A 72,089-nucleotide genomic window follows, 5' to 3' on the forward strand; every position below is an offset into this window, starting at 1 on the left:
CCTTCCATATATATACTCAGAAGGGATCCCAAAGGCTGTCTATCCCACCCTCCTTCCATATATATATAGTCAGAAGGGACTCCTAGCTATATATATATGGAAGGAGGGTGGGATAGATGGCCTTTAGTGCCCCTTCCTTCACTATATCCCACCCTCCTTCCACACACACACACACATATAGAAGGGAACCCAAAGGCCATCTATCCCACCCTCCTTCCATATATATAGTCAGAAGGGACTCTAAAGGCCATCTATCCCACCCTCCTTCCATATATATAGTCAGAAAGGGCTCCTAACTATATATATGGAAGGAGGGTGGGATAGATGACCTTTAGTGCCCCTTCCTTCACTATATCCCACCCTCCTTCCATATATATATATAGAAGGGAACCCAAAGGCCATCTATCCCACCCTCCTTCCATATATATAGTCAGAAGGGACTCCTAACTATATACATATGGAAGGAGGGTGGGATAGATGGCCTTTAGTGCCCCTTCCTTCACTATATCCCACCCTCCTTCCATATATATAGTTAGAAGGGACCCCGAAGGCCATCTATCCCACCCTCCTGCCATATACATAAATAGAAGGGACCCTAAGGGCCATCTATCCCACTCTCCTTCCATATATATAGTCAGAAGGGACCCCAAAGACCATCTATCCCACCCTCCTTCTACATATATAGTCAGAAGGGACTCCTAACTATTTATATTTAAGGAGGGTGGGATAGATGGCCTTTAGTGCCCCTTCCTTCACTATATCCCACCCTCCTTCCATATATATAGTTAGAAGCGACCCCAAAGACCATCTATCCCACCCTCCTTCTACATATATAGTCAGAAGGGACTCCTAACTATTTATATTTAAGGAGGGTGGGATAGATGGCCTTTAGTGCCCCTTCCTTCACTATATCCCACCCTCCCTCCATATATATAGTCAGGAGGGACCCAAAGGCCATCTATCCCACCCTCCTTCCATATATATAGTCAGAAGGGACTCCTAACTATATATATATGGAAGGAGGGTGGGATAGATGGCCTTTAGTGCCCCTTCCTTCACTATACTCCACCCTCTTTCCATATATATAGTTAGAAGGGACTCCAAAGCCTATCTAGCCCACCCTCCTTCCATATATATAGTCAGAAGGGACTCCTAACTGTATATATATGGAAGGTGGGTGGGATAGATGGCCTTTAGTGCCCCTTCACTATATCTCACCCTCTTTCCATATATATAGTCAGAAGGGACTCCAAAGGCCATCTATCCCACCCTCCTTCCATATATATAGTCAGAAGGGACTCCTTATATATATATGGAAGGAGGGTGGGATAGATGGCCTTTAGTGCCCCTTCCTTCACTATATCCCACCCTCCTTCCATATATATATACTTAGAAGGGACTCCAAAGGCCATCTAGCCCACCCTCCTTTGATATATATAGTCAGAAGGGACTCCTAACTGTATATATATTTAAGGAGGGTGGGATAGATGGCCTTTAGTGCCCCTTCCTTTCCACCCTCTTTCCATATATATAGTCAGAAGGGACTCCAAAGGCCATCTATGCCATCCTCCTTCGAGGAAAGATATAGAAAAGTTGGGGAAAGTTCGGCGAAGGCTTCCCCGTTCCCGTTCTGTTTCCATGGAGAAAGTTTCCGTGCCTTTCTGCTGCAAGTCACGGGGAAAGTTATGCAAGGCGTGAAGATGGTAAACAGTCATTAAAATGATTGAAAGGCTGAGGCGGCTGTCTATGGAGGAGATAAAAAAAGACGAGGCACGGAGGGGTTCTAATAACGAGGGACGGGGATGAATAATTGCCAGCCACAAAAGCCTATCTAGAGGCAGAGGCAGAGGGAAGGAGGGTGGAGTGGCCACAGAGGGATGTCTCCCCAAGTATGTCAGGATTGTTGCGGTATTGTGGAATTGTTGTTATTATTATTATTATTATTATTATTATTATTATTATTAGCACAGAAATAATCATTGAAATGCTCTTTAACATTTGCTGCAGGGTATAAATAAACATAATAATAATAATAATAATAATAATAATAATAATAATTACATATAATAATAAATCAATGGGTAGATAGATAGATCAATGGATAGATAGATAGATCAATGGATAGACAGATAGATCGATAGATAGGTAGATCAATGGGGAGATAGAACAGTGGATAGATAGATAGATCAATGGGTAGATAGATTGATTGATCAATCAATAGGTAGATAGATCAATGGATAGATAGATAGATAGATAGATAGATAGATAGATAGATCAATGGGTAGGTTGATCAATGGGTAGATTGATCAACAGATAGATAGATCAATGGATAGATAGATCAATGGATAGATAGATAGATCAATGGATAGATAGATCAATAGATAGGTAGATCAATGGGGAGATAGATAGATTGATCAATCAATAGGTAGATAGATCAATGGATAGATAGATAGATAGATAGATAGATAGATAGATAGATAGATAGATCGATCAATGGGTAGGTTGATGAATGGGTAGATTGATCAACAGATAGATAGATCAATGGATAGATAGATCAATGGATAGATAGATAGATCAATGGATAGATAGATAGATCAATAGATAGGTAGATCAATGGGGAGATAGAACAGTGGATAGATAGATAGATCAATGAGTAGATAGATAGATTGATCAATCAATAGGTAGATAGATCAATGGATAGATAGATAGATAGATAGATAGATAGATCAATGGGTAGGTTGATCAATGGGTAGATTGATCAACAGATAGATTGATCGATCAATGGATAGATAGATAGATCAGTGGGTAGATAGATAGATCAATGGTTAGATAGATAGATAGATAGATAGATAGATAGATAGATAGACAGATCAATGGGTAGATAGATAGATAGATAGATAGATAGATAGATATAGATAGATCAATGGATAGATAGATCAATTGATTGATTGATTGATTGATCAATGGATAGATAGATCAATGGGTATCTATCCTTAATAATAATAATAATAATAATAATAATAATAATAATAATAATATAAAGATAATAATAAGAATAAGTACATAACTGTCAACAAAGAAGTCGGTTTCAGAGGAAGGGGCTGTGGGAAAAAATCCACAGGGGACACTTCACCCACCAGCAGCCAATCCAGCTCTATGGTAGAGGGCCACTTCACCCAGTGACATGGAAAAGGGCCACTCTACCCACGAACAGCCAACCCTGTGTCACCACAGATGGCCACTCCACCCACCAACAGCCAGTCAGTGCTATCACAGATGGACAGATAGCGATGAAGGTGGAAGTGGACATCGAAGTGGAGGTGGGGATGGAGGTAGAGATAGACATAGAGGTGGAGGAGGCCAACCCATTGACCTTAGGAGGAGGCCACTCTACCCACCAACAGCCAACCCTGTGTCACCACAGATGGCCACTCCACCCACCAACAGCCAGTCAGTGCTATCACAGATGGACAGAGAGAGATGAAGGTGGAAGTGGACATCGAAGTGGAGATGGGGATGGAGGTAGAGATAGACATAGAGGTGGAGGAGGCCAACCCATTGACCTTAGGAGGGGGCCACTCTACCCACGAACAGCCAACCCTGTGTCACCACAGATGGCCACTCCACCCACCAACAGCCAGTCAGTGCTATCACAGATGGACAGATAGCGATGAAGGTGGAAGTGGACATCGAAGTGGAGGTGGGGATGGAGGTAGAGATAGACATAGAGGTGGAGGAGGCCAACCCATTGACCTTAGGAGGAGGCCACTCTACCCACCAACAGCCAACCCTGTGTCACCACAGATGGCCACTCCACCCACCAACAGCCAGTCAGTGCTATCACAGATGGACAGAGAGAGATGAAGGTGGAAGTGGACATCGAAGTGGAGATGGGGATGGAGGTAGAGATAGACATAGAGGTGGAGGAGGCCAACCCATTGACCTTAGGAGGGGGCCACTCTACCCACTTCGATGTCCACTTCCATCACCACAGATGGCCACTTCCATCACCACGAGGTCCACTTCCATCACCACAGATGGCCACTCCACCCACCAACAGCCAGTCAGTGCTATCACAGATGGACAGATAGCGATGAAGGTGGAAGTGGACATCGAAGTGGAGATGGGGATGGAGGTAGAGATGGACATAGAGGTGGAGGAGGCCAACCCATTGACCTTAGGAGGGGGCCACTCCACCCACCAAGAGCCAACCCTGTGTCACCACAGATGGCCACTCCACCCACCAACAGCCAGTCAGTGCTATCACAGATGGACAGATAGAGATGAAGGTGGAAGTGGACATCGAAGTGGAGGTGGGGATGGAGGTAGAGATAGACATAGAGGTGGAGGGGGCCAACTCATTGACCTTAGGAGGGGGCCACTCTACCCACCAACAGCCAACCCTGTGTCACCACAGATGGCCACTCCACCCACCAACAGCCAGTCAGTGCTATCACAGATGGACAGAGAGAGATGAAGGTGGAAGTGGACATCGAAGTGGAGATGGGGATGGAGGTAGAGATAGACATAGAGGTGGAGGAGGCCAACCCATTGACCTTAGGAGGGGGCCACTCTACCCACCAACAGCCAACCCTGTGTCACCACCGATGGCCACTCCACCCACCAACAGCCAGTCAGTGCTATCACAGATGGACAGATAGAGATGAAGGTGGAAGTGGACATGGAAGTGGAGGTGGGGATGGAGGTAGAGATAGACATAGAGGTGGAGGAGGCCAACCCATTGACCTTAGGAGGGGGCCACTCTACCCACCAACAGCCAACCCTGTGTCACCACAGATGGCCACTCCACCCACCAACAGCCAGTCAGTGCTATCACAGATGGACGGATAGAGATGAAGGTGGAAGTGGACATCGAAGTGGAGATGGGGATGGACGTAGAGATAGACATAGAGGTGGAGGAGGCCAACCCATTGACCTTAGGAGGGGGCCACTCTACCCACGAACAGCCAACCCTGTGTCACCACAGATGGCCACTCCACCCACCAACAGCCAGTCAGTGCTATCACAGATGGACAGATAGAGATGAAGGTGGAAGTGGACATCGAAGTGGAGATGGGGATGGAGGTAGAGATAGACATAGAGGTGGAGGAGGCCAACCCATTGACCTTAGGAGGGGGCCACTCTACCCACGAACAGCCAACCCTGTGTCACCACAGATGGCCACCACCCACCAACAGCCAGTCAGTGCTATCACAGATGGACAGATAGAGATGAAGGTGGAAGTGGACATCGAAGTGGAGATGGGGATGGAGGTAGAGATAGACATAGAGGTGGAGGAGGCCAACCCATTGACCTTAGGAGGGGGCCACTCTACCCACGAACAGCCAACCCTGTGTCACCACAGATGGCCACCACCCACCAACAGCCAGTCAGTGCTATCACAGATGGACAGATAGAGATGAAGGTGGAAGTGGACATCGAAGTGGAGATGGGGATGGAGGTAGAGATAGACATAGAGGTGGAGGAGGCCAACCCATTGACCTTAGGAGGGGGCCACTCTACCCACGAACAGCCAACCCTGTGTCACCACCGATGGCCACTCCACCCACCAACAGCCAGTCAGTGCTATCACAGATGGACAGATAGAGATGAAGGTGGAAGTGGACATCGAAGTGGAGATGGGGATGGAGGTAGAGATAGACATAGAGGTGGAGGAGGCCACTCTACCCACCAACAGCCAACCCTGTGTCACCACCGATGGCCACTCCACCCACCAACAGCCAGTCAGTGCTATCACAGATGGACAGATAGAGATGAAGGTGGAAGTGGACATCGAAGTGGAGATGGGGATGGAGGTAGAGATAGACATAGAGGTGGAGGAGGCCAACCCATTGACCTTAGGAGGGGGCCACTCTACCCACAAACAGCCAACCCTGTGTCACCACAGATGGCCACTCCACCCACCAACAGCCAGTCAGTGCTATCACAGATGGACAGATAGAGATGAAGGTGGAAGTGGACATCGAAGTGGAGATGGGGATGGAGGTAGAGATAGACATAGAGGTGGAGGAGGCCAACCCATTGACCTTAGGAGGGGGCCACTCTACCCACCAACAGCCAACCCTGTGTCACCACAGATGGCCACTCCACCCACCAACAGCCAGTCAGTGCTATCACAGATGGACAGATAGAGATGAAGGTGGAAGTGGACATCGAAGTGGAGATGGGGATGGAGGTAGAGATAGACATAGAGGTGGAGGAGGCCAACCCATTGACCTTAGGAGGGGGCCACTCTACCCACCAACAGCCAACCCTGTGTCACCACCGATGGCCACTCCACCCACCAACAGCCAGTCAGTGCTATCACAGATGGACAGATAGAGATGAAGGTGGAAGTGGACATCGAAGTGGAGATGGGGATGGAGGTAGAGATAGACGTAGAGGTGGAGGAGGCCAACCCATTGACCTTAGGAGGGGGCCACTCTACCTACCAACAGCCAACCCTGTGTCACCACAGATGGCCACTCCACCAACCAATCCAGTGACACGGCAGAGGAGCACTCCACCCAGCAACTGCCATCCAGTGGCAACATGGATGGATTGGCCACTTCACTCCATAGCAGAGGATCACCTCACGCACCAAGGGCCACCCAGTATACCATGAATGGCCACTTCACCCAGAAACAGCCAACCCAGTGACAGTGGAGGGCCACTTCACCCAGAAACAGCAAATCTTGTGGCATAGCAGAGAACCACTTCACCCAATCCTGGGCCACTCCACCCAGCAATCGCCAACCCAGTGAGCACAACAGAGGGTCACTTCACTCACCAATGGCCATCCAGTGTACCATGGATGGTTGCTTCATCCAGCAACAGCCAACCCAGTGGCATAGTGGAGGGCCACTTCACCCAATCCAGATACACCCCAGAGGGCCACTCCACCCAACAACAGCCCAGATGGCTGTTAGGAATTGTGGGAGTCCAAAACACCTGGAGAGAGGGCCAAAGTCGTGCCCAGGCCTGAGGATAGACGCTGCAGGGATGTAGTGGTACCCGTCGCCACGGCAACCGCATCACCTCCCAGCAGCATCCTTTGTGACCTACATTTCCCAGCCACTCGAGGACAATTTCTCTCTCTCTCTCTCCCCTCCAGACTCCGGACTGTCTGAATAAACACAATAATAATAATAATAATAATAATAATAATAATAATAATCTATTATTATTATTATTATTATTATTATTATTATAGATACATAGTCGTCAACAACAAAGAAGTCTGTTTCAGAGGAAAGGACTCGGAGGGGGAAACAACCACTTGTTTTCGTTTGCCATTTCTGTCCGGCTATTTCTTCCTCCCCGGAGTGGGCTGTTGATGTTTCTCCTCCCGAAGCGCACACTCAGGCGCAGGCACACCTCCCACTGCCCTCCCACTCGCCATCTGGCGCTCCGGCATCACACGGCGGAGAAGGAGACCCACTTCTGCCACTCACGAGCACCCACAGCACGAGGCACCCGGCCCGAAATAGCCCCTCCGAGGGTGGATACGGGACCAGGATGTGGGGGTGGGTGGGGGAGCACAGCTGGGCGATGCCTTTGTCCAGCTTCATCTCATCTTCACTTCTATGTGCATCTCTACTTTCATCTTCAGGTCCTCCACCACCTCCATGTCCATGGTCTCCTCCACCTCTATGTCTATCTCTACCTCCATCCCCATCTCCACTTGGATGTCCACCTCAACCTTCAACCACTTCAATCTTCACCTTCACCTCCACATCCATGGCCACTTCCACCTCTATGTTTACCTTCATCCCCATCTCCATTTCCACCTTTGTCTCCATCATCACCTTCACCTCCATGTCCATGGCCACCTCCACCTCTATGTCTATCTCTACCTCCATCCCCATCTCCACTTCGATGTCCACTTCCCCCTTCATCTCCACATCCATGGTCACTTCCACCTCTATGTTTACCTCCATCCCCATCTCCATTTCCACCTTTGTCTCCATCATCACCTTCACCTCCATGTCCATGGCCACCTCCATGTCTATCTCTACCTCCATCCCCATCTCCACTTCAATGTCCACTTCCACCTTTATCTCCATCTTCACCTTCACCTCCACATCCATGGCCACTTCCACCTCTAGGTTTACCTCCATCCCCATCTCCATTTCCACCTTTTTCCATGGCCACCTCTACCTCTATGTCTATCTCTACCTCCATCCCCATCTTCACTTTGATGTCCACCTCCACCTTCATCTCCATCTTCACCTCCACATCCATGGCCTCCTCCACCTCTATGTCTATCTGTACCTCCACCCCCATCTCCAGTTCCACCTTCATGTCTATCTTCACCTTCAACTCCACATCCATTGCCACTTCCACCTCTATGTTTACCTCCATCCCCATCTCCATTTCCACCTTTGTCTCCATCATCACCTTCACCTCTATGTCCATGGCCACCTCCACCTCTATGTCTATCTCTACCTCCATCCCCATCTCCACTTCGATGTCCACTTCCACCTTCACTAACTCCACATCCATGACCATCTCCACATCTAGCTCTACCTCCATCCCCATCTCCACTTCGATGTCCACTTCCACCTTCATCTCTATCTTCACCTTCACCTCCACATCCATTGCCACTTCCACCTCTATGTTTACCTCCATCCCCATCTCCATTTCCACCTTTGTCTCCATCATCACCTTCACCTCCATGTCCATGGCCACCTCCACCTCTATGTCTATCTCTACCTCCATCCCCATCTCCACTTCGATGTCCACTTCCACCTTCACTAACTCCACATCCATGACCATCTCCACATCTAGCTCTACCACCATCCCCATCTCCACTTCTATGTCCACTTCCACCTTCATCTCTATCTTCACCTTCAACTCCACATCCATGGCCACTTCCACCTCTATGTTTACCTCCATCCCCATCTCCATTTCCAGCTTTGTCTCCATTTTCACCTTCATCTCCATTTCCATGTCCACCTCCACTGCTATGTCTATGTCTATCTCCATCCCCATCTCCACTTCAATGTCCACTTCCACCTTTATCTCCATCTTCACCTTCACCTCCACATCCATGGCCACTTCCACCTCTAGGTTTACCTCCATCCCCATCTCCATTTCCACCTTTTTCCATGTCCACCTCTACCTCTATGTCTATCTCTACCTCCATCCCCATCTTCACTTTGATGTCCACCTCCACCTTCATCTCCATCTTCACCTTCACCTCCACATCCATGGCCTCCTCCACCTCTATGTCTATCTGTACCTCCAACACAACCCCACTTCCACCTTCATCTCTATCTTCACCTTCATCTCCACATCCATGGCCACTTTCACCTCTAGGTTTACCTCCACCCCCATTTCCACCTTTATCTTCATCTTCACCTTCATCTCCATGTCCATGTCCACCTCCACCGCTATGTCTATATCTACCTCCATCCCCATCTCCACTTCAATGTCCACCTCCACCTTCATCTCCATCTCCATCTTCACCTCCACATCCATGGCCACTTCCACCTCTAGGTTTACCTCCATCCCCATCTCCATTTCCACCTTTCCATGGCCACCTCCACTTCTATGTCTATCTCTACCTCAATCCCCATTTTCACTTCTATGTCCACTTTCACCTCTGTCTCCATCTTCCTTCATCTCCATGTCCATGGCTATCTCTACCTCCATCCCCATCTCCACTTCGATGTCCACTTCCACCTTCATCCCCATCTTCACTATCTCCACATCCATGGTCACCTCCATCTATATGTCTATCTGTACCTCCACCCCCATCTCCACTTCCACCTTCATCTCTATCTTCTCCTTCACCTCCACCTCCACCTCTAAGTTTACCTTCATCCCCATCTCCATTTCCACCTTTGTCCATGGCCACCTCCACCTCTATGTCTATCTCTACCTCCATCCCCTTCTCCACTTCTATGTCCACTTTCATCTTTGTCTCCATCTTCACCTTTATCTCAATGTCCATGTCCACCTCTATGTCTATCTCTACCCCCATCCCCATTTTCATTTCTATGTCCACCTCCACCTTCATCTCCATCTTCACCTTCACCTCCACATCCATGGCTGCCTCCACTTCTATGTCTATCTCTACCTCCATCCCCATCTCCACTTCTATGTCCACTTCCATCTTCACTACCACCACATCCATGGCCACCTCCACTTCTATGTCCACTTCCATCTTCACTATCTCCACATCCATTGCCACCTCCACTTCTATGTCTATCTCAACATCCATCCCCATCTCCACTTCTATGTCCACTTCCATCTTCACTCTCTCCACATCCATGGCCACCTCCACTTCTATGTCTATCTCTACCTCCATCCCCATCTCCACTTCTATTTCCACTCCCATCTTTGTCTCCATTGTCACCTTCACCTCCACCTCCATCTCCACTTTCACCTCTATGTTTACCTTCATCCCCATCTCCATTTCCACCTTTGTCCATGGCCACTAAAGGGGGATTTGATAGAGGATGATGGGAGTTGTAGTCCACCCATATCCAGAGTCCTGTGACTCCCACCAATGATGGGTATGGCTCAAGCTCAGTGCACATGATCCAACTGAAGAGGGAATTGATAGAGGATGATGGGAGTTGTAGTCCACCCACATCCAGAGTCCAGAGCCGAGGCTCCCCCGGACTGCTAGGGCTGTTGTGAGCCGAGGGGGGCTCCTCAAGTGGCGTTCGAGGGGCATTTACAGAGGCGCCTCTGCACCCCTGGCAAAAAAAGTGTACCGCAACCACTTACTTTGCGTAATGGACGAGCCGCCCCTGATGTATACAATACACACAATACCTATCAATCACACAGTCAGATCAGAATCTGAAAGAAGGGCTGAATGCCGCCCTCTGCTGCACCAAGGAAGCTAAAGCGCTCAAATTGCTCACAAAGCTGGAAAGGCACCCCCAAAGGCCATCTAGTCCAGCCCCCCATTCTATTATTAGCATAGGACAATATCAGTATTATATATTACTATATTGTACTATACCAGTATATTATTATATTATATTATTAGCAATATAAAATTTGGTGATATTTGGTCCTGTAGTTTTTCGGTTTTTGAACCACTCAGGACGACGTTCACCTTTATATATATATAGATTGTATACACATATAATATTTATAATAATATAATGATATAGTACAATATAGTAATATATAATACTGATATTGTGCTATGCTAATAATATAATATAATATGTTGTTTATGCATATAGTATATATATCATAATGTAATATAATACTAAAAATAATATATTATAATTATTTTATATTATATTATTAGTAATATAAAATTCTTAATTATAATATCATATTATTATTATATTATATTACATTATAATATTATAAAAATTATATGTATATGCTTTATATTATATTATATTACATTAAATTATATTATATTATTAGCATAGTACAATATCAGTATTATATGTACTATACTATTATATTATTATATTATTAGTATAAAATAATTATAATATCATGTTATTATTAGTATTATATTATATTACAATATTATAAATATTATATGTATATACAATCTATTATATTATATTACATTACATTATATTATATTATTAGCATAGCACATAAATAAATAAATATATTGTGTTATACCATTATATTGAAGAAAATATTTAATTATAATATATTATAATTATAATATATTATAATATAATTATAATATATTATTAGTAGTATTATATTCTATTACAATATCATAAATATATGTATATGCAACGTATTATATTATATTATATATATACAATATATTACATTATATTACATAAAATTACATTACATTACATTATATTATATTATTAACATAGCGCATAAATAAATATATAAATAAATAAACACAAATAAATAAATAAATACCGTACATACTCGAGCATAAGTCGACCTGAGTATAAGCCGAGGTGCTTTGCTCCCTGGTGGCGCAGCGGATTAAACTGCCGAGCTGCAGAACTTGCAGGCGATTCGAATCCAGCGAGCGGGGTGAGCTCCCGCCGTCAGCCCCAGCTTCTGCCAACCTAGCAGTTTGAAAACATGCAAATGTGAATAGATCAATATAATAATAGTAAATATATAAATAACATTTTAATTTTAATACATTTTAAAATTAAAATATTACTTACAGATTAACTATTATTATATTAGGTTCTTGTGGGTTTTTTCGGGCTATAGAGGCATTTCTCCTGACGTTTCGCCTGCATCTATGGCAAGCATCCTCAGAGGTAGTGAGGTCTGTTGGAATCAGGACAATGGGTTTATATATCTGTGGAATGGCTGGGGTGGGGCAAAGAGCTCTTCTCTGCTGGAGCCAGGTGTGAATGTTTCAACTGACCACCTTCATTAGCATTTGAAGGCCTGGCTGAGCCTGGGAAAATCTTTTGTTGAGAGGTGTTAATCTGTGCCTGGTTTCTTCCTCTCTGTTGTTTTGCTGTTATAATTTTAGAGTTTTTTAATACTGGTAGCCAGATTTTGTTCATTTTCATGGTCTCTTCCTTTCTGTTGAAATTGTCCACATGCTTCTTGTGGATTTCAATGGCTTCTCTGTGTAGTCTGACATGGTGGTTGAAGAAGAGCTCCTTGCCCCACCCCAGCCATTCCACAGATATATAAACCCATTTTCCTATTTCCAACAGACCTCACTACCTCTGAGGATGCTTGCCATAGATGCAGGCAAAACGTCAGGAGAGAATGCCTCTAGACCATGGCCATATAGTCTGAAAAAACCCACAAGAACCTAGTGATTCCAGCCATGAAAGCCTTCGACAATACATTATTATTATATTATGTAATAATATATAATAATAGTAAGAATATAAATAATATTTTAATTTGAATACATTTTAAAATTAAAATGTTATTTATATATTTACTATAATTATATTATATTATAAAATATCGTTTACATATAAATAATATTTTAATACATTTTAAAGTTAAAATATTATTTCTATATTTGCTATTATTATATTATATAATAAAATGTAATAGTAGTAAGTATACAAATAACTATTATTATATTATATATTAAAATATAAAATTAGTAAATATATAAATAACATTTTAATTTTATAATATAATATAATAATAATATATAATATATTATATATATATTATATAATATGTATTATAATATATATATATATAATATATAGTAATTTATTTCTCGTGTCAGGGCAGCCAGTCAAATATATTACATTTCTAACAGAACAAAGCAAACAAACAGAGAAAATACAAAACGTGTGAGTTTGGTAGTTGATTAGATGTCCTTTGACCAGTCTCTGTCCCCTTGGAGTGCCTCTGGTGTTGCCGCAAGAAGGTCCTCCCTTGTGCATGTGGCAGGGCTCATGTTGCATTGCAGCAGGTGGTCAGTGGTTTGCTCCTCTCCGCACTCGCATGTCATGGATTCCACTTTGTGGCCCCATTTCTGAAGGTTGGCTCTGCATCTCGTGGTGCCAGAGCGCAGTCTGTTCAATGCCTTCCAAGTTGCCCAGTCTTCTGTGTTCCCAGGGGGGAGTCTCTCATTGGGTATCAGCCATTGGTTGAGGTTCTGGGTTTGAGCCTGCCACTTTTGGACTCTCGCTTGCTGAGGTGTTCCAGCGAGTGTCTTTGTAGATCTTAGAAAACTATTTCTAGATTTAAGTCGTTGACGTGCTGGCTGATACCCAAACAGGGGATGGGCTGGAGATGTCTCTGCCTTGGTCCTTTCACTATTGGCTGCCACTTCCCGGTGGATGTCAGGTGGTGCAATACCGGCTAAGCAGTGAAATTTCTCTAGTGGTGTAGGGCGCAGGCACCCCGTGATGATGCGGCATGTCTCATTAAGAGCCACATCTACTGTTTTAGTGTGATGAGATGTGTTCCACACTGGGCATGCATACTCAGCAGCAGAGAAGCGCAAGGGCAGATGTCTTCACTGTATCTGGTTGTGATCCCCAGGTTGTGCCAGTCAGCTTTCATATGATATTGTTTCTGGCACCCGCTTGATGTTCAGGCAGTGCTTCTTGTAGGTCAGAGCACAGTCCAGAGTGACTCCTCCCAGGTATTTGGGTGCGCTGCAATGCTCCAGTGGGATTCCTTCCCAGGTCATAATCCTCAGATCTTGGGATGCTTGTCTGTTCTTGAGATGAAAGGCGCATGTCTGTGTTTTAGACGGATTAGGGATCAACTGGTTTTCCCTGTAATAGGCAGTAAGAGCACCTAGACCTTCGGAGAGCTTCTTTTCAACCATCCCAAAGCTCCCTGCTTGAGCAGTAATGGCAAGATCATCAGCATAGATGAAGCTCTCTGTCCCTTCTGGCAGTGGCTGGTCATTTGTGTAGATGTTGAACATGGATGGAGCAAGCACGCTCCCCTGAGGCAGGCCGTTCTTCTGTTTCCGCCACCTGCTTCTCTGGCCCTGGAACTCAACAAAAAAGCTCCTGTTCGTTAGCTGATTTCCTTGAGCGGTGATGGCACGATCATCAGCATAGATGAAGCTCTCTGTCCCTTCTGGCAGTGGCTGGTCATTTGTGTAGATGTTGAACATGGATGGAGCAAGCACGCTCCCCTGAGGCAGGCCGCTCTTCTGTTTCCGCCATCTGCTTCTCTGGCCCTGGAACTCAACAAAGAAGCTCCTGTTCGGTAGCTGATTTCCTTGAGTGGTGATGGCACGATCGTCAGCGTAGATGAAGCTCTCTGTCCCTTCTGGCAGTGGCTGGTCATTGGTGTAGATGTTGAACATGGATGGAGCAAGCATGCTCCCCGGAGGCAGGCCGTTCTTCTGTTTCCGCCATCTGCTTCTCTGGCCCTGGAACTCAACAAAGAAGCTCCTGTTCGGTAGCTGATTTCCTTGAGTGGTGATGGCACGATCGTCAGCGTAGATGAAGCTCTCTGTCCCTTCTGGCAGTGGCTGGTCATTTGTGTAGATGTTGAACATGGATGGAGCAAGCACGCTCCCCGGAGGCAGGCCGTTCTTCTGTTTCCGCCATCTGCTTCTCTGGCCCTGGAACTCAACAAAGAAGCTCCTGTTCGGTAGCTGATTTCCTTGAGTGGTGATGGCACGATCGTCAGCGTAGATGAAGCTCTCTTTCCCTTCTGGCAGTGGCTGGTCATTTGTGTAGATGTTGAACATGGATGGAGCAAGCACGCTCCCCTGACGCAGGCCGCTCTTCTGTTTCCGCCCTCTGCTTCTCTGGCCCTGGAACTCAACAAAGAAGCTCCTGTTCGGTAGCTGATTTCCTTGAGTGGTGATGGCACGATCGTCAGCGTAGATGAAGCTCTCTTTCCCTTCTGGCAGTGGCTGGTCATTTGTGTAGATGTTGAACATGGATGGAGCAAGCACGCTCCCCTGAGGCAGGCCGCTCTTCTGTTTCCGCCCTCTGCTTCTCTGGCCCTGGAACTCAACAAAGAAGCTCCTGTTCGGTAGCTGATTTCCTTGAGTGGTGATGGCACGATCGTCAGCGTAGATGAAGCTCTCTTTCCCTTCTGGCAGTGGCTGGTCATTTGTGTAGATGTTGAACATGGATGGAGCAAGCACGCTCCCCTGAGGCAGGCCGCTCTTCTGTTTCCGCCCTCTGCTTCTCTGGCCCTGGAACTCAACAAAGAAGCTCCTGTTCGGTAGCTGATTTCCTTGAGTGGTGATGGCACGATCGTCAGCGTAGATGAAGCTCTCTGTCCCTTCTGGCAGTGGCTGGTCATTGGTGTAGATGTTGAACATGGATGGAGCAAGCACGCTCCCCTGAGGCAGGCCGCTCTTCTGTTTCCGCCCTCTGCTTCTCTGGCCCTGGAACTCAACAAAGAAGCTCCTGTTCGGTAGCTGATTTCCTTGAGTGGTGATGGCACGATCGTCAGCGTAGATGAAGCTCTCTTTCCCTTCTGGCAGTGGCTGGTCATTTGTGTAGATGTTGAACATGGATGGAGCAAGCACGCTCCCCGGAGGCAGGCCGTTCTTCTGTTTCCGCCCTCTGCTTCTCTGGCCCTGGAACTCAACAAAGAAGCTCCTGTTCGGTAGCTGATTTCCTTGAGTGGTGATGGCACGATCGTCAGCATAGATGAAGCTCTCTGTCCCTTCTGGCAGTGGCTGGTCATTGGTGTAGATGTTGAACATGGATGGAGCAAGCACGCTCCCCTGAGGCAGGCCGTTCTTCTGTTTCCGCCACCTGCTTCTCTGGCCCTGGAACTCAACAAAGAAGCTCCTGTTCGGTAGCTGATTTCCTTGAGTGGTGATGGCACGATCATCAGCATAGATGAAGCTCTCTGTCCCTTCTGGCAGTGGTTAGTCATTTGTGTAGATGTTGAACATGGATGGAGCAAGCACGCTCCCCTGAGGCAGGCCGTTCTTCTGTTTCCGCCATCTGCTTCTCTGGCCCTGGAACTCAACCAAAAAGCTCCTGTTCGTTAGCTGATTTCCTTGAGCGGTGATGGCACGATCATCAGCATAGATGACACTCTCTGTCCCTTCTGGCCATGGCTGGTCATTTGTGTAGATATTGAACATGGATGGAGCAAGCACGCTCCCCTGAGGCAGGCCGTTCTTCTGTTTCCGCCACCTGCTTCTCTGGCCCAATATATAGTAATAATATAATATAATAATAATGATATAGTAAAATATAATAATAGTAAATATATAAATAACATTTTAATTTTAATACATTTACTATTTATTATTATTTATTATTATATTTACTATTATTCTATTTTATTATATATCATGTATATACTATATAAGATATATAATTTATTTATGTCTATGCATATATAATAATAATAATAATAATAATAATAATTTTACAATTAAATAATAATAATAATAATAATCTTAGCTGCTAGGCCTTCAATGGGAACTCAGCAACCCCGGAACGTTAGGGAAAGGGGAGCGCGTTTCCACACGGACATCACGCACGTAGGGACGCAAGCACGCAGCGCGAACTAGCCGCGCATGCGCAGTTTCTTCCTTCAATGGGGACTCAGCAACCCCGGAACTCTAGAGAAGGAGGAGCGTGTTTCCACACGGACCACACGTACGTAAGGACGTAAGCACGCAGCGCGAGCGGGCCGCGCATGCGCAGTGCTGAATTTCCCTTCCCTTCCTTTCCTGCCTTCCTCCCGGGCCGGCAGCATGGCGACGGATTCCTGGGCGCTGGCCGTGGACGAGCAGGAAGCGGCCGCCGAGTCGGTGAGGAAAAGAGGGCTTCTAGGCCCTCCAGGTGGATCTAGACCAAGCCTGGGCCAGCTTGGGCCTTCCCTTCAGGACTTTTGGAGCTTTGGACTCCAACTCCCATCATTCCTCACAGCCTCAGGCCCCTTCCTTTCCCCCCTCAGCCGCTTAAGCGGGGAAAGGAAAGGGCCTGAGGCTGTGAGGAATGATGGGAGTTGGAGTCCAAAGCTCCCAAACACTCGAAGGGAAGGCCCAAGCTGGCCCAGGCCTTTCCCCTCGCTTGGATTGCACATCCACATCCCATCATCCCCGCATACTCCTGGTTGGAAGCCTCCACCAGAGCCTGGATGGCCATCTGTGGGGAGGGATCGGGTGCGGGCAGGAAAGGGGACGGCTAGATTGCCTCTGGGGTCCCTCCACGATTTGGTCTAGGTGGGGTTCTTCCTATAGAACGATATATCTTCCTGTCTATCAATCTACCTTTTAAGGGTTGGACTGGATGGCCCTTGGGGTCTCTTCCACCTCTAGGGGTCTGTCTGTCTATCTATCTACCTGTCTGTCCATCTACCTACCTACCTGTCTGTCTGTGTATCTATCTACCTATCTCTCCATCTACCTACCTGTCTGTCTGTGTATCTATCTACCTATCTCTCCATCTACCTACCTGTCTGTCTTTCTGTCTACCTATCTACCTGTCCATCTGTCTATTTATCTGCCTGCCTGCCTATCTCTCGATGTACCTATCACCTGTCCATGCATCTATCTACCTACCTGTCTGTCTTTCTGTCTACCTATCTACCTGTCCATCTATCTATTTATCTGCCTGCCTGCCTATCTCTCGATGTACCTATCACCTGTCCATGCATCTATCTACCTACCTGTCTGTCTCTCTATCTACCTATCCATCCATCTATCTACCTGTCCATCTCTCTCTCTCTCTTTATCTCTCTATCTCTTAAGGGTTGGACTGGATGGCCTTTGGGGTCTCTTCCAACTCTAGGAGTCTGTCTGTCTATCTACCTGTCTGTCCATCTACCTGTCTGTCTGTCTGTTTCTCTACCTACCTATCTACGTGTCCATCTATCTACCTACCTACCTACTTGTCTGTCTATCTGTCTACCTATCTACCTATCCATCTATCTGTCTGCCTGCCTGCCTGCCTGTTTGTCTATCTCTCTATGTACCTATCTACCTGTCCATCCATCTATCTATCTACCTAACTACCTGTCTGTCTGTCTATCTACCTGTCTGTCTGTCCATCTATCTACCTGCCTGCCTGTCTACCTACCTATCTACATGTCCATCTATCTACCTATCTACCTGTCTGTCTTACTATCTACCTATCCATCCATCTATCTACCTGTCCATCTCTCTCTCTCTCTCTCTCTCTCTTAAGGGTGCGACTGGATGGCCATTGGGTTCTCTTCCAAATCTAGGAGTCTGTCTGTCCGTCCATCCATCAATGTATCTGTCTGTCTGTCTACCTATGTTTTGATCTATCTATGTCTATCTATCTCTTAAGGGTTGGACGGGATGGCCCATAGGTTCTCTTCCAGCTCTAGGAATCCATCTATCTATCATCTCTTATTGCAGTGATTCTCAACCTGGGGTCCCCAGATGTTTTTGGCCTTCAATTCCCAGAAATCCTAACAGCTGGTAAACTGGCTGGGATTTCTGGGAGTTGTAGGCCAACTTATTGGATGGACTATATGACCTTTCGGTTCTCTTCCAACTCTAGGAATCTATCTATTTATCTATCTATCTATCTATCTTTTCTATCTATCTCTTTTTCTCTATCTATCTATCTATCTATCTCCTATTGGATGGACTATATGGCCCTTGGGTTCTCTTCCAACTCTAGGAATCTCTCTCTCTCTCTCTCTCTCTCTCTCTCTTAACGGTTGGATGGGATGGCCCATGGGTTCTCTTCCAGCTCTAGGAATCCATCCATCTATCTATCTATCATCTCTTATTGGATGGACTCTAGGAATCTATCTATCTATTTCTCTATAATCCTATCTTCTTATATATCTCTGTATCTCTATTTATTTATTTCTTTGTTTCATACAAAACACTGAAAAACACAGCGGAAGAGACTTAAAAAGCCAAGAAATAAAAATTACATTACCACGCATGCACAAAACCGTATCTATACACATATAAACAAATATATACACACACAAAACACATATGTACAACCTGGGCCACAGCAATGTGTGGCAGGGGACGGCTAGTCTATCATAAAAACAAAAGATAGAGGCGACCGAAAACAAGCCTGGGCTTTGAGATGTTTCCAAAGCCCAGTTCCCTTTTCCCAGCTCTCCTTCTCTATCCCCTTTCCCGAAAGGCCTCGCCCTCCTTTCCTTGGCCTTTTGGAATAGCGAGTCGGAAGAGACCCCCAAAGGTTATCTAGTCCAACCCCCTCCTTTCTGCCAGGCAGGAAAAGCACCATCCAATCCCTCGCAACAGATGGCCATCCAGCCTCTCCTTAAACCTCTCGCCCCCTCCTTTTCTTGGCAGGCCCGGGGGACTCAGTGCCCGGCTCTGTAATGTCCGGAGGGAAAGCAAAGCACGGCTGCCCAGCATTCTGTCTTCGGTGCCAGTGGCTTTTCCATCCGCTGGTTCTATCCTCAAGTGCTGGGACAATCTGCAAAATAATACAGTCTCTCTACTTAGATATCAGTTTGTTGTTCATTCGTTCAGTCGTCTCCGACTCTTCGTGACCTCATGGACCAGCCCACGCCAGAGCTCCCTGTCGGCCGTTACCACCCCCAGCTCCCTCAAGGTCAGTCCAGTTACTTCAAGGATGCCATCCATCCATCTTGCCTTTGGTCGGCCCCTCTTCCTTTTGCCTTCCACTTTCCCCAGCATAATTGTCTTCTCTGGGCTTTCCTGTCTCCTCATGATGTGGCCAAAGTACTTCAACTTTGTCTCTAGTATCTTTCCCTCCAGTGAGCAGCCGGGCTTTCTTTCCTGGAGGATGGACTGGTTGGATCTTCTCGCAGTCCAAGGCACTTTCAGAACTTTCCTCCAACACCACAGCTCAAAAGCATCGATCTTCCTTCGCTCAGCCTTCCCTAAGGTCCAGCTCTCACATCCGTAGGTGACTACAGGGAAGACCATGGCTTGGACTAGGCAATGGATCTTGGTTGCCAGTCTGATGTCTCTACTCTTCACTATTTTATCGAGACTGGACATTGCTCTCCTCCCAATGTCCAGTCTCGATAAAATAGTGCTCTCCTCCCAATGTCACGGCCTCCACGGTTTCTCCCTCTATTTTCCAGTTGTCAATCATTCTTGTTGCCATAATCTTGGTTTTTTTGATGTTTAGCTGCAACCCGGCTTTTGCGCTTTCTTCTTTCGCCTTGACTAGAAGGCTCCTCAGCTCCTCCTCGCTTTCGGCCATCAGAGTGGCCGAAAGAAGCAATATTCCTGCTTCTTGGCAGGGGGTTGGACTGGATGGCCCATGAGGTCTCTTCCAACTCTTTGATTCTATGATTCTATGATTCTATGATCTGCATATCTGAGGTTGTTAATGTTTCTTCCAGCAATTTTCACCCCAGCTTTGCATTCATCCAGCCCCGCACATCGCATGATGTGTTCTGTATACAAGTTAAAAAGGTTGGGTGAGAGTATGCAGCCTTGCATATCAGTAGAATGTCCTTTTCTTGCCACAAACAAGCAGTTTCTTTGGCACTCCAAAGGGATTCAACTTCAGGGCGCTGCATAACCACTCCCAGCAACAGCCAAAGACCTTGGAAACACGTACATTTCAGAGTAGGGGGAAGGTTCTATCCTCAAGTGCTGGGACAAAGGCGGGCAGGATCTTTGCAAACGATGTTTTGAAATGCCGCTAAATCCTTTGATTTGGTTTTCCCTTTCTAGCTGAGCAGCCTGCACCTGAAAGAAGAGAAGCCCAAGCCAGACGCCAATGGTACGTTGCTCGGGGTTTGTTTTCCAACTTTTCCTCCTGCTTCTGGAAGCGGGGTTTGGGGTCTCACTTGTTTGTGACGCAGAATAGAAATGGTTCCCTTCATTGAGACTTCGCTTGTCATCCATGTCTTGTGCAGGAGCCGTGGTCAAGACCGAAGACCATGCCGAGAAGGCCGAAGACGAGGAGAAAGGTAAGCCAGAGCATGGCTGTGATGATGATAATCTGTATAAATAAAAATGTAATGTTCGTTTGTGGGATTCACAGAACTCAAAAACCACTGGGGGAATTGACACCAAATTTGGACACAACACAGCATCCAGGGCAATCTATGTCCTGCACTCAAAAAAATCCCAGGAAAAGAGAGAAGGAGGGATGGAAGCGAAGAGCAAGGGATGGAAAGGGAGAAAAGGAAGAAAGGAGAGAAAGAAGGAAAAGAAAAGGGGGGAGGGAGGAAAGAGAGAAGGAAAGGAACAAAGGAAAGAGGGAGAGAAGGAGAGAAGGCAAGAAAGAAAGAGGGAGGGAAAGAAAGCAGGAAAGAGAAGGAGGGATGGAAGCGAAGAGCAAGGGAAGGAAAGACGGAGAGAAAGAAGGAAAAGAAAAGGGGGGAGGGAGGGAGGGAAGAGAGAAGGAAAGGAAAAGAAAGAAAGAGGGAGAGAAGGAGGGAAGGCGAGAAAGAAAGAGGGAGGGAAAGAAAGCAGGAAAGAGAGAAGGAGGGATGGAAGCGAAGAGCAAAGGAAGGAAAAGGAGAGAAGGAAGAAAGGAGAGAAAGAAGGAAAAGAAAAGGGGGAGGGAGGGAAGAAAGAGAAGGAAAGGAACGAAGGAAAGAGGGAGAGAAGAAAGGAGAGAGAGAAAGAGGGAGGGAAAGAAAGCAGGAAAGAGAAGGAGGGATGGAAACGAAGAGCAAGGGATGGAAAGGGAGAGAAGGAAGAAAGGAGAGAAAGAAGAAAAAGAAAAGGGGAGGGAGGAAAGAGAAGGAAAGGAACAAAGGAAAGAGGGAGAGAAGAAAGGAGAGAGAGAAAGAGGGAGGGAAAGAAAGCAGGAAAGAGAAGGAGGGATGGAAACGAAGAGCAAGGGATGGAAAAGGAGAGAAGGAAGAAAGGAGAGAAAGAAGGAAAAGAAAAGGGGAGGGAGGGAAGAAAGAGAAGGAAAGGAACGAAGGAAAGAGGGAGAGAAGAAAGGAGAGAGAGAAAGAGGGAGGGAAAGAAAGCAGGAAAGAGAAGGAGAGATGGAAACGAAGAGCAAGGGATGGAAAGGGAGAGAAGGAAGAAAGGAGAGAAAGAAGGAAAAGAAAAGGGGAGGGAGGAAAGAGAAGGAAAGGAACAAAGGAAAGAGGGAGAGAAGGCAAGAAAGAAAGAGGGAGGGAAAGAAAGCAGGAAAGAGAAGGAGGGATGGAAGCGAAGAGCAAGGGAAGGAAAGACGGAGAGAAAGAAGGAAAAGAAAAGAAAAGGGGGGAGGGAGGGAGGGAAGAGAGAAGGAAAGGAAAAGAAGGAACAAAGGAAAGAGGGAGAGAAGGCGAGAAAGAAAGGAGGGAAAGAAAGCAGGAAAGAGAGAAGGAGGGATGGAAGCGAAGAGCAAAGGAAGGAAAGGGAGAGAAGGAAGAAAGGAGAGAAAGAAGGAAAAGAAAAAGGGGAGGGAGGAAAGAGAGAAGGAAAGGAACAAAGGAACGAAGGAAAGAGGGAGAGAAGAAAGGAGAGAAAGAGGGAGGGAAAGAAAGCAGGAAAGAGAAGGAGGGATGGAAGCAAAGAGCAAGGGAAGAAAAGGGAGAGAAGGAAGAAAGGAGAGAAAGAAGGAAAAGAAAAGGGGGGAGGGAGGGAGGAAAGAGAGAAGGAAGGAAGGCGAGAGAGAAAGAGGAAGGGAAAGTTGACCACAGCACCTTCTAACCCAAGGAGTGACCATCACTCAAAAAATTGAGTTTGTTATTTGGGAGTTGTAGTTCCTGGGATTTATAGTTCACCTACAATCAAAGAGCATTCTGAACTCCACCAACAATGGAATTGAACCAATCTTGGCACACAGTTCTCCCATGACAAACAGAAAACCATTGAATACAGTATATCTCCCTATCATAGGTATGGCCGTCTGTCAGGAGGGATCGAAAGGTGTTTTTGAGGCAGAAGGGGGTTGGACTGGATGACCCTTGAGGGTCTCAGGCACTGGAAACTGCAGATATTACAAACCGCAGATATCACACCCCGGCTTAATTCTGCCAGCGGTTTCAATACTCTTTTATGGCTCGTAGCCCAAAAAACTATCCGAGCGAGCAGAACGCGGCTCACGCCTGCAATGCCAAATAATGCAAATGCATGTCAGCACCGAGAGGAACTTTCTGTGGCAGAATCCCAGTCACGGGATTATAATGGAAAGGGCCGAATGTGTTCCAAAAAGTGGGGCTGAGGTTGAATTGTTTCAGTGGCCGATTCGCTTGGGAAAGTGTCTCATCTCATTTAAATCCATTATAATGTTCACTGTTTTGCCCCAAAGTGACTTTTTAAAAGTTCTCGCTCTATTCCTTCCCCTTATCGGTTGTACCGTGAAGCCACGATGAGTCTCCTTCGTTTGGAGAGAGATAGTTGGCCAACCACCCTCTGCTCAATAATCTCTATAAATAAAAATGTAATGTTCGTTTGTGGGATTAACAGAACTCAAAAACCATTGGATGAATTGACACCAAATTTGGACACAAGACGCCTATCAGGCCAACGAGTGACCATCACTCATAAAAACACTGAAAAACACAACAGAAGGGGCTTAAAAGGCAAACCCCCCCCCAAAAAATTACATTGCAATGCATGTGCAAATGTATGTATTTATTTGCGACATTTATATGCCGCCCTTCTCACCCCAAAGGAGACTCAGCGCGGCTTAAAAGGTATATATATACATACTATATATTATATTATTAGCATAGTACAATATCAGTATTAATTATGACTATATTGTATTATGCCATTATATTGTAATATTATTATATTATATTCTAATATATAAATATATTATTATAATATATTATTATTCGTAGTAATATATTGCATAATATAATAAGTATATTATGTTATTAGCATAGTACAATATCAGTATTATATATTTCGATATGGTACTACACCATTATATAGTAATATTATTAGTAATATTACGTGTAATATAAAATATATAATTATAATATCATATTAGTAGTAGTAGTATTATATTGTTTAATGTAATACAAATATTATATGTATATATATATTATATTATTAGCACAGTACAAGATCAGTATTGTATATTACTATATTGTACTACACCATTATATTGTAGTATTATTAGTAATATTATATTATATATTATATTGTATTATTAGCATAGTACAATATCAATATTATATATTACTATATTGTACTACACCATTATATTGTAATATTATTAGTAATAGTATATTATATTATATTATTAGCACAGTGTTATATATTACTATATTGTACTACACCATTATATAATAATATTATTAGTAATATTATATGTATATTATATTATTAGCACAGTACAATATCAGTATTATATATTACTATATTGTACTACACCATTATATTGTAATATTATTAGTAATATATGTATATATTATATTATTAGCGCAGTTTTATATATTACTATATTGTACTACACCATTATATAATATTATTATTAGTAATATTATATGTATATATATTATATTATTAGGACAGTACAATATCAATATTATATATTATTATATTGTACCACACCATTATATTGTAATATTATTAGTAATATATGTATATATTATATTATATTATTAGCATAGTACAGTATCAATATTATATATTACTATATTGTACTACACCATTATATTGTAATATTATTAGTAATATTATATTATATTATGAATATATAATTATAATATCATTAGTAGTAATAGTATTATATTGCATTACATTATGGTATAATAAATATTATATGTATATACAATATATTAAATTACATTTTATTATATTATTAACAATATATTATACAATTAACAATATATTATACAGGTGACAGCTAGCAATAATAATAATTATAATAATAGATCCCTTTCTTAATTTAACTCATCCCATTGTCTTCACCAAACACATAAACACACATAAAACACATATACACAGGCTGGGCCACAGCAATGCGTGGCAGGGGACAGCTATCAATAATAATAATAATAATAATAATAATAATAATAATAACATAGGCTTCACCAAACACATAAACACACACAAAACACATATACACAGAGTGCGCCACAGCAGTGCGTAGCAGGGGACAGCTAGCATAATAATAATAATAATAATAATAATAATAATAATAATAGATTCCTTTTTTAATTTAACTCATCCCATAGTCCAAACACACGTCACTCCTATATCTTTCCCTTATTGTTGTGATTGCGTTTCTTTTTGGGGAAGCCCCACCCTCCTTTTCTTGGCAGGCCCGGGGGGCTCGGTGCCCGGCTCAGTAATGTCCGGAGGGAAAGCAAAGCAAGGCTGCCCAGCATTCTGTCTTCGGTGCCAGTGGCTTTTCCATCCGCTGGTTCTATCCTCAAGTGCTGGGACAATCTGGTTCTGCAAAATAATACAGTCTCTCTACTTAGATATCAGTAGAATGTCCTTGTCTTGCCACAAACAAGCAGTTTCTTTGGCACTCCAAAGGGTTCAACTTCAGAATGCTGCATAACCGCTCCCAGCAATAGCCAATACTTAGATATCCGTAGAATGTCTTGCCATAAACAAGCAGTTTCTTTGGCACTCCAAAGGGATTCAACTTCAGGACGCTGCATAACCACTCCCAGCAACAGCCAAAGACCTTGGAAACACGTACATTTCAGAGTCGGAGGAAGGTTCTATCCTCAAGTGCTGGGACATTCCGGTTCTGCATGGGACACCTTGGAAGAACTGACGTATATGTATTTATGGGAAAGGGAAATCCTAAGGCACAAATCAGAAAGATGTTGAAGGAAGCACATCTCTCCCCCCCCCCCCCCCGCATCCATCCCTCCTTTCCTTGCTCTTCCTTCCCTCCTTTTTCTATCTTTCCCTCTTCCTTCCTTCTCCTTTCTTCCTCTTCTTATTTTGTCATTCATTTCCCTTGTTGGAGCTCAGCCTGCGATTGGATGTGAGGAATGAGGTCAATGAGGTTCAAGATGAGTTTCAAGATGGCAATGGTTTGGTCAGTCAGGCCGTCCAATCTCTCACCAGCCTATCCTTCCTTCCTTCTCTTCCCTTCCGTTCTTCCCTTCCTCTTTCTCCTTCCCTTCCACCCTTTCATCCTTCCTTCCTTCCTCTCTTTCCTTCCTTCCCTCCCTCTCTTCCACCCCTCTTTCTCCTTCCTTCCTTCTTTTTTTGTCTTTCCTTCCATCTTTCCTTCCTTCCTCCCCATCTCTCTCCCTCCCTCCATTCCCTTCCACCCTTCCTTCCTTCCACTCTTTCCATCTTTCCTTCCTTCCTCACCTCCCTCTCTCCCTCCCTCCCTCCATTCCCTTCCACCCTTCCTTCCTTCCACTCTTTCCATCTTTCCTTCCTTCCTCACCTCCCTCTCTCCCTCCCTCCCTCCCTCCATTCCCTTCCACCCTTCCTTCCTTCCACTCTTTCCATCTTTCCTTCCTTCCTCACCTCCCTCTCTCCCTCCCTCCCTCCCTCCATTCCCTTCCACCCTTCCTTCCTTCCACTCTTTCCATCTTTCCTTCCTTCCTCACCTCCCTCTCTCCCTCTCTCCCTCCCTCCATTCCCTTCCTTCCTTCCTTCCTTCCTTCCTTCCTTCCTTCCTTCCACTCTTTCCATCTTTCCTTCCTTCCTCACCTCCCTCTCTCCCTCCCTCCATTCCCTTCCTTCCTTCCTTCCTTCCTTCCTTCTTCTCTTTCCTTCCTTCCCTCCCTCTCTTCCACCCCTCTTTCTCCTTCCTTCCTTCTTTTTTTGTCTTTCCTTCCATCTTTCCTTCCTTCCTCCCCTCCCTCTCTCCCTCCCTCCATTCCCTTCCACCCTTCCTTCCTTCCTTTCTTCCTTCTTTCCTTCCTTCCTTCCTTCCTTCCTTCCCTCCCTCCCTCCCTCCCTCCCTCCCTCCCTCCCTCTGTTCTAGTCCTTTTTCCTTCCTTCCTTCCTTCCTTCCTTCCTTCCTTCCTTCCTTTTCTTCTTTCCCTCCCTCTCTCTCCCTCCATTCCCTTCCACCCTTCCTTCCTTCCTTCTTTCCTTCCTTCCTTCCTCTCTGGATTCCTGGATTTACTGATTGTTTACCCAAGCCTTGGATCAATGTATTCCTGATTTTCTGGAGTATATCAGAGATGTGTGGACTTCAGTTTCATGGACTTTGCTGAACTTTACCTTGGGCTAATTTGTTCCTGCTTCTTTATAGCTAGCTAGCTAGATAGACAGACACACTATTTGACTTTTCAATAGATAGCTAGATTGCCTTTTCTATAGATATAGTATTTGACTTTAGATAGATAGATAGATAGATAGATAGATAGACAGACCAATGGATAGATAAATCAATAGATAGATAGATCAACAGATAGATAGATCGATCAATGGATAGATAGGTAGATAGATAGATTGATCAATCAATGGATGGATGGATGGATAGATAGATAGATAGATAGATAGATCGATGGGTAAATTGATCAATGGGTAGATTGATCAACAGATAGATATATCGATCAATCAATGGATAGATAAATCAATGGATAGATAGATCAATGGATAGATAGATTGATTGATTGATCAATGGGTAGATAGATAAATCAACGGGTAGATAGATAGATCAATGGGTAGATAGATAAATAGATAGATAGATAGATAGATAGATAGATCAATGGGTAGATAGATCGATCAATGGGTAGACAGACAGGCAAACATAATTTGTGACTTTCCAAAGAAAGAAAGATAGATAGATAGATAGATAGATAGGCAAACTATTTGACTTTTTGAGAGATAGAGTCTTCTATAGATAGATAGACAAACATACTTTTTGACTTTTCGATAGATAGATAGATGAAAACAAATTGGGGCTCTCTCTTTTGGGGAGCGGAAAGAACTGGTTTGCTTGGATAACAAGACCCAGACTCCTCCGCCAGCCGTGGGATTCTGTCCCCGAATGTTTCCAAACTTGTGCTCGAAGTAATAGCTTTGGATCGAACCCCTAACACGGCTTCTTTCCTTCCTTTTCTCCAGAGGACCGGGCGGCCCAGTCCTTGCTGAACAAGCTCATCCGCAGCAACCTGGTGGACAACACGAACCAGGTGGAGGTGCTCCAGCGCGACCCCAACTCGCCCCTCTACTCCGTCAAGTCCTTTGAGGAGCTGCGGCTGTGAGTTCGCCCTCACTCGCCCCTTCCCCTTGAACACTGTGTGTATGTGTGTTTGTGTCGCTGGCCTTTCAGATGCTGGACTACAACTCCGATAGCCCTCATCACAACTAGTGCTGATGGGAGTTGTTGAGGTTGTCAGAGTAGCACTAGCAGCCCGCAAAATGTTTCAGTCCCTTTTACTCTCAGTGTGATAAAAACTCAAAAAAATACACTTTCAGTAGAAACAAAAATGTAGTTCTATTCACTGTAGGCCAAAAACACAAAGCAAAACAGAAGAATTGTTCTCAACCAATATACAACAAACAATATCTCCGGTGAGTCGTCTTCTTTATGCAAACACATAACAAAATAATAGTCTCTCTAATTAGATATCAGTAAAATGTCCTTGTCTTGCCATAAACAAGCAGTTTCTTTGGCACTCCAAAGGGTTCAACTTTGGGAAGCTGCATAACCGCTCCCAGCAATAGCCAATATTTAGATATCAGTAGAATGTCCTTGTCTTGCCATAAACAAGCAGTTTCTTTGGCACTCTGAACAGATTCAACTTCAGGACGCTGCATAACCGCTCCCAGCAATAGCCAATACTTAGATATCAGTAGAATGTCCTTGTCTTTCCATAAACAAGCAGTTTCTTTGGCACTCCAAAGGGTTCAACTTCAGGACGCTGCATAACCACTCCCAGCAACAGCCAATATTTAGATATCCGTAGAATGTCTTGCCATAAACAAGCAGTTTCTTTGGCACTCCAAAGGGTTCAACTTCAGGACACTGCATAACCACTCCCAGCCAATACTTAGTTATCAGTAGAATGTCCTTGTCTTGCCATAAACAAGCAGTTTCTTTGGCGCTCCAAAGGGTTCAACTTCAGGACGCTGTATAACCACTCCCAGCAATAGCCAATAAGATATCAGTAGAATGTCCTTGTCTTGCCATAAACAAGCAGTTTCTTTGGCGCTCCAAAGGGTTCAACTTCAGGACGCTGTATAACCACTCCCAGCAATAGCCAATAAGATATCAGTAGAATGTCCTTGTCTTGCCATAAACAAGCAGTTTCTTTGGCACTCCAAAGGGTTCAACTTCAGGACGCTGCATAACCGCTCCCAGCAATAGCCAATACTTAGATATCAGTAGAATGTCCTTGCCTTGTCATAAACAAGCAGTTTCTTTGGCACTCCAAAGGGTTCAACTTCAGGACGCTGCATAACCGCTCCCAGCAATAGCCAATACTTAGATATCAGTAGAATGTCCTTGCCTTGTCATAAACAAGCAGTTTCTTTGGCACTCCAAAGGGTTCAACTTCAGGACGCTGCATAACCGCTCCCAGTAATAGCCAATACTTAGATATCAGTAGAATGTCCTTGTCTTGCCATAAACAAGCAGTTTCTTTGGCACTCCAAAGGGTTCAACTTCAGGACGCTGCATAACCACTCCCAGTAATAGCCAATACTTAGATATCAGTAGAATGTCCTTGTCTTGCCATAAACAAGCAGTTTCTTTGGCACTCCAAAGGGTTCAACTTCAGGACGCTGCATAACCACTCCCAGTAATAGCCAATACTTAGATATCAGTAGAATGTCCTTGTCTTGCCATAAACAAACAGTTTCTTTGGCACTCCAAAGGGTTCAACTTCAGGACGCTGCATAACCACTCCCAGTAATAGCCAATACTTAGATATCAGTAGAATGTCCTTGTCTTGCCATAAACAAGCAGTTTCTTTGGCACTCCAAACGAATTCAACTTCAGGACACTGCATAACCACTCCCAGCAATAGCCAATACTTAGATATCAGTAGAATGTCCTTGTCTTGCCATAAACAAACAGTTTCTTTGGCACTCCAAAGGGTTCAACTTCAGGACACTGCATAACCACTCCCAGTAATAGCCAATACTTAGATATCAGTAGAATGTCCTTGTCTTGCCATAAACAAGCAGTTTCTTTGGCACTCCAAACGGATTCAACTTCAGGACGCTGCATAACCGCTCCCAGCAACAGCCAATACTTAGATATCAGTAGAATGTCCTTGTCTTGCCATAAACAAGCAGTTTCTCTGGCACTCCAAAGGGTTCAACTTCAGGACGCTGCATAACCACTCCCAGCCAATACTTAGTTATCGGTAGAATATCCTTGTCTTGCCATAAACAAGCAGTTTCTTTGGCACTCCAAAGGGTTCAACTTCAGGACGCTGCATAACCGCTCCCAGCAACAGCCAATACTTAGTTATCAGTAGAATATCCTTGTCTTGCCATAAACAAGCAGTTTCTTTGGCACTCCAAAGGGTTCAACTTCAGGACGCTGCATAACCACTCCCAGCAACACCCAAAGGTTTCTTCAGCTCAAACAAGAGGGAGGGGAAGTCATAGAGAGGAGGGAGCAGCCTTGTTTTCTGCTGCCCTGGAGACTAGGATGCAATGGAACAATGGCTTCAAACTACAGGAAAGAAGAATCCATCTGAGCATTAGGGAGAACTTCCTGACTGTGAGAGCTGTTCAGCAGTGGAACTCTCTGCCCCGAAGTGTGATGGGAGGCTCCTTCTATGGAGGCTTTTAAACAGAGGCTGGATGGCCATCTGTCGGGAGTGCTCTCAATGTGATTTTCCTGCTTCTTGGCAGAATGGGGTTGGACTGGATGGCCAACGAGGTCTCTTCCAACTCTAGGATTCTATAAAGAGTCATAGAGTTGGAAAGGGAGAGCATTAATTGTGTAGCACAAGAGCAAGATCTTGAGCTAAGACTATTCCTAAAAAATTGTTGTCTTGCGGAAGACCACATTCCACGTTCTGTGGCTGGAACTGCTCTAAGAATAGAGAGACTTTTTCTTTCATGATCTTCTAATTCCATCCCCAGAGCGAAAGAGAACAAACACACACTCAGTATGCCGTCCTTTTGGAAAGTAACTCATCCCATAGTCTTCACTAGCCTGTGTCACACCTATATACTTCCCTTCTTGTTCTGAATGTGTTTCCTTTCAGGAAAGCCTCATCCTCCTTTTCTTGGCAGGCCCGGGGGACTCGGTGCCCGGCTCTGTAATGTCCGGAGGGAAAGCAAAGCAAGGCTGCCAGCATTCTGTCTTCGGTGCCAGTGGCCTTTCCATCCGCTGGTTCTATCCTCAAGTGCTGGGACAATCTGGTTCTGCAAAATAATACAGCCTCTCCACTTAGATATCAGTAGAATGTCCTTGTCTTGCCACAAACAAGCCGTTCCTTTGGCACTCCAAAGGGATTCAACTTCAGGACGCTGCATAACCACTCCCAGCAACAGCCAATACTTAGATACCAGTAGAATGTCTTGCCATAAACAAGCAGTTTCTTTGGCACTCCAAAGGGATTCAACTTCAGGACGCTGCATAACCACTCCCAGCAACAGCCAATACTTAGATACCAGTAGAATGTCTTGCCACAAACAAGCAGTTTCTTTGGCACTCCAAAGGGATTCAACTTCAGGACGCTGCATAACCACTCCCAGCAACAGCCAATACTTAGATACCAGTAGAATGTCTTGCCATAAACAAGCAGTTTCTTTGGCACTCCAAAGGGATTCAACTTCAGGACGCTGCATAACCACTCCCAGCAACAGCCAAAGACCTTGGAAACACGTACATTTCAGAGTAGGAGGAAGCTGAAGAGGAAGGGAAGAGATGCCTCTCCTCCCAAAACCGAGTCTTTTGGGGCCACGGTGGCACAACGGGTTAAACCATTGAGATGCTGAGCTTGGCAGTTTGAATCTGTGAGGCGGGGTGAGCTCCCGCTGTCAGCCCTAGCTCCTGCCAACCTAGCAGTTGAAAAACATGCAAATATGAGTAGATCAATAGGGACTGCTTCAGTGGGAAGGTAAAAGGGTCCTCCATGAAGTCACGCAGGCTCCAGAAATTGAGATGAGCACCTCCCCAAAAGCCAGAGTTGAGCACTGCCTCCAGAGCCAGAGATGAAAGGGGAAGCCTTTACCTATTCAAATACCCAATATGCCCATATTTGAATACTGGTGGGGTTGGGAGGGGGGTATTGATTTTGTCGTTTGGGAGTTGTAGTTGCTGGGATGTACAGTTCACCTCAAAGAGCATTCTGAACTCTAACAATAAAGGAATTGAACCAAACTTGGCACACAGAACTTCCGTGATCAACAGAAAATACTGGAAGGGTTTGGTGGACATTGACCTTGATTCCAAACGATGCTTCATCTGACTACATATCCTAAACTTGAGACTTTTATCTCCTCGTTAGCTATGTCACTAGCGCTCAGAAATTGGTTTCGCTTTAGCTGGGAATTTGTTATCTTTTTCTCTCAGAGCCTGGCAGAACGTCAAAGCCACTGTTCGGCTCTTCTGTTTTGACTGATTTCCTCTTGTCTATCTATTTCCGGGATTGTGGCACAGGCGGCTGAGTGTCAGGTGCATTAAGATCACTCTGACCAAAAAAAGGTCATGAGTTCGAAGCCAGCCCGGGTTGGAGTGGGTTTCCAACCAATTGTGTGTAGCCTGTTGTTGACCTTTGCAACCCGAAAGACAGTTGCATCTGTCAAGTAGGAAAATAAGGTACCACCCTAAAGTGTGGGGAGGCTAAATTAACTGATATATGAGGCCATTCAGCAAAGCATTCCAGCGGGGAAGCATGCGGGGAATGCGTAAGTGCTTCATCAGCATCACAGATGGACGATGAAAGCGACAGCTCCCCTGTGTGTCTGTATATGTTTGTATGTCAAAAATTGGCATTGAATGTTTGCCATATATGTGTACACTGTAATCCGCCCTGAGTCCCCTGTGGGGTGAGAAGGGCGGAATATAAATTTCCTCATTAATTTCTGCAGCTGGGCCAGGTGCTGAGTTGTTTTCAAGCCCTGAATCCTGGGAACTCTCTGGTAGGAATTCAGGGAGTACACCATCATCCCCACACCCTTCAGGGACAATTGAGGAGTTATGAAAGTGGAGGCATTACTTTTCATTCAACCCTCGTACATTTGTATGTTGTCCTCCTTCCCACAGAAGAGGCCTCTTTCCTCTTCGGTGCCTCTGAATTCCCATTGTTTTCGTCCACCGCCCAGATTCCTCCTCTGCCAAACACACATTATTAATGCTGTCAAGCTTCGCAATATGAAAACAATAAAGTCGTTCTCTCTCCTAGGAAGCCGCAGTTGTTGCAGGGCGTCTATGCCATGGGTTTCAACCGGCCGTCGAAGATCCAAGAGAACGCCTTGCCCATGATGCTGGCCGAGCCGTACGTCGTGTTTTTGTTTGTTTGTTTTTTGGCGTGAGATGTAGTCCCGTGTCTTCCCGACGTGTCGCTGGGCACGTTTCTGAAGTTTAGGCTTCACTGACCGAGCGATGACACAGTCCCAGGACAAAAGCAAAGGAAGGCTTGGGGCCAAAGGGGATGGAAAGTAATTACGAGGGGGAAAGATAACGAGCAGTGTGCTGGTACGGCTGTACCAGGAGCTCCAACTTCGTTTTCTTTCTATTAAATGTCCAAGGTTTCAGGCATTCTGGAAAGGTGACTTCCCTTGCTTTGCGATTATAGGGCCAACGACCCATCAATCATTGTTAAGTTTTGGTTCCGCCCCTTTCCCCAGGGCCCTGGGAGGAGAGGGAGCCATTTTTAGTTCAGTCTTACAGACGGAAACTAAGCTACAGGATGTGGGCCAGCTCCACCTGCAGAAGAGCTTCATTTCCTACAGCTTCCGGGGAGATATAGTCCCAAAGCTTCAGGGGAAACAGCTCCGGGGAGATATAGTCCCAAAGCTCAGGCTGGGAACTTACAGCCTCTCAGCGTTACAGCATTCGGGGGAAACAGTTTTACAGACCCAAAGAACTCTAGCTAGAGAATCTACCAAGCCTTGACTGGTAGGTCTACTCAGGACCCAAGATGTAGTTTGGAACCGGTAGTAGGACCCACATCAGCAAAGCCTAGATCAGGGGTCCTCAAACTTTTTCAACAGAGGGCCGGGTCACAATCTCTCAAACTGTTGGAGGGCCGGATTATAATTTGAAAAATCTATCTAAATAAAAATGTCATGTTCGTTTGTGGGATTAACAGAACTCAAAAACCACTGGGCGAATTGACACCAAATTTGGACACAATACATCTATCAGGCCAACGAGTCACCAGCACTCATAAACACACTGAAAAACAGCAGAAGAGACTTAAAAAGCAACCACCACCCCCCAAAATACATTACAATTCATATATATATATACACACAAACACACATATCTATGTATATACACACACAAAACGCATACACAGAAAGGGGGAAAGAAGGAAGGAAAGAGAGAAGGAGGGAGAGAAGGAGGCAAAGAAGGAGGGAAGGAGAGAAAGAAGGAAAGAAAGAAGGGTAGCAAAGGAAGGAGAGAAGGAGGGAGAGAAAGAAGGTGGAAGGAGAGAAAGAAGGAAAGAAAGAAGGGTAGAGAAGGAAGGAAGGAGAGAAAGAAAGAGGGAAAGAAGAAGGGAAAGAAGGAGGGAAGGAAAGAAAGAAGGGTAGAGAATGAAGGAAGGAGAGGAGGGAGAGAAAGAGGGAAAGAAGGAGGGAAGGAGAGAAAGACGGAAAAAAAGAAGAGTAGAGAATGAAGGAAGGAGAGAAGGAGGGAGAGAAAGAAAGCGGGAAAGAGGAAAAGAAAGAAGGTGGAAGGAGAGAAAGAAGGAAAGAAAGAAGGGTAGAGAAGGAAGGAAGGAGAGAAAGAAAGGGAAAGAAGGAGCGAAGGAAAGAAAGAAGGGTAGAGAATGAAGGAAGGAGGGAGAGAAAGAGAAAGAAAGAGAGAAAGAAGGAAAGAAGGGTAGAGAAAGAAGGAAGGAGGAAGAGAAAGAGAGAAAGAAAGGGAAAGAAGGGGAAAAAGGAGAGAAGGAGAGAAAGAAGGAAAGAAAGAAGGGTAGAGAAGGAAGGAAGGAAGGAGAGAAAGAAAGAGGGAAAGAAGAAGGGAAAGAAGGAGGGAAGGAAAGAAAGAAGGGTAGAAAATGAAGGAAGGAGAGGAGGGAGAGAAAGGGGGAAAGAAGGAGGGAAGGAGAGAAAGACGGAAAAAAAGAAGGGTAGAGAATGAAGAAAGGAGAGAAGGAGGGAGAGAAAGAAAACGGGAAAGAGGAAAAGAAAGAAGGTGGAAGGAGAGAAAGAAGGAAAGAAAGAAGGGTAGAGACGGAAGGAAGGAGAGAAAGAAAGAGGGAAAGAAGAAGGGAAAGAAGGAGGGAAGGAAAGAAAGAAGGGTAGAGAATGAAGGAAGGAGAGGAGGGAGAGAAAGAGGGAAAGAAGGAGGGAAGGAGAGAAAGACGGAAAAAAAGAAGAGTAGAGAATGAAGGAAGGAGAGAAGGAGGGAGAGAAAGAAAGCGGGAAAGAGGAAAAGAAAGAAGGTGGAAGGAGAGAAAGAAGGAAAGAAAGAAGGGTAGAGAAGGAAGGAAGGAGAGAAAGAAAGGGAAAGAAGGAGCGAAGGAAAGAAAGAAGGGTAGAGAATGAAGGAAGGAGGGAGAGAAAGAGAAAGAAAGAGAGAAAGAAGGAAAGAAGGGTAGAGAAAGAAGGAAGGAGGAAGAGAAAGAGAGAAAGAAAGGGAAAGAAGGGGAAAAAGGAGAGAAGGAGAGAAAGAAGGAAAGAAAGAAGGGTAGAGAAGGAAGGAAGGAAGGAGAGAAAGAAAGAGGGAAAGAAGAAGGGAAAGAAGGAGGGAAGGAAAGAAAGAAGGGTAGAAAATGAAGGAAGGAGAGGAGGGAGAGAAAGGGGGAAAGAAGGAGGGAAGGAGAGAAAGACGGAAAAAAAGAAGGGTAGAGAATGAAGAAAGGAGAGAAGGAGGGAGAGAAAGAAAACGGGAAAGAGGAAAAGAAAGAAGGTGGAAGGAGAGAAAGAAGGAAAGAAAGAAGGGTAGAGACGGAAGGAAGGAGAGAAAGAAAGAGGGAAAGAAGAAGGGAAAGAAGGAGGGAAGGAAAGAAAGAAGGATAGAGAATGAAGGAAGGAGAGGAGGGAGAGAAAGAGGGAAAGAAGGAGGGAAGGAGAGAAAGACGGAAAAAAAGAAGGGTAGAGAATGAAGGAAGGAGAGAAGGAGGGAGAGAAAGAAAGCGGGAAAGAGGGAAAGAAAGAAGGTGGAAGGAGAGAAAGAAGGAAAGAAAGAAGGGTAGAGAAGGAAGGAAGGAGAGAAAGAAAGAGGGAAAGAAGCAGGGAAGGAAAGAAAGAAGGGTAGAGAATGTAGGAAGGAGAGGAGGGAGAGAAAGAGGGAAAGAAGGAGGAAAGGAGAGAAAGACAGAAAAAAAGAAGGGTAGATAGAGAATGAAGGAAGGAGAGAAGGAGGGAGAGAAAGAAAGCGGGAAAGAGGAAAAGAAAGAAGGTGGAAGGAGAGAAAGAAGGAAAGAAAGAAGGGTAGAGAAGGAAGGAAGGAGAGAAAGAAAGGGAAAGAAGGAGCGAAGGAAAGAAAGAAGGGTAGAGAATGAAGGAAGGAGGGAGAGAAAGAAAGAGAGAAAGAAGGAAAGAAAGAAGGGTAGAGACGGAAGGAAGAAGAGAAAGAAGGGGAAAGAAGGAGCGAAGGAAAGAAAGAAGGGTAGAGAATGAAGGAAGGAGGGAGAGAAAGAGAAAGAAAGAGAGAAAGAAGGAAAGAAAGAAGGGTAGAGAAAGAAGGAAGGAGGAAGAGAAAGAGAGAAAGAAAGGGGGAAAAGGAGAGAAAGAAGGAAAGAAAGAAGGGTAGAGACGGAAGGAAGAAGAGAAAGAAGGGGAAAGAAGGAGCGAAGGAAAGAAAGAAGGGTAGAGAATGAAGGAAGGAGGGAGAGAAAGAGAAAGAAAGAGAGAAAGAAGGAAAGAAAGAAGGAAGGAGGAAGAGAAAGAGAGAAAGAAAGAGGGAAAGAAGAAGGGAAAGAAGGAGGGAAGGAAAGAAAGAAGGGTAGAGAATGAAGGAAGGAGAGGAGGGAGAGAAAGAGGGAAAGAAGGAGGGAAGGAGAGAAAGACGGAAAAAAGAAGGGTAGACAATGAAGGAAGGAGGAAGAGAAAGAGAAAGAAGGGGAAAAAGGAGAGAAGGAAAGAAAGGGGTAGAGACGGAAGGAAGGAGAGAAAGAGGGAAAGAAGGAGGGGAGGAGAAAAGGAAAGAAAGAAAGGTAGATAAGGAAGGAGAGAAGGAAATAAAAAAGTGAAAGAGGGAAGGAAGGAGAGAAGGAACGAAAAAGAGAAAGAGGGAGGGAAGGAAAGATGGAAGGAAGGATGGAACCAAAGAGACTACATCAGGAGAGAATGCTTCTGGAACACAGCCATACAGCCCAAAATCTACAACCCAGATGATGTTTGTGTGTGTGTGTGAGAAGGGAGGGGGTTCTTGCCCAGTAGAGGAGGAGGAGGAGGGTCTTGGCGGGTGCTTCCCTGGTGGAAGGAGACCCCTCCCTCACTCACTCGCTCGCTCCCTCCGCACTGACCCCCTCCCTCTGCTCCTTGCCTTGCCGGGAAGCCCATGACAGACAGAGGCTCGGGAGGCGCACCATGCGCAGGACGCGGCTGCTGCTCCGCCTGGCTCTGCTCTGCGGATGCACGCAGCTCGTGGCCCCTTCCCGAAGGCAGGAGAAGAGCCAGCTGGGCCCAGGGAGGCAGAGGACGAGGCAGCCCCGAAGCTGCTTTGCCCACCGCCTCCCCCCCTTCTGAGAGGAGATTCCATCTGAGAGGAGATTCCATCTGAACATTAGGAAGAACTTCCTGACTGTGAGAGCCGTTCAGCAGTGGAACTCTCTGCCCCGGAGTGTGGTGGAGGCTCCTTCTTTGGAAGCTTTTAAGCAGAGGCTGGATGGCCATCTGTCAGGGGAGATTTGAATGCAATATTCCTGCTTCTTGGCAGAATGGGGTTGGACTGGATGGCCCATGAGGTCTCTTCCAACTCTATGATTCTATGATTCTCCACACCCCGCAGGCCAGATAAATGCCCTCGGGGGGCCTTAGTTTGGGGACCCCTGGCTTAGATAGTAGATTGCCTGGGAGAGGTTAAAAAGCGGTTTTCCTTTCAAAAGGAAATGAGGAATGAGGCCAACCACATGCATCCTAGACCCCTGCCCATCCTGGCTTCTAAAGGAGGCCAGAGGGGGATTGGCCGAGTGGGTGAAGGTGGTGGTTAATGCCTCCCTTCAGGAAGGCAAGATTCCGGCGAGCCTAAAACAAGCTACTATAAAACCGCTGTTGAAGAAACCATCACTGGACCCCACTCAATTCGTCAACTATCGGCCTATTTCCAATCCAGTCTTGGAACATGTGGTGGCCTCACAACTCCAGGTATCCTTGGAAGACACGGATCATCTGGATCTGGCACAGTCTGGCTTTAGACCGGGACATGGTACCGAGACAGCCTTAGTGGATGATCTACGCTGGGAGCTGGACAGGGGGAGTGTGTCCCTGTTGGTTCTGCTGGACCTCTCAGCGGCCTTCGATATCGTCGCCCACGGTATCCTTCTGGAATGCCTCGCTGGAATAGGTCTTGGAGGTACTCCGGTCATTCCTAGAGGGCCGATCTCAGAAGGTGTTGTTGGGGGACACCTGTTCAACTCCACAACCTTTGTCTTGTGGAGTTCCTCAGGGCTCTGTACTGTCTCCCATGTTGTTCAACATCTACATGAAGCCGCTGGGGGAGATCATCCGGAGTTTCGGGGTACGGTGTCATCTGTACGCGGATGACGTCCAACTCTGTCACTTCTTTCCACCTGCTACTAAGGAGGTTGTTCAGATCCCGAACCGGTGCTTGGCCGCTGTGACGGTCTGGATGAGGGCGAACAAATTGAAATTGAATCCAGACAAGACAGAGGTCCTGCTGGTCAGTCGCAAGGCCGAACAGGGCATAGGGTTACAGCCTGTGTTGGATGGGATCACACTCCCCCTGAAGACACAGGTTCACAGTCTGGGTGTGATCTCTCGTTTTCACTCCCTCTTTCCTTCCTTCCCTTTTTCTTTCCTTCTCTCCTTCCTTCCTTCTCTACCTCTTTCCTTCTTTCCCCCCTTTTCGTTTCCTTCTCCTTTCTCTCCTTCCTTCCTTCCTTCCTTCCTTCTCTACCTCTTTCCTTCTTTCCCCCCTTTTCGTTTCCTTCTCCTTTCTCTCCTTCCTTCCTTCCTTCTCTACCTCTTTCCTTCTATCCCCCCTTTTCGTTTCCTTCTCCTTTCTCTCCTTCCTTCCTTCCTTCTCTACCTCTTTCCTTCTTTCCCCCCTTTTCGTTTCCTTCTCCTTTCTCTCCTTCCTTCCTTCCTTCTCTACCTCTTTCCTTCTTTCCCCCCTTTTCGTTTCCTTCTCCTTTCTCTCCTTCCTTCCTTCCTTCTCTACCTCTTTCCTTCTTTCCCCCCTTTTCATTTCCTTCTCCTTTCTCTCCTTCCTTCTTTCCTTCCTTCTCTACCTCTTTCCTTCTTTCCCCCCTTTTCGTTTCCTTCTCCTTTCTCTCCTTCCTTCCTTCTCTACCCCTTTCCTTCCTTCCTTTGCTTTTTGCTTCCATCCTTCTCTTTTTCCTTCTTTCCTTCCTTCCACCTCCCTCTTTCCTTCCCTATTCTTTCCTTCTCTACCTCTTTCCTTCCTCCCCCTTTTCTTTTCCTTCTTCTTTCTCTCCTTTCTTCCTTCTCTACTGCTTTCTTTCCTTCCTTCCTTCCTTTGCTCTTTGCTTCCATCCTTCCTTCTCTTTACTTCTTCCCTCCCTCTTTCTCTCCTTCCTTCGCTCCCTTTTTAATTCTCTTTTGTCTTTCCTTTGCTACTTCCTTCTTTACCTCTTTCCTTCCTTCCACCCTTTTCTTTTCCTTCTCTCTTTGTCTCCTTCCTTCCTTCTCTACCTCTTTTCTTCCTTCCTTCACTCTTTGCTTCCATCCTTCCTTCTCTTTACTTCTTCCCTCCCTATTTCTCTCCTTCTTTCGCTCCATCTTTCCTTCTCTATTTCTCTTGCCTTCTCTCCTTCCTTACTTCCTTCTCTAACTCTTTCCTTCTCCCCCTCCTTTCTTTTCCTTCTCCTTCCTATCCTTTCTCCTTCTCTACCTCTTTTCTACCTCTTTTCTTCCTTCCTTCACTCTTTGCTTCCATCCTTCTTTCTCTTTACTTCTTCCCTCCCTCTTTCTCTCCTTCCTTCGCTCCATCTTTCCTTCTCTATTCCTCTTGCCTTCTTTCCTTCCTTCCTTCCTTCTCTACCTCTTTCCTTCTCCCCCTCCTTTCTTTTCCTTCTCCTTCCTCTCCTTTCTCCTTCTCTACCTCTTTCCTTCCTTCCTTCACTTTTTGCTTCCATGCTTCGGGTTTTCCTTCTTCTTTCCCTCCCTCTTTCTCTTCTTCTTTCACTCCTTCTTTCCCTCCTTCCCTTTTTTCTATCCTTCTCTCCTTTCTTCCTTCTCTATCTCTTTCCTTCCTTCACTTTTTGCTTCCATGCTTCATTCTCTCTTTCCTCCTTTCCTTCCCTCCCTCTTTCTCTCCAATCTTTTGAGAAAGTGATATTCACAAGCATTGATGTAGTGGCACACAGGTAACTCAGCTGTTAGACTGAAGAACCATGTTTTTAAACTGCCAAGGATAAAGACATGCCATTACAAAATATATTGAGTAGCAGAGGTTGCCCAAAAGATATACACTTAAGAGACAAAAACAAAGTAGTCTTCTTTAAAATAACATCTCAGGTTTACTAACAAACTTATTGTATAATACTCAGCATACTAGTCCACCGTCCAAGGTCTTTAAGCATATAGGTGATATGATAGGATCTCAATTTTGGAAGCTAAAGCCTCTCGAGGTTGCCATCCTCACGGTGTTGTGTTGCCTCCAGCCCGCAGAACCTGATTGCGCAGTCCCAGTCCGGCACGGGCAAGACGGCGGCCTTCGTGCTGGCCATGCTCAGCCGCGTGGAACCCGATCACAAGCACCCGCAGGTAAGCATCCAAGCCCTTCGCATCAGGGAATGGGGGGCTGGGGGTGTGTTGAAAGGCTTGATCTCCGAGGCACCCCCTTCCTTCCTTCCTTCTTTCCCCAGTGTCTGTGCCTCTCCCCCACGTACGAGCTGGCGCTTCAGACCGGCAAGGTGATCGAACAGATGGGCAAGTTCTACCCAGAACTGAAGCTCGCCTATGCCGTTCGGGGCAACAAGCGTGAGTACCAGCTGAGCTCAAATCATACTTTGGGTCCAAATTGGTTTCCTCCCATGCCCCCCCCCCCCAGAGTAAATGGAACCCTAAATAATATAACCATTCAGGAGCCACGGTGTCACGATGGGTTAAACCCTTGCGCTGCTGAACTGCTGACCTGAAGGTTGGCAGTTCGATCCCTGAAAACATGCAAATGTGAGTAGATAAATAGGTACCGCTTTGGTGGGAAAAAGCAAAGAGACGCTCCAAGCAGTGTTGCTGGCCACACAACTAGGGGGTGACAATGCAGGCTTCTCAGCTTGAAAATAGAGGAAAGCACCTCCCCAGAGCCAGAGATGAGCACCGCTTCCAGAAGCTGGAAATGAAAGGAGAAGCCTCTGCCTTTGTTTGTGTTTGTAAAGGTCAGAAATGCAAGGAGAAGCCTCTGCCTTTGTTTATGTTTGTAAAGGCCAGAAATGAAACGAGAAGCCTCTGCCTTTGTTTGTGTTTGTAAAGGCCAGGAATGAAAGGAGAAGCCTCTGCCTTTGTTTGTGTTTGTAAAGGCCAGAAATGAAAGGAGAAGCCTCTGCCTTTGTTTGTGTTTGTAAAGGCCAGAAATGAAAGGAGAAGCCTCTACCTTTGTTTGTGTTTGTATGTCTAATTGTATACGATTAGGAAATGAAAGGAGAAGCCTTTGCCTTTGTTTGTGTTTGTGTGTCTCATTGTATATGATTGTAAAGGTCAGAAATGAAAGGAGAAGCCTCCTTCAGAAGTCTCCCAAGAGTTTTGGAATTCTGTAAGTTCCTTCAGACGTCTCCCAAGAGACGTTTGGGTTTGTCTGTCTCATTGTATACGATTGTAAAGGCCGGAAATGAAAGGAGAAGCTTCTGCCTTTGCTTGTGTTTGTCTCATTGTATACAATTATGAAGGCAGGAAATGAAAGGAGAAGCCTCTGCCTTTGCTTGTGTTTCTCATTGTATATGATTGTAAAGGCCAGAAATGAAAGGAGAAGCTTCTGCCTTTCTTTGTGTTTGTCTGTCTCATTGTACATGATTGCAAAGGCCGGAAATGAAAGGAGAATTATCTGCCTTTGCTTGTGTTTGTTTGTCTCATTGTACATGATTGCAAAGGCCGGAAATGAAAGGAGAAGTATCTGCCTTTGCTTGTGTTTGTTTGTCTCATTGAATATGATTGTAAAGGCCGGAAATGAAAGGAGAAGTATCTGCCTTTGTTTGTGTTTGTCTGTCTCATTGTTTATGATTGCAAAGGCCGGAAATGAAAGGAGAAGTCTCTGCCTTTGTTTGTGTTTGTCTGTCTCATTGTATACGATTGTAAAGGCCGGAAATGAAAGGAGAAGCCTCTGCCTTTGTTTGTGTTTGTCTGTCTCATTGTATACAATAGTAAAGGCCGGAAATGAAAGGAGAAGCTTCTGCCTTTCTTTGTGTTTGTCTGTCTCATTGTACATGATTGCAAAGGCCGGAAATGAAAGGAGAAGCCTCTGCCTTCGTTTGTGTTTCTCTGCCTCATTGTATATGATTGTAAAGGCCGGAAATGAAAGGAGAAGCCTCTGTCTTGGTTTGGGTTTGTCTGTCTCATTGTATACGATTATAAAGGCAGGAAATGAAAGGAGAAGCCTCTGCCTTTGTTTGTGTTTGTCTGTCTCATTGTATATGATTGTAAAGGCCGGAAATGAAAGGAGAAGCCTCTGCCTTTGCTTGTGTTTCTCATTGTATGTAATTATAAAGGCCAGAAATGAAAGGAGAAGCCTCTGCCTTTGTTTGTGTTTGTCTCTCTCATTGTATACGATTGTAAAGGCAGGAAATGAAAGGAGAAGCCTCTGCCTTTGTTTGTGTTTGTCTGTCTCATTGTATACGATTATAAAGGCAGGAAATGAAAGGAGAAGCCTTTGTTTGGGTTTGTCTGTCTCATTGTATTTGATTGTAAAGGCCAGAAATGAAAGGAGAAGTCTCTGCCTTTGTTTGTGTTTGTCTCTCTCGTTGTATACAATTGTAAAGGCCGGAAAAGAAAGGATAAGCTTCTGCCTTTGTTTGTGTTTGTCTGTCTCATTGTACACGATTATAAAGGCAGGAAATGAAAGGAGAAGCCTCTGCCTTTGCTTGTGTTTGTCTGTCTCATTGTATACGATTGTAAAGGCAGGAAATGAAAGGAGAAGCCTCTGCCTTTGCTTGTGTTTCTCATTGTATGTAATTATAAAGGCCAGAAATGAAAGGAGAAGCCTCTGCCTTTGTTTGTGTTTGTCTCTCTCATTGTATAAGATTATAAAGGCCGGAAATGAAAGGAGAAGCCTCTGCCTTTGCTTGTGTTTCTCATTGTATATAATTGTAAAGGGCAGAAATGAAAGGAGAAGCCTCTGCCTTTCTCATTGTATACGATTGTAAAGGCCGGAAATGAAAGGAGAAGCCTCTGCCTTTGTTTATGTTTGGTTCATTGTATACGATTATAAAGGCAGGAAATGAAAGCAGAATCCTCTGCCTTTGTTTGTGATTGTCTGTCTCATTGTTTATGATTGCAAAGGCCAGAAATGAAAGGAGAAGCCTCTGCCTTTGTTTGTGTTTGTCTCTCTCATTGTTTATGATTGCAAAGGCCGGAAATGAAAGGAGAAGTCTCTTCCTTTGTTTGTGTTTGTCTGTTTCATTGTATACGATTATAAAGGCAGGAAATGAAAGGAGAAGCCTCTGCCTTTGCTTGTGTTTCTCATTATATATGGTTGTAAAGGCCGGAAATGAAAGGAGAAGCCTCTGCCTTTGTTTGTGTCTGTCTCATTGTACATGATTGTAAAGGACGGAAACAAAAGGAGAATCTTCTGCCTTTGTTTATGTTTGTCTCATTGTATACAATTATAAAGGCAGGAAATGAAAGGAGAAGCCTCTGCCTTTGTTTGTGTTTGTCTCTCTCATTGTATACGATTGTAAAGGCCGGAAATGAAAGGAGAAGCTTCTGCCTTTGCTTGTGTTTGTCTCATTGTATATGATTGTAAAGGCAGGAAATGAAAGGAGAAGCCTCTGCCTTTGTTTGTGTTTGTCTCTCTCATTGTATACGATTGTAAAGGCCGGAAAAGAAAGGATAAGCTTCTGCCTTTGTTTGTGATTGTCTGTCTCATTGTATACAATTATAAAGGCAGGAAATGAAAGGAGAAGCCTCTGCCTTTGCTTGTGTTTGTCTCTCATTGTATACGATTATAAAGGCCGGAAATGAAAGGCGAAGCCTCTGCCTTTGCTTGTGTTTCTCATTGTATATAATTGTAAAGGGCAGAAATGAAAGGAGAAGCCTCTGCCTTTCTCATTGTATACGATTGTAAAGGCCGGAAATGAAAGGAGAAGCCTCTGCCTTTGTTTATGCTTGTCTCATTGTATATGATTATAAAGGCAGGAAATGAAAGGAGAAGCCTCTGCCTTGGTTTGGGTTTGTCTGTCGCATTGTATGTGATTGTAAAGGACAGAAACAAAAGGAGAAGCCTCTGCCTTTGTTTGTGTTTGTCTGTCTCATTGTATGTGATTGTAAAGGCCGGAAATGAAAGGAGAAGCTTCTGCCTTTGTTTGTGTTTGTCTGTCTCATTGTATACGATTGTAAAGGCCAGAAACAAAAGGAGAAGCCTCTGCCTTTGTTTGTGTTTCTCTGTTTCGTTGTATACGATTATAAAGGCAGGAAATGAAAGGAGAATCCTCTGCCTTTGCTTGTGCTTCTCATTGTATGTGATTGTAAAGGCCAGAAATGAAAGGAGAAGCCTCTGCCTTTGTTTGTGTTGTCTGTCTCATTGTATATGATGGTAAAGGCCGGAAATGAAAAGAGAAGCCTCTGCCTTTGTTTGTGTTTCTCTGTTTCATTGTGTACGATTATAAACGCAGGAAATGAAAGGAGAAGCCTCTGCCTTTGTTTGTGGTTGTCTGTCTCGTTCTATATTATTGTAAAGGCCGGAAATAAAAAGAGAAGCCTCTGCCTTTGTTAGTGTTGTCTGTCTCATTGTATGCAATTATAAAGGCAGGAAATGAAAGGAGAAGCCTCTGCCTTTGCTTGTGTTTGTCTGTCTCATTGTTTATGATTGGAGGAGGATAGATGAGATGATAGATATGAGAAAGAGGAGATGGAATGTATGTTTGTATGAATGAATAGAGAAATAAATAGAGATAGATGATATAGATTAGTGCAATGTTTTGGCCTACAACTCCCAGAAATCCCAGCCAATTCTGGGAGTTGAAGGCCAAAACACCTTGAGAACCACTGTGCTTGAGAGCGATGGATAAACAGGTTGGTAGAAGACCAAACATACCAACCGTGTATTCATCCCAGTTGAGCTTCTACTGGACATCTTCTAAGAACCTCAGCTCTTGCTGTTCTCCAAGAGCCTCCCCCTCTCTTTTCCCAGTGGAGCGCGGCCAGAAGATCGCAGAGCAGATCGTCATTGGCACTCCGGGCACTGTTCTCGACTGGTGCTCCAAGTTGAGGTTCATTGACCCCAAGAAGATCCGGGTCTTCGTCTTGGATGAGGCGGACGTCATGATTGCCACCCAGGGCCACCAGGACCAGAGTATCCGGATCCAGAGGTAAGGGCAGGATCTCAGGGTGGGGAGAGACCTCAAGGGCCATCTGCCAGGCTGGAAGACACAATCCAAGCACCCCGACAGATGGCCATCCAGCCTCTGCTTAAAAGCCTCCATAGATGGAGCCTCTACTGAACTCCCAGGCAGCTTGTTTCACTGTTGAGTAGCTCTTATTTTCAGGAAGTCCCCTTTCCTGACTTCAGTGGTCCATCCCTTCAATGTCCAACACCCATAGCCTTCAATAATCCATAGCTTCAGTGGTCCATGATTTCAATGGACTTTGATTTCAATGGTGCATCACACATAACCTTCAGTGGTCCATCATGTCAGTGGTCCGTCACTCATGATGTTTAATGATCTATCACTTCAGTGGTCCACTACTCATGATTTTTAGTGGCCCATCCCTTCAATGTCTAGCACTCATGGCCTTCAGTGGTCTATGACTTCAATGGTGCATCACCCATGACCTTCAATGGCCCATCCCTTCAATGTCCATCACCTATAGCCTTCAATGGTTCATGATTTCAATGGTCCATCCCTTTAATGTCCATCACTCAGGACCTTCATGGTCCATCCCTTCAATAGTCCATCACCTATAGCCTTCAGTGATCCATCACTCGTGACCTTTTATGGCCCAACACTTCAATAGTCTCATATCCTTAAATTGTCATAGCCTTCAACAGTTGATTTTAGTGGTCCATCCTTTCAGTGGTTCATCCCTCATGGTCTTAAATGGTCCATTACTTCAATAGTGACTTTTAGTGGTCCATCACTGATGACCTTTAATGACCTAACATTTCAATAGCCTGTCACTCATAGCCTTAAGTGGTCCATTACTCATAGCCTTCAATGATCCATCACTCACAACCTTAAGCAGTCCATAACTTTGATGGTCCATCACTCATGACATTCAGTAGTCCATAACTTCAGTGGTCCATCATCCATGATTTCAATTGTCAATCACTCATGATTTTTAGTGGTCCATCCTTTCAATGTTCATCACTCGGCACCTTCATGATCCATCCCTTCAATAGTCCAGCACCTATAGCCTTCAGTGATCCATCACTCATGACCTTCAATGGTCCATACCTTCAGAGGTCTGTCTCCTATGACTTTTAGTGGTCCATCCTTTCAGTGGTTCATCCCTCATGGTCTTAAATGGTCCATGACTTCAATGGTCCATCACTCGTGATTTTTCATGGTCCATCCCTTCAATGTCCATCACTCAGCATCTTCATGGTCCATCCCTTCAATAGTCCTATAGCCTTCAGTGATCCATCAGTTATGACCTTTAATGACCCAAAATTTCAATAGTCCATCACTCATAGACTTTAATGATCCCTCACTCATGACCTTAAGCAGTCCATAACTTCAGTGGTCCATCACTTTTGACATTCAGTGGTCCATAACTTCAGTGGCCCATCATCCATGATTTTTAGTGGTCCATCCTTTCAATGTCCATCATGAAGATCCTTCATGGTCCATCACTCATGACCTTTAATGGTCCATCACTTCAGTAGTCCATCACCCATTGCCTTCAATGGTCCATCACTCATGGCCTTCAGTGGCCCTTCAGTCATAGCCTTCACTCATAATATGATCTTTAATGGTCCATCACTTCAGTAGTCCATCACCCATGGCCTTCAATGGTCAATCACTCATGACCTGCAGTGGTCCTTCAGTCATGGCATTTAGTCTGTGGTCTGTCACTCATAATATGATCTTTAATGGTCCACCACTTCAGTACTCCATTACTGGTCCATCACTCATGGCCTTCAGTGGTCTTTCAGTCATGGCCTTCAGTCTGAGGCACGTCACTCATGATATGATCTTTAATGGTCCACCACTTCAATAGTCCATCACTCATGGCCTTCAATGGTCCATCACTCATGGCCTTCAGTGGTCCTTCAGTCATGGCCTTCACTCATAATATGATCTTTAATGGTCCACCACTTCAGTAGTTCATCAGTGATCCTTCAGTCATGGCCTTCAGTCTGTGGTCCATCACTCATGATACGATCTTTAACGGTCCACCACTTCAGTAGCCTATCATCCATTGCCTTCAATAGTCCATCACTCATGGCCTTCACTCATAATTTGATCTTTAATGGTCCATCACTTCAGTAGTCCATCACCCATTGCCTTCAATGGTCCATCACTCATTGTCTTCAGAGGTCCTTCAGTCATGGCCTTCAGCCTGAGGTCCATCACTCATGATACGATCTTTAATGGTCCATCACTTCTCCAGGATGCTCCCCCGGGACTGCCAGATGCTCCTCTTCTCGGCCACCTTCGAGGACTCAGTCTGGAAGTTTGCGCAGAAGGTGGTCCCGGACCCCAACATCATCAAGCTGAAGCGGGAGGAGGAGACGCTGGACACCATCAAGCAGTACTACGTCCTCTGCAACAGCCGGGAGGAGAAGTTCCACGCCCTTTGCAACATCTACGGCGCCATCACCATTGCCCAGGCCATGATCTTCTGCCATGTGAGTGGAACGTCCTGCCGTGCTCCGTGGCGTGTCCGCCCTTGTTTCCCTTCCCCTCCAAAACATCCTTTCTTTCCTCCTTCTTTTAGACGCGCAAAACGGCCGGCTGGTTGGCCGGGGAGCTCTCGAAGGAAGGGCACCAAGTGGCCCTCTTGAGTGGAGAGATGATGGTGGAGCAGCGGGCCGCCGTCATTGAGCGCTTCCGGGAGGGCAAGGAGAAGGTGCTGGTGACTACCAACGTCTGCGCCAGAGGTGAGACTCTCACGACTATCTCTCTCGGATGGAAAGAAACCCGTATTTGGTTTGTTTACATCTCTGATGGCCAAATTCTGGTCTCCCAGGAACTTCTGGGACTTCTCCTCCCAGAATAATAATAATAATAATAATAATAATAATAATACATAATAATAATAATAATAATGTATAATATTATAATATAATATAATAATTATATTATTATTATTATTATTATTATTATTTATAATAATAATAATAATAATAATTCAATCCAACCTGGTTTAAATCATGGTTTAATCCATTCTGGTTTATATCTTGCTTTAATCCAACCTGATTTAAATTGTGGTTTCGTCCAACCTGGTTTAAAATCATGGTTCAATCCAATCTGGTTTAAGTCGTGGTTCAATCCAACCTGTCTTAAATTGTGCTTTAATCCAACCTGGTTTAAGACATGGTTTGGTCCAACCTGGTTTAAATAGTGGTTCAATCCAACCTGGTTTATATGGTGGTTCAGTCCAACCTGGTTTAAGTTGTGGTTCAGTCCAACCTGTCTTAAATTGTGCTTTAATCCAACCTGGTTTAAGACATGGTTTAGTCCAACCTGGTTTAAATAGTGGTTCAATCCAACCTAGTTTAAATGGTCGTTCAAATCCAATTCGGTTTGAGTCATGGTTCAATCCAACCTGTCTTAAATTGTGTTTTAATCCAACTTGGTTTAAATCGTGGTTCAGTCCAACCTGCTTTAAATGGTGGTTCAGTCCAACCTGGTTTAAATTGTGGTCCAATCCAACTTGGTTTAAAGAGTGGTTCAGTCCAACCTGGTTTAAGATAAGGTTCAACCCAATCTGGTTTAAAATCATGGTTTAATCCAATCTGGTTTAAATTGTACTTTAATCCAATATGGTTCAATCCAACCTGGTTTAAGTCATGGTTCAATCCAACCTGTCTTAAATTGTGTTTTAATCCAACTTGGTTGAAGACATGGTTTAGTCAAACCTGGTTGAAATGGTGGTTCAAATCCAGCTTGATTTAAATGGTCGTTCGAATACAACCTGGTTTAAGAGGGTGGTTCAATCCAACTTGGTTTAAGACATGGTTCAATCCAATCTGGTTTAAATTGTGGTTCAATCCAACCTGTCTTAAATCGTGCTTTAATCCAACCTGGTTTAAGACATGGTTTAGTCCAACCTGGTTTAAATGGTGGTTCAATCCAACCTGGTTTAAATCATGCCTTAATCCAACTTGGTTTAAATGGTGGTTCAATCCAATCTGGTTTAAATCATGCCTTAATCCAACTTGGTTTAAATGGTGGTTCAATCCAATCTGGTTTAAATCATGCCTTAATCCAACTTGGTTTAAATGGTGGTTCAATCCAATCTGGTTTAAATCATGCCTTAATCCAACTTGGTTTAAATGGTGGTTCAATCCAATCTGGTTTAAGTCATGGTTCAATCCAACTTGGTTTAAATAGTGGTTCAATCCAGTCTGGTTTAAATCGTGCTTTAATCCTATCTGATTTAAATGGTGGTTCAATCCAACCTGGTTTAAATGGTGGTTCAAATCCAATTTAGTTTAAGTCATGGTTCAATCCAACCTGTCTTAAATTGTGTTTTAATACAACCTGGTTTAAATTGTGGTTCAATCCAACCTGGTTTAAATCATGCTTTAATCCAACTTGGTTTAAGATATGGTTCAATCCAATCTGGTTTAAATCGTGGTTCAATCCAACCTGTCTTAAATTGTGTTTTAATCCAACCTGGTTGAAGACATGGTTTAGTCCAACCTGGTTTAAATGGTGGTACAATTCAACCTGGTTTAAATGGTGGTTCAGTCCAACCTGGTTTAAGTTGTGGTTCAACCCAATCTGTTTTAAAATCATGGTTTAATCCAACCTGGTTTAAATTATGGTTCAATTCAACTTGGTTTAAATGGTGGTTCAAACCATCCTGTTTTAATCCAACCATGTTTTGATCCCACCTGGTTCAAATAGTGATTTGATCTAACCTGGTTTCAACCAACCAACCCTACCTCTCACGCTTCAGTATCGGGAAGCCATGAGGAAAGGCAAAATTCAGTCCTTTTCCTCACTCAGTCCTTTGGGTTCCTGATGCTGCGTCATTGTGGTGTGTGTTTCCTGGGGGTTGGATCGGGTGGCCCCTGGGGGTCCCTCCCAAGCCTAGGATGCGAGGGAAGCCACCTCCTCTGACCCCTTTCCTCCTCTTCCTCCTCCTCCTTCAGGGATTGATGTGGAGCAGGTCTCAGTGGTCATCAACTTCGACCTCCCGGTGGACAAGGATGGGAATCCCGACAACGAGACGTACCTCCACCGCATCGGCCGCACGGGGCGCTTCGGCAAGCGGGGCCTGGCCATCAACATGGTGGACAGCAAGCACAGCATGAACATCCTCAACAGGATCCAGGAGCATTTCAGTAAGGTCCCGCCTAGATCTGGGCAGTCCGTGGCAGAAAGGCCATGGGGAGAGATGACCAGTTCCATACCAGCAGCAAAGGGCCATGGGTCTAATAAATAATAATAATAAAGCTAATTAATAATAATAATAATAATTAAATATAATATATAGTAAATAATAACAACTAGTTGTGGCCCAGTCTGGTGATCTGGAAAATAAGGTAATTACAACTCCCAAATGTCAAGGTCTATTTCCTCCAAGCTCCATCTGTGTTCATATTTGGGCATATGGAGTATTCGTGCCAAGTTTGGTCCAGATCCATCATTGTTTGAGTCCATAGTGCTCTCTAAATGTAGGAGAACTACAACTCCTAAACTCAAGATCAATGCCCACCAAATGCTTCCTGTATTTTCCATTGGTCATGGGGGTTCTGTGTTGGAAGTTTAGGCCAATTCTATCGTTGGTGGACTTCAGAATGCTCTTTGACTGTAGGTGAACTATAAATCCCAGGAACTAAAACTCCCAAATGTCAAGGACTATTTTCCCCAAACTCCATGGTTCAATCCAATTTGTCTTAAATTGCGGCCCCTAACGACGCCCTTTTGGATTTTATATATATAGATTTAATGCTGATATCGTACTATGCTAATAATATAATGTAATATATTGTATATACATATAATATTTATAATATTATAATGTAATCCAATATAATAATAATAATAATAATATAATATATTTATATTACATATAATATTACTAATAATATTACAATTTAGTGGTATGGTGCAATATAGCAATGTTTAATGCTGATATTGTACTATGCTAATAATATAATATATTGTATGTAATATATCCCTGTAAGCCGCTCTGCGTCCCCTTCAGGGTGAGAAGGGCGGCATAGAAAGGTCGTAAATAAATAAATAAAATGCCAATTAAACATACAACATATACGGAGGCAATTTAACATTCCAGCTTTCTGGCTTCATGAGGGTTGTAACAAAGTGGTGGCCTCGCGACTCCAGGAGTTCCTGGTAGACACGGACTATCTGGATCCGGCGCAGTCAGCTGAGACAGCCTTGGTCGCCTTAGTGGATGATCTGCGCCGGGAACTGGACAGGGGGAGTGTGTCCTTGTTGGTTCTGCTGGACCTCTCAGCGGCTTTCGATACCGTCCACGGTATTCTTCTGGGGCGCCTCGCGGGAATGGCTCTTGGGGGTACTGCTTTGCAGTGGCTCTGGTCCTTCCTCGAGGGTTGCTCCCAGAAGGTGTCACTAGGGGACTCCTGCTCAACTCCTCAGCCATTGTACTGTGGAGTCCCACAGGGCTCAATACTGTCCCCTATGTTGTTTAACATCTACATGAAGCCATTGGGAGAGATCATCCGGAGTTTTGGGGTACGGTGTCATCTGTGCGCAGATGATGTCCAACTCTATCACTCCTTTTCACCTACTACTAAGGAGGCTGTTCAAGTCCTGAACCGGTGCTTGGCCGCTGTGACGGACTGGATGAGGGACAACAGATTGAAACTAAATCCAGACAAGACAGAGGTACTCCTGGTCAGTCGAAAGGCCATTGAACAGGGCATAGGGTGACAGCCTGTGCTGGACGGGGTCGCACTCCCCCTAAAGGTGCAGGTTCGCAGTCTGGGAGTGATCCTGGACTCATCGCTGAGCCTGGCACCCCAGGTCTCGGCGGTGACCAGGGGAGCTTTTGCACAACTAAAACTTGTGCGCCAGCTGCGCCCGTACCTTGGGAAGTCTGATTTGGCCACGGTGGTCCACGCTTTGGTTACATCCCGTTTAGACTACTGCAACGCTCTCTACGTGGGGTTGCCTCTGAAGACTGCCCGGAAGCTGCAGCTAGTCCAACGCTTGGCAGCCAGATTACTAACGGGTGCTGGGTGCAGGGAGCACACCACTCCGCTGTTACACCAGCTCCACTGGCTGCTGATTAGCTTCCGAGCACAATTCAAAGTGCTGGTGTTGACCTATAAAGCCCTAAACGACTCCGGCCCTGTTTACCTCTCCGAACGTATTCTCCCCTATGAACCATCAAGATTATTAAGATCTTCTGGAGAGGCCCTGCTCTCGGTCCCACCGGCCTCGCAAGCACGTCTGATGGGGACGAGGGACAGGGCCTTCTCAGTGGTGGCCCTGCAACTCTGGAACTCTCTCCACCGGAGATCAGAACCGCCCCTTCTATCCTGACTTTTAGGAAACAGGTGAAGACGTGGCTATGGAGACAGGCATTCGATGAGTGAGACAACACCCTAGGATTTTGGATGGAAGATGATATATAATTGATTTTAGTGTGACGACTGACCACTGTAGTTTTGGATGTATTTATTGTTTTAATGTGTTATTGTAATATGAATTATGATGTTTTACCGATTGTATGTGTTTTTATGGTTGGAAACCGGTCTGAATCCATCAGAAGAGGTGAGAAGGTCGGTAAATAAAACTTAGAAATAAGTAATAAATAATTAAAGTCAGAATCCTGGATCCTGGGGGATTGTATTTTCTAATACATTCCACCTGCTGGCACCATTTTAAAGACTCATGAACTGGTATCTCAAATATAAATCTCGCTACTGGACACCAGTATGATTCTGGCACGGAGCGTTTAGATGATTGTTGAGGTAACGTGTATACTCTGATAGAGTTGTTGCCACCACCCAAAGTAATTTGGGAATACTAAAGATGTTGTCCCTGAGGCTGCCCACCAGCTCTCCCTTTTGGCTCCCTGAAATGACTGAGATGGAAAGATGTTAAAAACCACGGGAATTATTCACACAGAATGAGTCACTGCTGAGGCTGCTTAAAAGTTGAACTCGAGAAATGTTCTCTAATATATTTGAACAAACAACTATCTTCTCAAACGAGGCGCACAAGCTTGAATGGGTACAGAGGCACAATATTCGTAATGGTTACTTATATAAGTTTCCTAACTTAGATATGAGCAAGACTCCTCACTCTACCCTGATACAGTAGCAGTGAGTTCCCCAGACAAATCAAACCCAGTTGTCCCCAGAGCTAATAGCTACACTCTAGACCAGTGGTTTTCAATCTTCCTAATGCCGCGACCCCTTAATACAGTGCCTGACACCACCGCTACAGATAAGCTCACCAAAAATATCGAGGGAGAATAGTTGTTGAAACAACTGGATATTTGAAACCTAGGAACTGAGAGACTTAAATTGATTCTTTAAAAGATTTCCGCTGCCACCATATGATTAATAAACAGGCTGAGGTAATATATTGAGAGATGGTTCTGAGATCCCCACTGTGTCATTATAGTTCTCTTAGAGCAGTGGTTCTCAACCTTAATACAACGCCTCACGTGACCCCCAACCATGAAATTATTATTATTGCTACTTCCTAATTGTAATTCTGTTACTGTTATGAATCATAATGTAAAAATCTGAAATGCAGGATTTATTTTCATTCACTGGACCAAATTTGGCACAAATACCCAACAACAGCGCTCCATGCCATCATGTCAGCCACATGACCTTGGAGGTGTCTATGGACAACACCGGCTCTTTGGCCTAGAAATTGAGCACCAACTCCCAGAGCTGGACATGACTGGACTTAATGACAAGGGAAAACTTTGACCTTACGTTACCCAATATGCCCCAATTTGAATACTGGTGAGGTTGGAGGGAAAATTGATTTTGTCATTTGGGAGTTGTAGTTGCTGGGATGTATAGTTCACCTACAATTAAAGAGCATTTTGAACTCCACCAATGATGGAATTAGACCAAACTTGGCACACAGAACTCCCACAACCAATGAAAAATACTGGAAGGGTTTGGTGAGCACTGACCTTGAGTTTTGGAGTTGTAGTTCACCTGCATGCAGAGAGCATTGCAGACTCAAACAATGATGGACCTGGCCCAAACTTGGCACGGATACTCAATATTCCCCAATGTGAACACTGGTGGAGTTTGGGGAAAATAGACCTTGACATTTGGGAGATGCAGTTGCTGGGATTTATAGTTCACCTCCAACGAAGATGTAGGCAAGGGGCGCCTGGCGCGAGGCCTTGCGCCAAAGGGCCCTCGCCTGCTCCGCACCCCTGGCTGACGGCGGGAGAGCAACGCAGGCGAGGGGCACCCGCCGCTCGCCTCCTTGTGCCATCAGAAGGAGATGAGGGACAGGCGGATGGCTTCATGCGCAGGAATGCCAGTGGCTGAGGGGGTCGGCCGCCATTTTGGAAGGGGTTGGCCGCCATTTTGGAGGGGGCGTGGCCAGCCAATGTGGCTTAGTGACCCCCTGAAAATGGCCGAACGACCCCCCGAGGGGTCGCGACCCCCAGGTTGAGAACCGCTGCTCTAGACAGAGTTCTCTAACAGCTAAACTGACCTCAGAGAGCAAACCACTTGTGTAACAAATCCAACACAAGCACACAGGCGTCTACTCCCCTCTTCTACTCTTACACTCCCAAGATGTCCGCCTCCCTCGCTTACACTCGCTTACACTCTCAAAATGGAGGCCTGCTTACTGACATCTCAGGCTCCTACTTCGGCCTACGAGGTAAGAATCATCACGAGGGTATGCTCGATTCCGGCCACAGGGGGAGTTGTCGCTTCACCATCCACTTGTGACATTGATGGAGTACTTCCTCATTCTTTTGCACTCTGCTGGAATTTTTTTGGCATCGCAAATTAGTTAAATTAGCCTCCCTGCATAAAGCGGTACCTACATTTCCTACTTGACAGATGCAGCTGTTTTCTGGGCTGCATAGGTCAACAGCAAGCTAGACATAGGTCAACAGCAAGCTTCTCCCAAATCCACAATGGTCGGGAGCTCACTCCGACCCGGGCTGGCTTCGAACTCATGACGTCTCGGTCTTCCTGACGACGGTTTCTCCCAAATCCACACTTCTTTCCACTTATATCTCCTTTCTTTTCTCACACAGATAAGAAGATCCACAAACTGGACACCGACGATTTGGACGAGATCGAGAAAATCGCCAACTAAAATCGCCCCTGTTGTCCTCTTCGGGGGGGGGACCCCCGTCGGGTCCGGCGCCCGCCCGCAGGCCAAAAAAAGGGGGACGCCTTTCGTTACACGGGAATTGCGTCGGAATTCAACACAAAACAACACACATTTGGATTTTCCAAGATTTTCCGAGAAAGTGCGAACTCTGTGGAAAAGGAAAGGAAAGGAAGCGACGTTTTTGGCAACTTCTTATTTTTTGCGGTTTAGCCTTAACAACGATATTCCCGAGAAGAAGATGCCGGAAACGATTCTCGATTTCGGAACGACGCACAGCCATCGTGCCACTTCTTCGAGGGCGTCAAAAGCTCCAAACCCAAGGAAATATATACATTAGGCATGAGAAATCCATGCTTCTAAATGGTTCTAAAGCAATTACAAAACTAAAGTTCTGGTGGTGAAAATTTCAGAACTCTAACAAAACATTCAAAATGTCATTATTATTCCATTCTTGATGATTGTTTTATGACAGAAGAAATTCAGAATTGCCATTTATAAGGAAATTTTGAAAGTTTTGTTAGAGTGCTGAAATTTTCACCACCGGCACTTTAGCAACACTAACACAACTTTCAAAATTTCATTATTATTTCATTCTTGTTGATTTTTATGACAGAACCAATTCAGAACTGCCATTTATAATGAAATTTTGAAAGTTTTGTTAGAGTGCTGAAATTTTCACCACCAGAACTTTATAGCAACACTAACGCAACTTTCAAAATTTCATTATTATTTCATTCTTGGTGATTTTTATGACAGAACCCATTTATAATGAGATTTACCATTTATAATGAAATTTTGAAAGTTTCGTTAGAGTTCTGAAATTTTCACCACCAGATGTTTAGCAATACTAGCACAACTTTCAAATATTCATTATTATTTCATTCTTGGTGACTTTTTATGACAGAACCAATTCAGAACTGCCATTTATAATGAAATTTTGAAAGTTTTGTTAGAGTGCTGAAATTTTCACCACTGGAACTTTAGCAACACTAACACAACTTTCAAAATTTCATTATTCTTGGTGATTTTTAGGACAAAACCCATTAGGAAAAGCCATTTATAATGAAATTTTGAAAGTTTTGTTAGAGTGCTGAAATTTTCACCACCAGAACTTTAACGATACTAACACAACTTTCAAATTTTCATTATCATTTCATTCCTGGTGATTTTTATTATTATTATTATTTCATTTTTATTATCATTATTATTTCATTCTTGGTGACCAATTAGGGACTGCCATTTATAATGAAATTTTGAAAATTTTGTTAAGAGTGCTGAAATTTCCACCACCAGAACTTTAACGATACTAACACAACTTTCAAATTTTCATTCTTATTTCATTCTTGGTGATTTTTAGGACAGAACCCATTTATAATGAAATTTGCTATTTATTATGAAATTTTGAAAGTTTTGTTAAGAGTGCTGAAATTTTCACCACTGCAACTTTAGCAACACCAACACAACTTTCAAAAATTCATTATTATTTCATTCTTGGTGATTTTTATTATTATTATTATTTCATTTTTATTATCATTATTATTTCATTCTTGGTGAGTAATTAGGAACTGCCATTTATAATGAATTTTTGAAAGTTTTGTTAGAGTGCTGAAATTTTCACCACCGGAACTTTAGCAACACTAACACAACTTTCAAAATTTCATCATTCTTGGTGATTTTTAGGACAAAACCCATTAGGAAAAGCCATTTATAATGAAATTTTGAAAGTTTTATTAGAGTGCTGAAATTTTCACCACCGGAACTTTAGCAACACTAACAAAACTTTCAAGTTTTCATTATTCTTGGTGATTTTTATAACAGAACCCATTTATAATGAAATTTGCCATTTATAATGAAATTTTGAAAGTTTTGTTAGAGTGCTGAAATTTTCACCACCAGAACTTTAGTTTTGTAATTACTTTATAACCATTTAGAACCATGGATTGCACATGCCTAATATATATTATATATGCATTAGTATCAGCGCAATCCTTTCTCTTTCAAAGGTCAAAGGTTTTCAGCTCATCTTGGCTGAAAAGGAGATATAGTTTTACAAGGACAGGACTCAAACGACGGGCGAACAATCAATTGACTCTTGAATCGTAATCCTCCTTTAAAGGGACAGTATTGGATGGATATTTTTAATTTCCCCCCCCCCCCCCCGACTTTTTCAACGGGTTGTGTCCTTGTCGCAACCCATAACAAAGCCTCCATTACGACGGACGAACGGATTTGGTGTCGTACTCACGCAAATGGAAGAGATAATGGTGAGATTCCCCAGTTTGAAGGGTTGTGTAACTGGTATTTTCTCCCCTAACAATAATTGACCAGAAAGACGGAAAAGCGGAGGCCGAAATCATGCATTATTATTATTATTATTATTATTATTGATAATAACTAATAATAATGATTATTATTATTACAATTATTATTGATAATAATTAATGATGATTATTATTACAATTATTATTATTATTACAATTATTATTGATAATAATGATTATTATTATTGATAATAATAATGATTATTATTACAATTATTGATAATAATAACTAATAATAATATTTACAATTATTATTGATCATTATAATAATTATTATTATTGATAATAATAATAATATTTAATTATTATTATTACAATATTATTCCTTTCCAAGCGTAGGTTTCCTTCCTTGACCATTAGGCCAAGGAACGAAATCCCAGTTTCGATCCGCTTCTGGCTTTTGTGCTTCGTGTGCGACCCAGGATTCCCTTTCCAAAGAGAACTACAAATCCCAGGCGTTGGTCAAGGGTAAAGGGCGACCGAAAGGGTGTGGAAACGGAGAGGGAGAAGGGCGAAACAATCCTTGAATTATGGGGGACACCACCTCCTTTCGTCCCCCTTGTTTTGAGGTCTGTCGCAGCTTTCCTTTCTCATCCCTTCGCTCTTCCGGTATCCGTTTTCCATCCTTCGTTCTTTCAAGACCCATCGCAGCTTTCCTTTCTCATCCCTTCGCTCTTCCGGTATCCGTTTTCTATCCCTTCGCTCTTTCGAGACCCATCGCAGCTTTCCTTTCTCATCCCTTTGCTCTTTCGCCATCCGTTTTCCATCCCTTCGTTCTTTTGAGACCCATCGCAGCTTTTCTTTCTCATCCCTTCGCTCTTTCGCCATCCTTTTCCCATCCCTTTGCTCTTTCGAGACCCATCGCAGCTTTTCTTTCTCATCCCTTTGCTCTTCCGGTATCCGTTTTCCATCCTTCGTTCTTTTGAGACCCATCGCAGCTTTCCTTTCTCATCCCTTCGCTCTTCCGGTATCCGTTTTCCATCCTTCGTTCTTTTGAGACCCATCACAGCTTTCCTTTTTCATCCCTTCGCTTTTCCGCCATCCGTTTTCCTTCCCTTCGTTCTTTTGAGACCCATCGCAGCTTTCCTTCGCATCCCTTTGCTCTTTCGCCATCCGTTTTCCATCCCTTCGTTCTTTCAAGACCCATCACAGCTTTCCCGCTCCGTCCCTTTCCGCGCTCCCCCTGAATCCTGATCCCAACTAGAGCCGACTGGGATTTTCTCAACCCTCGATAATCCAAGACCTGGGCCTACTTTAGTGCCGACAAATTAGATTGGCCGTTCTAGATACACAACAAGGGTCTGACATCTTGTTACCCCCCACCCTCGAATTTAAAAAAATATATACTTTGTGTTGGGAAACGAGCGGGAATGTTCTCTTTACCGCCTAGGGAATCTCGTCTAAAAATTACGACGACAACACTGATTCCGGATTATTTTTTAGGCTGCGAACGTCTCCCGAAAGGCGGATTCCGTCACGAGCGAAACGGGGGAAAACTCACCCTTTTAAAATAAAAGTTACTACGTTTTTAGGGCGTTTGCTGTGTAGCCTCTTAGGAGGATGCTCCGTTCGGCGTAAATAGCATTTTTGAGGAGGTTGGAGGGGAAATGCGAGCAAGGTCGGGGGGATTCGTGTGTTTGCACGGGGAACGGGACCCCGTTTTTATTCTGTTTGGAGGCGAGGGAGGCGAGTGCTTTGGAGACTGGAATAAAGACCACATCAAATCTGAACGATCAAGCGAGTCTCGTTTGCCTTTCTTTTGGAACGGGGAGGTCGTGGAGATCCCTGTCTGTCACGAATTCGTTTGGAACCTTAAACACGTTCTTCGATCCGTTTTCAGTGGGACCGAGTGCAACCGCCACTCTCAGAGAAAGAAGTAGATTGACAGACGCAGTGCTGGGTTTTATAATAGCTAAATATTAGGTCTGGTCAATCTGTGTTTCTAAAGTACTTACAGAACTAAAGTTCTGGTGGTGAAAATTTCAGAACTCTAACAAAACTCTCAAAATTTCATTATAAATGGCAGTTCCTAATCGGTTCTATCATTAAAAAATCACCAATAATGAAATAATTAAATTTTGAAAGTTTTGTTAGAGTGCTGAAATTTTCACCACCAGAACTTTAGTTTTGCAAGTACTTTAGAACCATTTAGAACCATGGATTCCCCAGGCCTAATAGATAGATAGATAGATAGATAGATAGAATCCTAGAGGGACCCCAAGGTCCATCTCGTCTACCCTATAAGAAATAGATAGATAATTGATAGATAAATAGATGGATAGATGGATGGATAGATAGATAGATAGATAGATAGATAGATAAGCCTGGTTAATCCATGGTTCTAAATGGTTCTAAAGTACTTACAAAACTAAAGTTCTGGTGGTGAAAATTTCAGATCTCTAACAAAACTCGCAGAATTTCATTATAAATGGCAGTTCCTAATTGGTTCCATCATAAAAAATCACCAGTAATGAAATAATGAATAAATTTTGAAAGTTTTTTAGAGTTCTGAAATTTTCACCACCAGAACTTTAGCAACATTATCACAACTTTCAAAATTTCATTATTATTTCGTTCTTGATTATTTTTATGACAGAACCCATTAGGAACTGCCATTTATAATGAAATTTTGAGTTTTGTTAGAGTGCTGAAATTTTCACCACCAGAACTTTAGTTTTGCAAGTACTTTAGAACCATTTAGAACCATGGATTGCCCAGGCTTAATAGATAGATAGATAGATAGGATCCTAGAGGGCCCCAAGGGCCATCCCTTCTACCCTATAAGAAATAGATAATTGATAGATAGATAAATAGATAGATGGATGGATAGATAGGCCTGGTCAATCCATGGTTCTAAAGTACTTAAAAAAACTAAAGTTCTGGTGGTGAAAATTTTGGAATTCTAACAAAACTCAAAATTTCATTATAAATGGCAGTTCCTAATTGGTTCTATCATAAAAAATCACCAATAATGAAATAATGATTAAATTTTGAAAGTTTTGTTAAGAGTTCTGAAATTTTCACCACCAGAACTTTAGCAACACTAACACAACTTTCAAAATTTCATTATTATTTCTTTCTTGATGATTTTTATGACAGGACCAATTAGGAACTGCCATTTATAATGAAATTTGTAAATTTTTGTTAGAATTCCGAAATTTTCACCACCAGAACTTTAGCAACACTAACGCAACTTTCAAAATTTATTATTATTTCATTCTTGATTATTTTTATGACAGAACCAATTAGGAACTGCCATTTATTATTAAATTTTGAATTTTTTGTTAGAATTATGAAATTTTCACCACCGGAACTTTAACAACACTTCATTATTATTTCATTCTTGATGATTTTTATGGCAGACCCAATTCAGAACTGCCATTTATAATGAAATTTTGAAAGTTTTGTTAGAGTTCTGAAATTTTCACCACCAGAACTTTAGTTTTGCAAGTACTTTAGAACCATTTAGAACCATGGATTGCCCAGGCCTAATAGATAGATAGATAGATAGATAGAATCCTAGAGGGACCCCAAGGGCCATCCCGTCTACCCTATAAGAAATAGATAGATATTGATAGATAGATAGGCCTGGTCAATTCATGGTTCTAAAGTACTTACAAAACTAAAGTTCTGGTGGTGAAAATTTCAGAACTCTAACAAAACTCGCAGAATTTCATTATAAATGGCAGTTCCTAATCGGTTCTAGCATTAAAAAATCACCAATAATGAAATAATAATTAAATTTTGAAAGTTTTGTTAGTGTTGCTAAACTTCCAGTGGTGAAAATTTCAGCACTCTAACAAAACTTTCAAAATTTCATTATAAATGGCAGTTCTGAATTGGTTCTGTCATAAAAATCATCAAGAATGAAATAATAATGAAAATTTTGAAAGTTTTGTTAGAGTTCTGAAATTTTCACCACCAGAACTTTAGCCACACTGTAGAAGCAAAGCACCAGAGCCCCCTTTTAAAATTTAATTATTTTTTCATTATTGGTGATTCTTTAATGATAGAACCAATTAGGAACTGCCATTTATAATGAAATTTTGAAAGTTTTGTTAGAGTTCTGAAATTTTCACCACCAGAACTTTAGTTTTGTAAGTACTTTAGAACCATTTAGAACCATGGATTGGCCAGACCTACTAAATATTACTTATTATTTATTTATTTACAGTATTTATATTCCGCCCTTCTCACCCCGTGGGGGACTCGCGGTGTTTTACAATGCACATATACATGGCAAACATACAAAGCCAATTAGACATACAACATATATAAACAGACACAGAGGCAATTTAACATTCCAGCTTCCCAGCTTCCATGAGGGTATGCTTGATCCCGGCCACAGGTGGAGCTGCCACTTCGTCTATTTGTGACACCCGAGTCCTTTGATGGAGTACTTTCTCATTCCTCTGCGTGCTGCTGGAAGGTTTTATGGTGTCGTAAATTAGTTAAATTAGCCTTGCATTCCAGGACAGGAATAACCCTCTGACTTTAAAACACCACACGTTGAAAAGTAAAAGTGAAGTAAGTTCTGAAAGTTCTGAAATCCGGTGGGCTAAGAGTGGTAAATGTGTTCCAGCATTGTAGCAAGTGTCACCCCAATAGCTGTAAAAATGTAAAAAAGCACTTTAAAGAAATTATTAAATCCAATTAGGTAAGAAGATAAGCAAGAACAAAATAGTCCAGCAAGGTCCATGAAAACAAAGTCCACACTTCCCTAATACAGGGTTAGTCAAAATGAATAGGCCAATAAGAAAATTAATTGTACCCGAATGTATGTTTACTGTAACCAAACCACAGCTACGTAGCGACAGATAAACTATCAAAGTTTTTTTTGAGCAACACACATGTACGTTAATGCCGCTAGGCGTCGCTAGGAGTAGCTGTTTTCAAAATGGCGGAATCAGGCAAAGAGAAGGCGTTTTGTGTGATGACATTTGTTAAAACAATGTCAGTAATTACGGTCCAGCGAGAATTTCGAGCCAAGTATGGCAAGGAACCACCTCATCGACATTCCATTGCGAGGTGGGTAAAGCAATTTGAGGAGACGGGCTGCTTATGCAAGGGTAAAACCACAGGATGACCGCGTGTCTCCGAAGACACAGTGGAATCCATTCGTGCATCCTTTCAACAAAGTCCCCAGAAGTCGACAAATCGTGTTTCCATGGAATTGAACGTTCCGCAAAAAACTGTGTGGCGCGTGTTACGCAAACGTTTGCAGTTCAAGCCGTATAAATTGCAAATGGTGCAGGCTTTGAAAAAAGGTGACTATTCGAAACGACACGATTTTTGCGAATCAATGCAGCGAAGACTAGAGGAGGAAGGCTTTGCCAACAGACTGGTCTTCAGTGACGAGGCAACGTTTCACCTGTGCGGGAAGGTCAATAGGCATAATCTCTGCTTTTGGGGATCTGAAAATCCTCATGCCGTATTGGAACATGTAAGGGATTCGCCGAAGGTAAACGTTTTCTGTGCAATAACCAACCGTCACGTGTTTGGCCCATTCTTTTTCGCGGAGAAAACCGTAACAGGCATAGTGTACGCTGACATGTTGTCTGAATGGTTGATGCCACAGTTAGAAGAGAAAGTGCCCGATTTCGTATTCCAACAGGACGGTGCCCCTCCGCATTGGCACAACAGTGTACGCGAGTACCTCAACGAACACCTTCCCAGACGTTGGATTGGCCGTGCTGGAGTGACTGATCTTCCATTCCTCCTGTGGCCCCCCAGGTCCCCCGACCTCACACCATGCGACTTTTCTCTCTGGGGGTATGTGAAAGACACTGTGTTCCGACCTCCATTACCGCTGACCTTGGACGACTTAAAACAGCGCATATGTGCTGCATTCGATGCCATTACGTCGGATGTGCTGCAACGGATGTGGAATGAACTGGACTATCGCTTGGACGTCTGCCGTGTCACACGGGGCGCCCATATCGAACATCTCTGAAGGTGAGACAAAACTTTGATAATTTATCTGTCGATACGTAGCTGTAGTTTGGTTACAATAAACATACATTCGTCTAAAATTAATTTTCTTATTGGCCTATTCATTTTGACTAACCCTGTATAATCGAGTAAACGTTAGTCCAAGGCATGGGTATGCAATCATAAAATCCAAGAGTCAAAACCATGAAACAAGAAATATTTAGCACGAATCTTCCACGAAACGAGGACGAGAACTTAACTTGATTCCAAATGATGCTTCATCTGCCTACATTTCCCGTACTTGGGACTTTTATCCCCTTGTTCAGCTGTCCCAAGCACTCAGAAATTGGTTTCGTTTTAGTTGAGAATCCCTTATCTTTTTCTCTCGGAACCTGGCAGAACGCCGAAGGCATTGTTCAACTTGCCTGTTTTGACTAATCTCCTGCCGTCTATTTGCTCATTATCTTCTGCAAGTGCCGAGTTGTTTTCAAGCCCCAAATCCTGGGAACTCTCTGGTAACAATTCAGGGAGTACACCATCATCCCCACACCCTTCACGGACGTTCTCATGGGAAACTACACTTTGCACGGGGATCTCCAGGTCCTTCTCTGCATCCGTATTATTGACATCCCTCCCCACATCCAAAGCACCCTGATCCTGAAACACAATCACAGGCTGAGCTCCAACAATTCGCCTCCCCGCATAAAGCAGTACCTAAATCTCCTACTTGACGGATGCAACTTCCTTTCGGGCTGCAAAGGTTGACAGCAAGCTAGACTATTAATGGTCGGGAGCTCACTCTGACCCAGGCTGGCGTTAAACTCATGACCTCATGAGAGCGTATAATTCTTAACAGCCGGTGGCGTTATGGGTTAAGCCCTTGTGCTGGCAGCGAAAGGTCGGCGGTTCGAATCCGGGGAGCGGGGTGAGCTCCCATCTGTCAGCTCCAGCTTCCCATGTGGGGACATGAGAGAAGCCTCTCACAGGATGGTAAAATTACTATAACTGGGGGAACTTCTGGGGCTCCTTTCTCCCTCGTTTTTACAGCTATTGGGGTGACACTTGCTACAATGCTGGAACACATTTACCACTCTTAGCCCACCGGATTTCAGAATGTTTCACGTATCCACTGATTTTTGGGGAATTTCCAAAGTACCTTCGCTCACTTCCACTGCGATCCCCACGAAAGACGAACCTGGACCAAACTTGGCACGCAGACCCTCATGACCAACAACATACTGGTGGGGTTTGGGGGAGGATGGACCATGGATGATGGGATTTGCAGTACCTTCACTCACTTCCAGAGACCACGGCGATCCCCACGAATGACGGACCTGGACCAAACTTGGCACACAGACCCTCATGACCAACAGAACATACTGGCGGGGTTTGGGGGAGGATGGACCATGGATGATGGGATTTGCAGTACCTTCACTCACTTCCAGAGACCACGGCGATCCCCACGAATGACGGACCTGGACCAAACTTGGCACACAGACCCTCATGACCAACAACATACTGGTGGGGTTTGGGGGAGGATGGACCATGGATGATGGGATTTGCAGTACCTTCACTCACTTCCAGAGACCTCGGCGATCCCCATGAATGACGGACCTGGACCAAACTTGGCACACAGACCCTCATGACCAACAGAACATACTGGCGGGGTTTGGGGGAGGATGGACCATGGATGATGGGATTTGCAGTACCTTCACTCACTTCCAGAGACCACTACGATCCCCACGAATGACGGACCTGGACCAAACTTGGCACACAGACCCTCATGACCAACAGAACATACTGGTGGGGTTTGGGGGAGGATGGACCATGGATGATGGGATTTGCAGTACCTTCACTCATTTCCAGAGACCTCGGCGATCCCCATGAATGACGGACCTGGACCAAACTTGGCACACAGACCCTCATGACCAACAGAACATACTGGTGGGGTTTGGGGGAGGATGGACCATGGATGATGGGATTTGCAGTACCTTCACTCACTTCCAGAGAGCACTGCGATCCCCACGAATGACGGACCTGGACCAAACTTGGCACGCAGACCCTCATGACCAACAACATACTGGTGGGGTTTGGGGGAGGATGGACCATGGATGATGGGATTTGCAGTACCTTCACTCACTTCCAGAGACCACTGTGATCCCCACGAATGACGGACCTGGACCAAACTTGGCACACAGACCCTCATGACCAACAGAACATACTGGTGGGGTTTGGGGGAAGATGGACCATGAATGATGGGATTTGCAGTACCTTCACTCACTTCCAGATACCACTACGATCCCCATGAATGACGGACCTGGACCAAACTTGGCACACAGACCCTCATGAGCAACAACATACTGGTGGGGTTTGGGGGAGGATGGACCACGGATGATGGGATTTGCAGTACCTTCACTCACTTCCAGAGAGCACTGCGATCCCCACGAATGACGGACCTGGACCAAACTTGGCACACAGACCCTCATGACCAACAACATACTGGTGGGGTTTGGGGGAGGATGGACCATGGATGATGGGATTTGCAGTACCTTCACTCACTTCCAGAGACCACTGTGATCCCCACGAATGACGGACCTGGACCAAACTTGGCACACAGACCCTCATGACCAACAGAACATACTGGTGGGGTTTGGGGGAAGATGGACCATGAATGATGGGATTTGCAGTACCTTCACTCACTTCCAGATACCACTACGATCCCCACGAATGACGGACCTGGACCAAACTTGGCACACAGACCCTCATGACCAACAACATACTGGTGGGGTTTGGGGGAGGATGGACCATGGATGATGGGATTTGCAGAACCTTCACTCACTTCCAGAGACCACAGCGATCCCCACGAATGACGGACCTGGACCAAACTTGGCACGTAGACCCTCATGACCAACAACATACTGGTGGGGTTTGGGGGAAGATGGACCATGGATGATGGGATTTGCAGTACCTTCACTCACTTCCAGAGACCACGGCGATCCCCACGAATGACGGACCTGGACCAAACTTGGCACACAGACCCTCATGACCAACAGAACATACTGGCGGGGTTTGGGGGAAGATGGACCATGGATGATGGGATCTGCAGTACCTTCACTCACTTCCAGAGACCACAGCGATCCCCATGAATGACGGACCTGGACCAAACTTGGCACACAGACCCTCATGACCAACAGAACATACTGGTGGGGTTTGGGGGAAGATGGACCATGGATGATGGGATTTGCAGTACCTTCACTCATTTCCAGATACCACTACGATCCCCATGAATGACGGACCTGGACCAAACTTGGCACACAGACCCTCATGACCAACAGAATATACTGGAGCGGTTTGGGAGGAAGTGAAAGTGAGTTAGGGGAGATGTAGTTCACCTACATTTGGAGAGCACTCTGAACCCAAACAACCCTGGATCTGAACCAAACCAAACCCTGGATCTGAACCCGTGCCTTTGGAGCGACCCCTCTTAAATGGCCAGGCGACCCCCCTGGTGGTCGCGACCCCCAGGTTGAGAACCGCTGTCCTACAGTCTTACAACCACAACATACACGGGAGCCTAGCCCGCACACACACAACCGACACAGTGAGTATGAGAAGAGGCCACCTTCCCTCAGGCTGTGAGGACCTCTACCTTCACCTTCTTCATGGTCCCAATGGTCTTTGAAAGGTGGGGCGAGCAGGCATTTCGCCCTGACGGTTGTGTGTGTGTGTGTGTGTGTGGGGTAGACGGACCCCAGGCTCTGTTGGTCATGGTGGGATGATGAAGCCAAGCAAAGTGGGAGAGAGACAGGAGCTGGGGAGTGGGGGAGTGCCTGACCAATGAGGGGTCTGCCCCTGTCATGGAGGGAGGACAGTTGGGAAGGTAGCGTAGGATATCTATATTCCCACAATTTGTCCACAAAACAAAACACACAAGAGCATATCCACATTGTGTGTGTGTTTGTGTGTGTCTTAACTATCTGGATCAGTCACACTCTGGCTTCAGACCTGGTCACGGCACTGAGACGGCTTTGGTCGCCTTGGTGGATGACCTCCGTAGAGGACTGGACAGGGGGAGTGTGACCTTGTTGGTTCTCTGGAACATCTCAGTGGCTTTCGATACCATCGATCATGGTATCCTTCTGGGTCGTCTCTCCGGGATGGGCCTTGGAGGTACGGCTTTGTTGTGGTTCCGGTCCTTCCTGGAGGGTCGTTCCCAGATGGTGAAATTGGGCGACACCTGCTCGGACCCCTGGCCATTGACCTGTGGGGTCCCGCAAGGTTCCCCTCTGTCTCCCATGCTTTTCAACATCTACATGAAACCGCTGGGAGAGGTCATCCGGAGTTTTGGAGTTGGGTGCCATCTCTACGCAGATGACACACAGCTCTACTACTCATTTCCACCAGACTCCGTGGAAGGTCCGAGGATACATGAAACCGCTGGGAGAGGTCATCTGGAGTTTTGGAGTTGGGTGCCATCTCTATGCAGATGACACACAACTCTACTACTCATTTCCACCTAACTCCAAGGAAGCCCCTCGAGTACTGGACAAGTGCCTGGCCGCTGTGTCGATCTGGATGAGGACGAACAAGCTGAGGATCAATCCCGACAAGACAGAGGTTCTCTTGGTCGATCGTAAACCAGATCGGGGTATAGGGTGGCAACCTGTGTTGGACGGGGTTGCACTCCCCGTGAAGTCACAGGTCCGCAGTCTGGGTGTCCTCCTGGACTCATCACTGACGTGTCGATGGTGACCAGGAGGGTCTGTGACCATACTTCGTGCGACCATACTTCGTGAAGGCAGATCTGGCCAGGGTGGTCCATGCCTTAGTCACCTCCAGATCGGACTACTGTAATGCGCTCTACGTGGGTCTGCCCTTGAAAATGGCCTGGAAATTTCAATTGGTCCAACGGGTGGTGGCCAGGTTGTTAACTGGGGTTCCTTACAGAGGTCAACCCTCCTGTTGAAGGAGCTCCACTGGCTGCCGTTCATTTTCCGGACACAATTCAAGGTGCAGGTTCTGACCTACAAAGCCCTGAACAGTTTGGGACCCGCCTACCCGCGTGACCGCATTTCTGTGTACGAACCCACACGATCTCTTCGATCATATGGATCACCGTAGCTAGGTCGTCCCTGGACAGGGAGGGGGCCAGCTGTCTAGCCTGCCGCAGGTGAAAGAAGGCGGTTCTGCTCACGGCGGAGAGAGACCTGGGCCTCCATTGTTGGCAGAAGGTCCAGCAGGTGTGATTGGTGGGGACGAGGGAGAGGACCTTCTCAGTGGTGGCCCCCCAACTCTGGAATTCACTCCCCAAGGACATCAGGCATGCCCCAACTTTGGTAGTCTTTAGCTACGTAGAGACCTCCATGGTCATGTGGCCACTGCCATGACCGCGTGGAGCGCCCTTACCTTACTTATTGCTCTACCCACATTTGCATGTTTTCGAATTGAAAATCACATTCTATCTATCTGTCTTTTACAACTTGGCAACAGACACATGTTGGCAGAGCAACAGTGAATGTGTAGTGGTGTGTGGTTGTGAAATGTGGAATGAATGCACATCCAAGATCATCCCCACAATAACCCCCCAGCAGAGCCACTTATTTCCTGCGTGAGGGGAGAGTTGAGGAAATATAGTAAAATTAACACACATGTAGGTGTTCTCCACAACTTCCTTTCAACATACACACCCGTATGTGTATGTGTGTGTGAGTGTGTGTGCACAGGGGCGGCTCAACCATTACGCAAAGTAAGCAGTCGCGGTAGAGTTGATATTGCCCAGGGGGGCGCTCTTGAGGCGCTCTTGGGGGAAAATAGACCTTGACATATGCGAGTTACTGGGACGTATACAATCAAAGAGCATGCTGAACTCCACCAATGATGGAATTGAACCAAATAGGGCACACTGAACTCCCACGGCAGACAGAAAATAGGTATCAGTGAATGGTTGGGGGCTCTTGGGGGGAAATAGACCTTGACATATGCGAGTTACTGGGATGTATAGTTCACCTACAATCAAAGAGCATTCTGAACTCCACCAATGATGGAATTGAACCAAATATGGCACACTGAACTCCCACGACGGACAGAAAATAGATATCAGTGAATGGTTGGGGGCTCTTGGGGGAAAATAGACCTTGATGTATGTGAGTTGTAGTTACTGGGATGTATAGTTCACCAACAATCAAAGAGCATTCTGAACTCCACCAATGATGGAATTGAACCAAATAGGGCACACTGAACTCCCCCGACGGACAGAAAATAGATATCAGTGAATGGTTGGGGGCTCTTGGGGGAAAATAGACCTTGATGTATGCGAGTTGTAGTTACTGGGATGTATAGTTCACCTACAATCAAAGAGCATTCTGAACTCCACCAATGATGGAATTGAACCAAATATGGCACACTGAACTCCCACAACAGACAGAAAATATATATCAGTGATTGGTTGGGGGCTCTTGGGGGGAAATAGACCTTGACATATGCGAGTTACTGGGATGTATAGTTCACCTACACTCAAAGAGCATTCTGAACTCCACCAATGATGGAATTGAACCAAGTATGGCACACTGAACTCCCACGACGAACAGAAAATAGATATCAGTGAATGGTTGGGGGCTCTTGGGGGAAAATAGACCTTGACGTATGCGAGTTACTGTGATGTATAGTTCACCTACAATCAAAGAGCATTCTGAACTCCACCAATGATGGAATTGAACCAAATATGGCACACTGAACTCCACGAAAAACAGAAAATATATATCAGTGATTGGTTTGGGGGGGGGCAAAATACTGTTTGCTTACCGTTGAAAATTACTCTGTGTGTGCATCCACTACATCTCCCCCCAAAGAAAGAAGGAGACAAAGATAGAGGGAAGGTTGGCCACAGCAACGTGTGGCGGGTATAGCTAGCATATATATTATATATATCTATATATATAAAAATGTTCTGTGCGTTACGAGTACCTTAAAAACAAAAGATCCATTGAACGAAATCGCACCAAATTTGACAACAAAATGTCTTGCAACACAAGCAGTGATCATCACTCAAAAAATTACGATTTTGTCACTTGGGAGTTGTAGCTGCTGGGATTTATAGTTCACCTACAATCAAAGAGCATTCTGAACTCCACCAACAATAGAATTGGACCAAACTTGGCACACAGGACTCCCCTGACCACAGAAAACCCTGGAAGGGTTTGGTGGGCATTGACCCTGAGTTTGAGAGTTGTAGTTCACCTACATCCAGAGAGCATTGTGGACTCAAACAATGATGGATCTGGATCAAACTTGGCAGGAATACTCAATATGCTCGAATATCAATACAGATGGAGTTTAGGGAAAATAGACTGGAAGAGTTTGGTGGGCATTGACCCTGAGTTTGGGAGTTGTAGTTCTCCTACATCCAGAGAGCACTGTGGACTCAAACAATGATGGATCTGGATCAAACTTGGTGGGAATACTGAACATGCCCAAATATCAACACAGATGTAGTTTGGGGAAAATAAGACCTTGACATTTGGGAGTTGTAGTTACTGGGAGTTATAGTTCACCTACAACCAAGGAGCATTCTGAACCCCACCGACGTTGGAATTGGGCCAAACATCCCACACAGAATCCCCCATGACCAACAGAAAATACTGTGTTTTCTGGTGGTCTTTGGAACTGGACCTAACACAGAATCCCCATGACTAACTCAACCTACTGGAGGGGTTTGAGGGGACCGACTCACCATGGTGGGAGTTGTAGTTTAAC

General features: G+C 44.7%; 1 protein-coding gene and 3 non-coding genes across 4 annotated transcripts; all 4 read left to right on the plus strand.

Annotated features, from left to right (window-relative positions):
• The first annotated feature begins 17,055 nt into the window (after positions 1-17,055).
• On the plus strand, positions 17,056-60,143 carry LOC132764675 (ATP-dependent RNA helicase DDX19B). Its single transcript, XM_060758699.2, has 12 exons — positions 17,056-17,164; positions 21,032-21,080; positions 21,217-21,270; positions 28,265-28,400; positions 33,514-33,606; positions 41,095-41,197; positions 41,299-41,413; positions 45,774-45,951; positions 48,197-48,434; positions 48,524-48,686; positions 50,910-51,101; positions 56,006-60,143. The coding sequence occupies exons 1-12, from the start codon at positions 17,108-17,110 to the stop codon at positions 56,065-56,067; spliced, it is 1,440 nt and encodes a 479-aa protein (XP_060614682.1). The 5' UTR covers positions 17,056-17,107; the 3' UTR covers positions 56,068-60,143.
• Positions 19,650-19,794, plus strand: LOC132765019 (small nucleolar RNA SNORA57). The gene has a single exon (XR_009630401.2). It is a non-coding gene; the product is annotated as a small nucleolar RNA SNORA57 (small nucleolar RNA).
• Positions 25,514-25,658, plus strand: LOC132765013 (small nucleolar RNA SNORA57). The gene has a single exon (XR_009630395.2). It is a non-coding gene; the product is annotated as a small nucleolar RNA SNORA57 (small nucleolar RNA).
• On the plus strand, positions 31,380-31,523 carry LOC132765018 (small nucleolar RNA SNORA57). Its single transcript, XR_009630400.2, has one exon. It is a non-coding gene; the product is annotated as a small nucleolar RNA SNORA57 (small nucleolar RNA).
• Positions 60,144-72,089: the final 11,946 nt, after the last annotated feature.

Source organism: Anolis sagrei, chromosome 13 (assembly GCF_037176765.1).
Source record: "Anolis sagrei isolate rAnoSag1 chromosome 13, rAnoSag1.mat, whole genome shotgun sequence".
NCBI lineage: Eukaryota > Metazoa > Chordata > Lepidosauria > Squamata > Dactyloidae > Anolis > Anolis sagrei.

Excerpts from the sequence above, each read along its gene's own strand:
- LOC132764675 (XM_060758699.2), top strand. The coding sequence starts at position 17,108 with ATGGCGACGGATTCCTGGGCGCTGGCCGTGGACGAGCAGGAAGCGGCC. Across the intron at positions 21,271-28,264 it reads GGCCGAAGACGAGGAGAAAG|AGGACCGGGCGGCCCAGTCC; the intron begins GTAAGCCAGAGC and ends CCTTTTCTCCAG. Across the intron at positions 48,435-48,523 it reads AGGCCATGATCTTCTGCCAT|ACGCGCAAAACGGCCGGCTG; the intron begins GTGAGTGGAACG and ends TCCTTCTTTTAG.